The sequence below is a fragment of the Vulpes vulpes genome, chromosome 12 (genome assembly GCF_048418805.1).
Source record: "Vulpes vulpes isolate BD-2025 chromosome 12, VulVul3, whole genome shotgun sequence".
NCBI lineage: Eukaryota > Metazoa > Chordata > Mammalia > Carnivora > Canidae > Vulpes > Vulpes vulpes.
The window spans coordinates 51,833,551-51,903,905 of NC_132791.1; the positions used below are offsets into that span (position 1 = coordinate 51,833,551).

The 70,355-nt window shown below is 52.1% G+C and overlaps 1 protein-coding gene across 17 annotated transcripts; it reads right to left on the reverse strand.

The window, feature by feature from the left end:
* Positions 1 to 3,260: 3,260 nt before the first annotated feature.
* On the reverse strand, positions 3,261 to 55,366 carry JADE2 (jade family PHD finger 2). Of its 17 annotated transcripts, none has more exons than XM_025994896.2 (13): positions 55,139 to 55,366; positions 49,413 to 49,598; positions 44,620 to 44,677; positions 42,309 to 42,397; positions 31,163 to 31,320; positions 26,242 to 26,402; positions 25,390 to 25,601; positions 24,037 to 24,204; positions 22,413 to 22,529; positions 20,698 to 21,162; positions 11,968 to 12,085; positions 9,227 to 9,355; positions 3,261 to 8,037 (listed from the first exon to the last, which is right to left on the reverse strand). In XM_025994896.2, exons 3-13 carry the CDS (start codon positions 44,675 to 44,677, stop codon positions 7,238 to 7,240), a joined length of 2,475 nt encoding a protein of 824 aa, XP_025850681.1. In that variant the 5' UTR covers positions 49,413 to 49,598; positions 55,139 to 55,366; the 3' UTR covers positions 3,261 to 7,237. The 17 variants fall into 17 exon arrangements, with proteins under 17 accessions (XP_025850681.1, XP_025850679.1, XP_072584682.1 ...); XM_025994894.2 differs by having other exon boundaries at positions 54,970 to 55,146; XM_072728581.1 differs by lacking the exon at positions 55,139 to 55,366 and adding an exon at positions 54,970 to 55,078 and having other exon boundaries at positions 42,205 to 42,397.
* Between the last annotated feature and the right edge of the window lie 14,989 nt (positions 55,367 to 70,355).

Below are 70,355 nucleotides of genomic sequence, written 5' to 3' on the forward strand. Positions count from 1 at the left end.
GTAAAATCCAGGATGCAATATTTGGAACATACTAATGTTAAAGAATTGTTTAGGATTTGGCTGAAATTATAATTTCACTGTGGGTCCAGGACTGTTATTTGCTAAATCTGGCAACCCTACCTCCTAACCCACCGAGGGTCTCCCTCACAAACCAGGACCAGGACCTTTGCATCCCAACCAGGTTCCCTGAGAATGGATGGTGTGGATGCTTCTGAACTCTAGGCCTGGATTGGAGCATGGGGTGTCGAGCCGCATCCTGGTACACTAAACATGTCCCTAAGTCACCTGCTTGACTGCACCCCTATTTTGCCTTGGTCTATTTGACTCTTGGCAGTGAGTCTGCCTGAACCCCAGAAGGCTGCCTAACATTCCTATTTCATAATCTCTTCTTTTATCAGGGAATCCCCAAATGGTGACCGTGAAGTCTCATGTGCTTCCTTGCTTCTCCTTGGGAATGAAGAAGAGTAGGTGGCTGGGCTGACACAGAGAGGGGCAGCTGTGGCTTGACCCTCAGAGTGTGGAGGAGCTGGCCCTTGTGGACACCCTCAAGAGTCTGGCCAGGAGAGGTTGGAGCGTGGGGCTCTCCTGTGAAGGGGAGTGGAACATGAGACCACTTTGAGCAACCTGCTTTTCTGGCATAGGTCTGCAGTGTCTGAGTCCTGAAACCCTCCCCAAGAAAAAGGGCCTTCGCTGCTTCTGGCAGCTCTGGACACAGACAGAGGTGCAATGAGAGGGACTGAGGCATCTCTGGGAGCATGGAGTGCTCCCTCTCTAACCCACCGTTGATTGCCTTCCTGGCTTTAGCAGTTACAAGACAGCAGGGCAGGGAAATCCTCAGTCCACCCACCCAACCCAGGATGGGCACCCTGCAGTCCACCGACCCAACTCAGGGTGGGCACCTTGCCTGATGGGCACCCTGCAATGCCTTATCTTCTCAGGAGGCCTCTTGTCCCTTAACAGACACCCTGTTCCTGAAGGCTGATAAAGAAGATCCTTCTCTGTGCTGGCTCACGAAGGGTTGTGGATGGCAGGGCATGGGTATCTTGGGGACAAGGGTGTCTGGAGTTCTGAGAGAAGGGACTGCAGGGTTGGCCCCCCGCCCAGTGGGCCTTGACTTGGAGCTGGAGGCATGTGGGCCGGGGCCTGATGGACAGCAGATGGCGCCCCATACCCTACCCTCGCAGAAATTTGGTGAGAACAAGGAAGTTCTCAGAGACCTCTTCCGACCCAGCTTTCCCCTCACACTGTGGTCTTTGTGAGTAATTGACACTGCTCACACTGCTCGGGGACTACACGATTAAAGTGTGTCTCCCACGCTGGCCTGGTCTCTCCATAGGGGTGCATGGACATTCTAATGTCCTCAGGGCCCAGTAGCAGGTGCTCAGTGAATGTGCAATCAATGCAGGCAAGATAGAAGGTGGATGAAAGTCGCACTCCTCCTGGGAGATGCTGGGAGAGAACTGTCCCTCCACGAGGGAGCTGTGAACAGGTTGGTCCATGCTCATCCTGTCCTGTGTTCAGGGGCAGAGACAGCAGAGGCAGCAACAGAGGCAAAGGCCTAGGAGCAGCCAGCAGCTGGGAGACCTCTGCCTTGAAGCAGTCACCTGGACTCAAGTAGGTGCAGAGGAACTTGGCTGGGAGGTCTACTCCTCCGCTTTTGCCTGTGGAAAGGGCCAAGGACTCCTCGTGGCTGTCTGTCCCTTGCTCTGCACAAGCCTGGGTCAATCCAAAGCAACCCAGGAGACAGCCAATGACTTCTAGGGCTACAGTGCCCAATAGAGTGGGTACTAGCCATATAGCCATTGAGCTTGAAAAGTGACTAGTTCAAACTGAGATGTGCTAAAAATATAACACACACAGAATATAAAATATCTCATTGGTAATGGTTTTGTATTAATTACATGTTTAAGTGATTATATTTGGGTCTGATAGGTTAAATACAATTGCTAAAATTCTATTTTACGTGTTTATTTTTACTTTTAGAATTACATGTGTGCGTGGACCTGATTTCCATTGAGCACTGTGGCTTTTGATCCACAGGTGCTTTGACCTCTCCTACCCCACATCTAGCAGCTAGGTCAGCTTTCAGGTGTGGGTCTTGCAGCAGGGTCCCTGTGTCACTCTTCTAGACCAACGTGGCCAAGTGGGCATGGTGTGGTGCTGGGGGAGTGAGGACGGAGAGGCTGGGGTGCGAGCCCAGGGCAGCTGGCCCACTGGACAGGTGGGCTGGCCAATCAGGAGCCCAGGTTCACTCCCCATGCCTTCTGCATTGTGGTCCCAGAACCTTGGATCTGGATGCACCCCTGGGGGCTAATGCCTACTGCACCAGTGACAGATGGGGTAAACAACTGGTAAACAATTAACGCAGTTGCACCAGAAGCAGATTCTTTCAGTCTCAATTCTACCCTCTTCCCAAACTGTCTCCCCTGGGGCTCTCAGAGGAGGATCAAGATGCAGTTTGATGCATCTTGGCACGTGCGAGCCCTTTCAGGAATGCTTGTCAGCCCTCCTTCTATCCACCTGACCCTTGACCAAGCAACTATTTATTCTTCAGGTCTCCACTGCCTGGAAGCTCTAGGATGGCAGGATCCTGGTGACGTTTGGTATACAACCCAGCGTGCTGGCAGGATGAGGTACGTGGTCATGAGATTCCTTGGCGAAAGAACAAATGAACAGATGAATGAACTGTAGACTGTCCTCAGGGAAGCCCTTCCTGAAAGTCTCCCATCCCCAAATCAGCCCAGGCCTCCATAACTCCCTGTTCCCTCACGGTCTGTGTCCCTGCTGGACTGTGAGCTGCCTTGGGGCAGGGATGGTGGCTACATTCCTAACACCTTCCAGAACCCAGCACTGAGCAGGTGCCAGGGAAATCACGAATGAGGACAAACCTGGGCCAGCACCTCGCCTGATGTAGGGACGGATGCCCAAGGTTCTCTGCAAGCCTTCCCACTGTCCCTGGTAGGTGGCTCACGGCAGGGGGGAAGAGTCCAGCAGTCTTGCCTGTGATGCTGAATTTCACGTCTTTATCAGCATGTGGCTCCGGGTGCCTCCCTCACCCACTGGGATTCCTTCCTGGTGGATGCTGCCAGTGAGGAGCAAACAAAATACTGCCCTTGAGCACAGCCTCCAGGGCACACTGAGCGCTCACCAGGACCGTCCCTATCAGGGGGCCTTTGGAGGTAGCACTGGGTCCCAATTCGGCAAGCCTGCCGCTGGGGAGGAGCCCTCTCCCCTCCGCAACAAAGCCTCACACCAGCCAGCACAGAAAACATTGCTTTATTAACTGCGTTTGCCAACACACGAGGAGTGCAAAGGGCTCCTGGAGCCCCGGGCCCGGCTGGGGGCCGGGGTCTAGAAACCCCCATGAGTGAGCAGGACAGGATGGGGCTGGAACTAGGCGGCAGCGGCCACACAGAATCATGCAGGGCACAGCGGGCACTGGCCACAGCGACGCGGCCGTACATTCTATTGCTCATTAAGGGTCGCGAACGTGGACGATGTACAAAAAGGAGAAATAGGTCTTTGCATTAATGAAAAATACATTTTTTCTCTACAAAGGAATCTTTTCTAATACAAGAAAATAAATATTGCAACATAAGCCAAAAATAATTTAAAATTGCTCTTTTCAATATATTTTCAATATTTCTCTTGTATATTAACAAATGGCACATCACTTTCTTTGAAACAAGGACAGAAGGTGTCTCCTCCTGTGACATTCATATCACTCCCCAACCCCAAGTCGTTTGTGGAGCACAGAGTGTTGTGCGTCTGAGGGACAAGGTGGCAGGAAGTGCCTTAAAGAACAACCAGAGGCAGAATATAAAATACTCCAGACTCCAGCCCTGGCTCTTTGGCCAATGTGGCCAGCTGGGCCAGGGACAAGGGAGGTGGCCTCCCCCAGGGCCTTGCTGCAGGCATCCAGACCCATTCTGCAGAGCTCCAGGCATGGGCAGAAGATGGCTACATTGGCAGTGAGCAAGGAAACGCCAAGTCCAGTTGCTGCCAATGTGTTAGTATTGGGCAGCTGATTCTCTAGAATCTGCCCCAGCAAGCCCCCCAGTATGCCCATACACAACACACAGACATGCATGCACATGGACACGAGGGATGTGCCCTGGCACATGCTCACACACCTAGAGCCCAGCATCCACATCTGGAAACCTCAGTGGCTTCTCTAAGGAAATTGAGACCCTTAAGTTAGAAATGCTCACACACGGTCACAAAGTCAGAGAGCTCATTTAATAAAATAAACCCTTCTACCTTTCTTCTTACTCACTTTAAAATACATTTCTGATCCATAAAAATACTTTCCTTGCACCTTATCCTTTCTTGCTGTGATGAGGGGGAAGGATGAGCTGTGCAGCCAGGACTGAAAATGGGGATGACAGAACGAGGAACAGAGCAGCTTCTCTCTCCCAGAAGAGGGCCAGTGAGTGGGGGCAGGTGTGGTCACGCAGAAGCGGTTTCAGCCTCTGGCCTGCAAAAGGCCTCCTGCCTTCTTCCCTACTTCCAACCTCAATGCCAGGAGGTAGCAAAGCTGTATACATACATGGTGGACACAGACCAGAAAAAGAGTGAAGAGGCCGTAGCTAATGGAGGAAATGAGTGGTGGGGACCAGCATCCTTGGTACTCTGTGGAGCCTTGCTGGACATCCTAGAGGTGGACAGCTGCCTGGCAAGAACAGCTTTAGGGCCTAGCTAGGGAGTGAGGGGGCTCCCCACTTCTCTCACCAGCTAGCCAAACAGACCTGGGCCCAGTGTAAGTACATGGCTCCAGAGAGAGTCCAGTCCAAAGCCAAGAGCCAACACAGAAGACAATCCAGAGGCCAGCTTGGGCAAAGGCCCCCCAAAGAGTGCTGACTGCCCCGTCTGGCCCACCCAGACCAGACCCTCACCAGCCAGGCTACATTCCCTCCCCAGTTCTCTCCACCCCCAGGGAGCCCAGACTCTGCCTCAAGATGCATTAAAGGGTGAGGGGGCAAGTGTGGAGTCTTGGGCCTGAGCCATTCCTGGCACCCCACCCCTGGCAGTTTGGTTGTTCTTTAAGCTTGTCCCTTTGCTTCCTGCGAGGTCAGACCGGGCAACCCAGCACAAACAAGATTGTGACCCAAAGCATAGGGAAGGAAGGAGGGCTGTTCAAAGGCAGTAAACAGAGAAGAGGGTTGGGCCGCTGGTGCGGACACTGCACTGGCCATTACTACCAAGGAGGCAGGCGGACTAAACTCTACATGGTAGCTTGTGCCATCCCAACGCCCAGAATCCTTGCAGCCCGTCCCGAGTCCATTCCCACTGGACGAATTTGCCCGATCTTCTGAACATAGTCCTATCTTTGCTTCCTGTTTTGCTAAAATTCACATGAAACCGAGTGTCAATGACAATGCCACTGTCGTACCTTGAAAGTTCTGGAGTCGGGGGGTGGGTGGTCAAGCTGCTCCCCATCCCGCTGATTTGAGTGTTGTGTACTGGGGGGGTGGGGGATGGGGGTGGGGAACCACATGGTAAAAACTTTTGCCATGCTGGTTTTGCGGTCAGTACTCTTCCCCACCCCCCAAGAGTCTCGGAGTTTAGGAAAGCTCACAGTGGGCCCAGCCCAGGATCCGAAATCCAACAGCTGGTTCCCGCTTCCCGATTCCAACAGTTCAGCAGCAGAACGGCATCCTCTTCCAAGAGCTTGGGCTCAGTCTCCTTGGGTGTGTGCAATGAACATGTCTCTACACTTTGTTGCTAAAGAACTCCATTAAAAAAAAAAAAAAAAAAAGTCCAAGTGACAAGTTGTCAGGTCCAGGCTGTGCTGTATTATGGTCAAAATATTCTTTGGCATCCATAGAATGATTCGACTGATTCACTGGACTTTTGCAAGGTTGTTGTTGGAGAAGTTCTGGCTTCCCCAGTAGGTGGAAGTGACCCAGGAGTAATTAATAAAAGAAAAAACCCACGTTTTCACTGAATTCCTTTTTTGTTTGTTCCCTGAGCTATCACCCTGGGGCCACTCCACTGAAACTCTTCAGAGCAACTACCTGGGACCTAGAGGGTGGGACGGAAAAGGTGGGTGGGTGGTGGTGACAGGGAGGGTGTGTGTATGTGTGGTGGGGTGGGGAGGGCACAGCCAGGAGAGGAGTTAAGGGCTCACAGGGACGGAGGAACCAGGATCATCCAGCAAGACTTGAAATAGCCATAGCAGGCCAACACGGCCCATCACAGGCCCCGGGATCCCACTGCTCATTGGAAGGAGGAGTTTCCAAAAGGAAACCGAGGAAGAAGCTCGTCTCATAGCAGGACTGGAAATTTTGAAAAGGCAAATGGTCTGGTCTGGTCAGGTCAGCTGTCTGGGAGTGACCAGACTTCGGCCGAGACTGGCCCCAAAGGAAGGAAGGAAGTTGGAGCTGCAGAGCAATTCTCTAAGTGGGTGAGTCTAAGCCCCACGCCCCTGTCTGGGCACTGGCCCTCCCTTGCAGCCTCCACCGGCAGTGGCGGCTGGCTGTTTGGGAGTCCCCTGAGTAAATGGCACAGCTCAGGAAGGATTCTAGGAACCCTTTCTCAGAGCCGCCGGGCTGGGCACTGGCAGGGCCGGAGCAGCAAGGGAGTGGAGGGTCGCGGGGTGGGCGGGCAGGCCTCGGATGATGCGGGTTGATCAGGAACAGCTGCGGTTCCTCTGGAACCAGCGGGCCCTCTGCGCCCCCCCGCTCAGTGCTTTCTTATATAAGCTCGTTGTGCTTGTGACAGTGAGTAGACTCTGGCTGGGTATCACTTAGTATACTTCCTTGGGGATCAGTGGAGTGCAGCAGGACCCCCCAGATGGACCCCAGTGGGATTCTGGGGGCAAGGCGGGGCAGGCCCTGGGCCACGAAATAATGCCCAAACGACGGTCTGTCACCCAGTGGCAGCGGGCTGGAGTCCTGAGCACTTCTTCGCCTTGCGTGCATCTAGCCAGGAGCCCAGTGACGCCGCACGGGCCGGGGCCAGGACCGGGACGGGGCGCTACCACGGCAGGGATGGTGCATGGGACCTGCAATGGTCCCTGCGGCCAGAGCCGTGGAAGGAATCCTACTGTCCTAGGCCAGCACAGAGGAAAGACAACAGTGTGGAATTCAAAACTCTCTATATTAAAAATAAAACCACGACAGAGTGGCAGTCTCAAGGGTCTGAGACACTCAGCAGAGATTGGAAATGGCAGTTGTGACTGGGCTGAGGCCTCACGAGAGGACCAGGGCAGGGCCCGGGATGGGGTAGGGGTGACTTAGGAGGCCAGGACCCCCATGCGGACCACCTCCTCAGCCCCTGCTTCCCGGGGGGCCCGCTGCACCCCACTGTCCTCAGCTTCCACATCTGAGTCGCTCATCTCCCCATCAGAGAAGTAGCCATCAGTCTCAGTGTCAAAGTGTAGGCTGACCTTGGGCCTCTCGGCGACAGTGGAGGGCGGTCCTGTCCCAGCATCAGGCCTGGCACCTGGCGATCTCTGGGTTCCCTTGTCGCGGGGCAGCCGGAGCCGGCCCAAGGGCTTGGGGCTCACTGTAGGGCCAGGCACTTGGACATTCGAGTCGGCAGCCATTGGGGCTGTCTCGTCCGGGGTCTCGGGGGCCAGAGGAGGAGGGCTCTCGGGGGCCGCTGGAACAGGACAGTCCCCAGCTGCAGGGCTAGATGGCAGGTGGGAGGGCGTTCGCCGCGTTGGTTTCCTGGCCACTGGCCCTTGCCCTGCCTTGCCTGCCTCCTGGCCCCAGGGTTTCTTGGGAGATTTGTCTGGAGTCGTCCGTGAGCCAGGCCCATCCTGCGGTGGCTTCTTCTTGGCAGGCAGGCGGCTGCGGCCCCGGGCCTTCCTGGCAGGGTCCCCGGGCCGCAGTGAGGGGTCCCGCATGAAGCTCAGCAGTGTCTCCTCGTCTTGCAGCAGCTCCTCCGACAGCAGCCCCGGAGCGGGGTCTTCACGGTGGCCGTTGTTCAGTGACCACTCGCTCATGGCCATGTTCTCTGCTGTGATCTGCACTGACTGAGCTAGCCAACTGTTGAAAAAGGTGCCATCGATGGGGAAGGAGGTGGACAGGCCTGGCCGAGGTGAGAGAGGAGGCAAGTGAGATGCTTACAGGTGTGAGTCCCACCCTCTCTCAGGAAGCCCTCTCAGACTGTCCCCAGGGAGCCACTGGGCCCCTCCCTCCCTCCCTCCCTTCCTCCCTCTGTGACAGACCCAACTGAGACATCCTGATTTGCTGATCCTTCCTGCCAATGACACCAAAGAGGAGGGTTCACACCATATTCCCCTCTCCCCCAGGACAACCCACTCCCAGAACCGGCTTCATGACTGGTGGAGCAGAATGCAAAGTGAACAGGTGTGCTCCTTGTTCAAAAATTATTAAGATATTTCAAGGTAATGAGTATGGCACTGAACTGAGCAAGAGAGTTTTGAGGTTGCCTAAGTACACACCCATGAAGCCAGCTCTGCCCACCACCCCATCCTAGGGATGCAGGGGATGGAGGAATGAAGGGAAAGGCCCTCAAGCCACCAGGGGGCACTGGGTTTTTATGAGAGCTGCTTCCAAAGCAGAGACGTTAGGTAGGCGTGTCAGGCATCAACAGGGTAGTGAAGTGCTTTTTGGCAGAAATTCCCTCTGGGGTGTCAGGGCCAGAGGTTAATCCTGAGCTTTCCTTTTGCTACTAGTGGTCCCCTTCTTGAGACTGATGACCTGAGGCTTCCCTGCTGGAGGTGAGGTTTGGAAGACTCCACAGTCATCCCTGAGAAGTGCTTTAGGGGAAGCAGGATGGCTGGGAGACAGCCCAGAGCCCAGAGCTGGGGGCCTAAATGCTGAAGGGAGGGCTTACTGGAGAAATGCCAGCAGGGTGGGAGCAAGATGGAGAATTCTGGCAGATGATGGCTGCGTTCTGCAAGGGCCTAGAAGGTCTACAGGTCCCTTGAGGGCCTCCAGAAAAATCTGGCATCCAGGACTCTGGCTAGAGGAATGTGTGCAAGCTCCTGAGCCCCAGGCTGGGGTCTCCAAGTCTACAAAAAGGGTATTTCTTGGGATGCCAGGCAGGACTCTGAGACCCTACCTGGTTTCCTTTACAGCTAAAAGGTGTGAGCGCCTGGGCACGGAAAGGCCTGGTTAGTTAGCCCTTTGGGCTTCCTATTCTGTGCGACGGAGGTGCCGGTAGACCCCGCTGGTCTTAAGTTGGGAGCTGCCCGTGGAGGGACTCTGTGAGGCTGGCCATGTCTGCCAGGCCAGTGTGGCCACTCACTCACCCAGCTGCCCCAGGACTGAGTCGGGCCCCGCCTTCATTTTCTCTTTCTTCTCGGGGCTGCCCTTTGGGCCCTCGCGGCCTTTCCTTTTCGAGTCGCTCTTCTTGCCCTTTGCTCTCCTCCCAGATCCCTCTGTGCCAGGGAAGAGAGAGCAGGAAGGAGGTGGTTACCCCAAGCAGCTCAACCAAAACCACGATCACTGCAGGCCATCCTAGGAGTCCTCTCTCCTGTGCCTCCCCTTTTAGGTCCCCTTGCACTGCCAACAGGCCCCGGGAGCAGAGCCATGGGCACCTGGGATAAGTGGGGCTCCTGTGAGTCAGGGACAGCAGGTGGGGAAGAGAGGAGGCACCGCCTACTGCTGCCCTTGAGTGGCCTGGAGAGGGTGGAGGACACCCTGTAGGACCTGGAATGCAGTCTGATCTACATGGCCTCTAGGTGTTGGGGGGACTCCTTCCTGGTGGGTGGGAAGGGTGGTGGAGGTGAGTGGCCAGGACAGGGCCATCAATGCTAGGCTGAGGAGCCAGACTCAAAGATGGACAGAACACTATCTGAGGAGTCGAGAGACACGGGTTCTAGTTTTGCCACAGTGGTCAGTCCCTTGAGCAAATCTCCTGTTCTACTCTTGGGGTCACACAGCAGATGGCCAACTCGAGGTGCACACCTGGCCCCCATATCCCTTTGGCCCATGACCACATAGGTGTAGGGAGGCAGAGAACACTGGAGCAGGGGAGGACATCTGTAGGGAGAGGCCCAGCTGCCAGAAATCTAGCTTTTCAGCCAGAAGCTGGCGTGCTTCCCAGATAAAGGTTTACAAGGAGGTTGAGAGAAATGGGATCTCCTCAGCTCTGCAGCTAATCCCCTGTGCAACCTCAGGCCGAGTCTCAGAAGCCTCATCTCTGACACGGGACCAGTGCCTACATACTTTGGAGGGAGACTAGAATTCTAAGATTCCCCCACTGTCCTCAGGAAAGTCTGAGTTCTCTGAGGCCACAAGACCTTGTATGTTTGACCCCATCAACCCCCCAAACCTTACCTGAGACAATGTCCTTTGGCCCCCGTTGCTGTGATACCAGCCTCCTTCCAGTTTCTCTAAAAAAACAGGCTCTAGCTTCTACAATTTCAGATCGTCCTGCCCTCTACTACCTGGTTCAGCTCATGGCACAAATATCACTGCCCTGGGAAGCCTTCTCCAGTTGTCTGGCCGGTCCTCAACAATATGCTCGTAGCCATGTCCCATCCCGGGGGCCAAGTGTCCTAACACCGAGGGCATCGACTTCAGGCAGAGGCAAACCAGTTTTCACTCCAAATGACCTGCCCTGAACAAAGGGCTACCTGTAGCTGCCACTCAGGTCTAGGAGCTACAAACATTCCCAGACTCAATACGGGGGTAGAGATCCGGCTCTTGACCATGCTTCCCGAGGGTACTATGTGCCCTGCCACTTTCTGTCGCCCTGATTGTGGGCAGCTCTCCTTCTGTAGCTGGATGCGTGGCCACAGTGAGGTCCCAGGAAGCCTGACCTGTTGCTCCAAAATCACCACTGCAGCCCCTAGGGTACCACCTGCCTTTATTTTCCCAGATGGTGAGCTCTACAAGGACCGGAGCTCTATCAATTCAGCCCATGGCAATGTGCCCTGCAGCAGGGCCTGGCATGCCGTCTACACTCAGGTCATGCTCACTAAAAAAATCACCAGGTAAGAGGGAGTCTGCATAGCCGTGGCGGCCAGGAAGCTGCCAGTCCTGGGGATGCATGGTAAACTCTGCCTTCTGTGTGGACATGATCCGGCCTGAACCAACACCTGTATTTGGCAGTGCTGGTTTCTTAGGCCAGAGTGAGTAGTGATCCCAAAGTGCACACGAGGTAGCTTGGCTTGGGCCAAAGTGGGGTGGCATCAGGTCCTCAGGCATTCGTTCTGGGGTTGGTCCAGCAGCTCTGGTTCCTCTCCACTCCGGGCCCAGCCTGACCCAGAGGCTGAACTGGCCATGGCAGCTCCTGACTTATCATCTCTCTCCATCCAGCTACATGTACTTCAATATCAGAGCACCATTTTTTGAGTTAAGTGATGCCCTTTTCACATGTAAACACTCTGGGAAGGGCCCTGTGTCTGGTATTATCCACACAACTAATAGATAACAGCAATGCTGAAGCTTCTTTGGCCTTTGATTTACAGATCTCTTAAGTGTTTGTGACAACAGGAGTTTAAGACAAAAATAAACAAAAAAAATCCCTGTTCGTACAACATCTAAATTATATGAGATGAGGTCAGAGATAAAGAACACATAGGTCCTCTTCCATCTCTGGGGCAGCTGCCCGATTCAGGATCAACATGGAGGCACAGTTCAGGGAAGCTCACCACTTCCGGTCCTTCCTGTCCCAAGAGCAGCCTAGAGCCACACCGTTCACATGCATCTACTCCTGAACCACTATGGCCCTGGAACCACCCAGGTGTCCCTAGTGGACCAGAAAGGCCCATTAGGACAGGCCTGATGCCCACAGTCCCATGTCTGGCTCCTTGTCACCAACACACACCCAGGACCCTGGGAAGTCCCATCTTGGTTGGCCTATTAGTTGGTTATGAAGGGTCCCTGGATGGGCCAGGGGCCCCTGGCTTCATATGTGTGCCCCCACCAGGCCCTGAAGACAGCCCTCCCCTCCACCGCCCGCCCCCCCCCTCCGCTTGGGACACAGCCCCTTGAGAGTGTGTGCACTGAGCAGGGGCTGGTGGTGGGCAGGGAAGGTGCCTACCTCGACACAGGTCCTGTTCAATCAGCTTCATCTGCAGGTGGAATATCTGCTCCTGGAGTTTGCAGATGGCATGTTTTGTTCTCTCACGCCGTGTCACCATGTAGCACAGATTTCTCACCTGAGGAGATAGGAGAGAAACTTCCCACTTTACTCACAGGGCAGCTACCTTTGACCTCCCAACTTTGGGGGGCTACCACTGTTTAACCCACCTGGGATGTTTGGGAATCAATTCCTAAGCCCTGAGTGTGTCCTCAGCCCTGAGTCACCGTTTTCTGGTCCAAAACACAGGCCAAGCATAGCCTTGACCCTGTGGCCCCCACAGAGACAGAGCAGGCAGGGCAAAGTGTCTAGTGAGCTCAGGCTGGTAACCCCACCTGCCTCTCCTCTTGGCCTTAACTTCCCGGCCCAGTCTGCCATGCTGCCCTCTTCAAGGCCCTTCCAATGTGGCTGTGCCCTCCCCTATACACACAGCGCCCCAAGGCTCGCGGGGGCCTGGCAAGGTCACCAAGTCCATCCTTCTGCCCTCTGTCTGAGGCCTTTTCCATCAAAGATATTCCATAGCCATAAGCACTATGGCAAACCCAATTCCTGTTCCGAGACACAAATGGCCATGCTATACAAAGCAGAAGAGATTCTGACCCACCTGGGTCCTGCTGAGGCCGACCCATGTCCACCCGCTGCAGTAGGACCCGAGCCAAGCCCACACCTGCTCTGGCCAAGACAGAAGTCCTTAAAGGGAAGGGCAGGGGGTTCTCCGACTCCCTAGGAAGAGTAGTATCTAGTGCCTGGGAGACCAGTTTGCTTAGCTCATGGGACACAGACCCACTCTGCAGCTGTTCAGGAAGCACTTGTAGCCTGGGGCATGCTGCTCCCCGTCCACCTGGCACCCTGCCCCAGTGTGCCATCCCCTCACTGCTGCTCTCAGAATATATCACACTGCTGGAGCTAAGACCAGGCCCCCTCCCTCAAGACATTTCCTTGGTCTGGCATCATCATCAGCTCAGGTTGGAGTCTCCAAAGCTGAGACAGCTGGCCAGAAGCTGTGAGCCGGAATTCTGGGTCCCACCAGGTTAGTACCTCTGTCTGTGGCTGGGTTCCATCTTCAAAGCTGAGTTCAGGCTTCACGTCCTTAAGCTACCTAGGGGAGACCTGTGGGTTCTAGAGCCCCTGCCTATCAACATGACCTCCATTTCTCCAGGCCTGGGGGGCAGCTGTGATTATATCTTTCTGCAGACACGGGCATCCTTCCCTTCCTTCCTGAACCTAGTAGTGAAAGAAATCTCAGAACACTGGCTCAGCAGCACTCTACACTGCTGTCTGCACCCAGCTTACACCATAGACACAGGCCATCCGAGACCCTACCCAGGGGCAGCAACCTGGCCCAGCCTAGGGGTCTTTGCTTCCTTTCAAATCCTGGATGTCCTCAGGACCTCCTCGTAGCCACACATCCCTAAGTACAAGCTGTGGCTCTGGGAACTCATGTGGTGTTGGGCCTTGGGCTCAGTAGTGGGCAATACAGTCGGGGAGGTCCTTTTCTCCTGAGGGCTTCCTACCTACCTAGCAGGGCAGAGAGATGTAGAGCAAGTACTGACAGGACCAGGCAGCCCTGACCCAGACTTGAGGGTGGTGAGAAGGCTTCCTGGAGAAGGGGCAGCCAGGCTGAGTGGGAGCTGATCACACAGAGGGGCACAGGCTGGGGATGAGGATTCAGAATAAGGCCAGGCAGGGGAATCTGGGAGGGACTTTGCTGGGGGCAGGGTGGGGTGTACGTGCTGAGACCCTGGAGTCACCCTCAGGACCCAGGTCCTCCTCACTCGCCCCCAGAGCCAGCCTACCCGAGTCCCATCAGTCCCTGGTGAATGGAACTCATTCCCATCAGCTCCCTCCACTGCCTAGTCCCCTGCATCTGCCCGCCCCACCGGACAGGCAGGCATTCTGACCCCGCTGTGATCCCCAACCATCATCTTGAAATGTAAATCCTCTTCCCTCAACACCTCTGCTGGTTTTCCTACTGGACTAAACAGTGCCCCCTACCAAATTTCAGGTCTGTCTGGAACCTCAGATATAATCAGTTAAGATAAGGTCTTACCGGGTATGAATGAGCCCTAAATCCAATGACTGGTATCACTATAAAAGACCATGTAAAGACATATAGGAGCCATGTGATGACGGAGGCAGAGATGGAATCAGGAGTCTATGAATCAAGAAATGTTAAGGGTTGCCGGCAATCAGAAGCTAGGAGAGAGGCCTGGAAGCCATCAGATCCTCCCTCAGAGGCTCTAGACAGAATCAACCTTGCCGACACCTTGATCCTAGGCTTCTGGCCTCTAGAACTGTAAGAAAATGCACTTCTGCTGTATAAGTCTTTGAATTTGTAATGCTTTGTTACAGAAGGCCTAGGAAACTAACATAGCTTCCTTCCTATCACACTTAAAAAAAGAAATCAGAGCCCAGTTCAAAGCCTTGCCCAATATGGCCTCCCACTGGCACCTCTCAGCCCATGTCCCATAGCCTTCTAGGCTCCAGCTACACTGCCCTCCAGTCTCATCCTTTTTGTGTTTAACCTATTTCTGCCTCAGGGCCTTGGTATATAGTCAAGGTTCTTCCCAAGGCTGGACTTAGTCCTTGGTTCAAACATTACCTTGAAAAAGGGCTTCCCTGTCTACTGTATCCAACCAGCCCAACATTATTCTCCTGTATCCTGGTCTGTTTCCTTCCTGGCAGCCATGTGGCCTGGTGTGCATGGAGACAGTGGGGGTGAAGACAGATGGAATCTTTGGAGGCCTCAAAACAAACCAGTCAACGTGTCCAGCCTAAAAACAGATCAGTCAAGGTCTGGCTTTTAAAAATTTCCCAGGGATGCCTGGGTGGCTCACCAGTTGGGCGCCTGCCTTGGGCTCGGGTCATGATCCTTGGATCCAGGATCAAGTCCCACATTGGGCTCCCTGTGAGGAGTCTGCTTCTCCCTCTGCCTGTGTCTGCCTCTCTCTCTCAGTCTGTGTCTCTCATGAATAAATAAATAAATCTTAAAAAAAATAAAATAAAAATTTTCCAAACATGCTATCCTCAAACTTACTCTTAACACTAATCTCTAAAGATAGGATGAGGCTCACAGTTGTAGATGTCCCTCTCAAAGATAATCACTTCCTGTTAAAATCCAAAATCATCTGAAACTTTACAAAAAATTTTCTTAAGGCAAACCCAGCTGGATTACTGGCATTGAGATCCCTTGCGTCGCTGGTTTAAAACACAGTGGGGTGTCTGGGTGGCTCAGCTAGTTAAGTATCTGACTCTTGATCTCAGTTCAGGTGTTGGCCTCAGGGTTGTGAGTTCAAGCCTTACATTGGGCTCCATACTGGGTGTGGGGCCTACTTACAAACAAAAACCCACAGAGATTCCCAGGCTTGGGGGAATAGTCAAGTCTCTGGGGGCTGAATCCTCAAATGTACGTTTTATATAGCACTGCATACATGGATATATATCCATATCTATACAGATATTTTTTTAAAGTTTTTATTTTTAAGTGACCTCCACACCCAACATGGGGCTCCAACTTACAACCCCGAGGTCAAGAATTGCAAGCTCTACTGACTGAGCCAGCCAAGTACCCCTCTACTGGTATGCTCTTTGATCCTGTTAGAAATTCTGATTATGTCTGTTTCATAATATGCAGTGATAGATGAATGAGACATGAAAAATACAATATAGTGCAGGTAAGTGCTCAATTTTTTCCCTTGTAAGGTACATGACACAATCAGTAGTGTCTGGAGGCTCTTGCTATGGAAGATAGGAATGGTTCTTTCTGTGAGAATCCCAACAATGCCAACATACTCTGGTTGATACACTGGCCACGATGTGACCCCCCTTGTTCCCATCTCACCCTGGAATCATCCACAATTCTCTGATTTCTCTCAAGACCGTTGGTTAATAGAGTTACATGTCACTGAATGTTGTAGAATTCCTCTTCTGTGATGGCTTGTGGAGACTTAGTACTGATACCACCTTAGAAAGCTTTCCCAGGCTATCAGATTCCTGACACTGTCATTATTGTTTTTTCTGATTATAAACATAAAAAGTTCTCTTAAAAAAAAATCAGAGTGAAAGAATGAATCAAGTAACAAAGTTGCCTCAAACTAGGGATCGGTCATGAAAGCAGGTTTTATATTTTGATGAAGTTGCTTTGGTGTAAGTAAATTTTAGAGTGAACTTGAATGTGGGTGAGGAGAGGGGAGGAGAGCAAGGAGGGCTCCTGGCCAGTTATCTTAGGCTAGACTGCCTGGTGTTGAGGCATTTGTGGAGACCAGGGAGCCTGTGGGGGGAGCAGGCCTGGGCCTGTGGTTGTGTTGGGCATGAGATGCTGGAAGTCAGAAGGGAAGTGTGGGCTGGACCAGCCTCCTGATACGGAGCAGAGCTGTGGAGCAGACCACTGAGAGGTCAGCCCAAGTGTGGTGAACTGACAATCACGAGGGCCAAGGAATATTCACAGAGGGAGCAGGAGAGCTAGGGTATTAAGGGAGGATGTGTGGTCTGAGTGTCCACAAGAAACGTATTTTAAGACCGAAGGCATGTCTGAGGGTGGCCACCACTGCTGAGAAGGCCAGAGGATGAAGATGGAGAAATGGCCACCAGATGTAGGGAGACGGAGGCTGTTGGTAACCCTGGCAGATAGTCCTGGAACAAGGTGGTGGCAGGAGCCTGGCCAGAGCAGGAAGAAGCAAGGAAGACTGAGCAGTGGCAGAGGAAAGGAGAGCTGGGGATGGGGTTGGGAGAGCGCCATGACTGGAAGGACACAGGGAGGGAGGATGTGCTTTTGGAGATGGGAGAAAGTGAAAGAGTCAAATCCTGGAGACTGAGCGGGACAATTCCCATGCGGCACAGTGTGTTCTGGGGGCAGGGGGACGGGAGAAAGGGCAGAGAACCAATAGAGATGCTCGACAGGCTTGACAGGCTTGACAGGCTTGACGGCCCAGAAGTTGGAGGGATCTGGTCCGGCCCAGAAGTTGGAGGGATCTGGTCCGAGGAATAGGAAGCGAAGTTGAGGGCTAAGGAGGGGGAGCCCTGAGCGAGGGGAAGTAGGGGTGCAGACAGGGATTAGGCTGGGGAGCCCCAGACATCCCAGAACAAGGCCGGCTGACAGGAATCTCGGTGGGGCTGGCTCGCCCAGGACCACGGGATTGCTACCAGGGGAGGCTCGCCAGGTATGTGGCCCTCACATAGGCACAAGCACAGCCACATGTGCAGGGAGCCTGCGGGAGGGAGGAGGAGGGAGACAGGAGGCCGTGGGGGAGGAGGGGCACTTGAGATTGCAGGTGACTGACAAAGCAGCAAGGGAAGTGGGGCCAGGTTTCAGTGGGGGTGGAGGCCCTAATGGGTGGGCAGCAACCTAGAGATGGGAGACACAGGGGTTGAGGGGGCCATAGCTCTGGAGGCCAAGGCTACTGGGGATGAGGCTGTCTTCGGTGGGAGGCCAATTCAGGCACTGAAGACAGAGGATACAGGGTATGGCCAACCTGACAAGGAAGCAGGTGGGTGGCAAGTGTGTGGGAGGACAGAGTCTGCTCCATGGGACTATCTGACACATGGCCTAGGGGAGATCCACAGGTCTATCTTCAGGGAGAGGGCTGTATTTCTGAGCGCTGCCCCCACCCTCTCAAGCCAGGTCATGCTCCCGAGTAAACTCCTGGTAACCAGACCCAGAGCCTTGGGCACCAAGCCCTGCGCAACCCCAACTGCCAGCACGGTTGCTAGGGGACACCAGTTGGCACTGACAGGCTGCTCATCAGAGCTGCAATTTTTGTGTCAGCTGCGAATAACTCTGGGAGCCAGCAGTGGCCATACCTTCCTGAGCTGCCTGCCGGGGCCAAGGTTTGCGGCTGAAATTTTAGGAAATAGCATCTTCTAAGCTGACCATAAAATGGGACTTCATGCTGAAGTGGCAGCAGTGTGGCCCTGGCTTCTGCTTCTCTCAGCAAAAACCCTGCTGGGCCTTGGGGGATGGGGGATGACGACACAGGGATGGGGAGGATGCCCTGTGATTGATTCATTCCCAGGTCCTAGCACGGGCCTGCGCTCCTGATCCTCCCTGGAGCCCGTATCCAGGCAGCACCAGACAACAATAACCATGGCTAACAGCAGAGGTCACTGTGCTTCCACCTCCACGGGGACTCCAAGGTCAGCTACCTCATTACTCCCATTTAACAGAAAGGAAACTGAAACTCAAGAGGAGTGAGAAGTGAAACTCAGAAGGCATTGCACTGAGGAGCATTAGAACTGGATGCAAACCCAGGCCGCCCAAGGCTTCAGTCTCAACTCCAACCCTGCCTCCCTGATGGATTCAGCCCAAGCTGGCCTAGTGCCCAGTGAGAGGCTGGATCCTCTCGGTCACTGGCACTGGGCCATGGCCGGGCCACCAGCAGTCATGGGTCGTTGCAGAAAGCCTCCCCTGTGGCAGAGCTCTCAGCCCTGCTCGCTCACACAAGCCACCAACGCGTGGCTGTGAAAGGCCCTGAGGATAGACTCGCAGGGGGGCAAGCTGGCACGCATGGTGCTCTAACTTTCCTCTCCTCCGCCTGCCAGGACTGCGCGCTCCCTCGCCTTGCTCTCAGCTGGTGCCTGCCAGTCCAGCTCGGGGGCTGCTGGAGAAGCAGCATGCTGACAGGGCCCTCCAACGCCCTGGAAAGTTGGCCCTGCCTCCTCTTCCTGGAGGAAAAGTAGGCTGGTTCACACCTGACTTTGGAGGGCTCTGTCCCTCTACTGGAGAAATCTGCATGGCAGCTCTGGTTGCCTGGGAACCTGCGGCATCTTAGCCCTTGACCTTGGTCCCTGGCCACACCTGTACCAGCTGACAATGAGGTAGAGAGGTTGTGAGGCTGATAAGGGGATGCTTTTGCACAGGAAATGTACAGAATAGGAGGTTAAGGGGACGCCTGGGTGGCTCAGTGGTTGAGCGTCTGCCTTTGGCTCAGGGTGTGATCACGGAGTCGCGGGATTGAGTCCCACAGTGGGCTCCCTGCATGGAGCCTGCTTCTCCCTTTGCCTGTGTCTCTGCCTCTTTCTCTGTGGTCTCTTGTGAAAAATAAATCAAATCTTAAAAAAAAAAAGAATAGGAGGTTAGGCCAACCACTATCCTGATGACAAACCCCGCCTCCCCATTCAGGTCCAAATTCAAGTCAAACTCTAGAAAACACACATTCCTCTTAGGTTTCCTGTCATTCATCTTCTGAAGCCCTAGTATTCTCATCAGCTCATTAGGGCCAGGAGGAGCTACTCTGTCTATTTTCCTAGGATGATGATTAAATAAGTCACCCTGTACCCTGGCCTCCCAACACTGCCTAGCCAGCGCCAGACCATGTGCCGACCAGCATAGATCCCTGGGAGATCTGACCTGAGGGGTCACTTGGGAAATAGCAGGAGTAAAAGCAGGGTGTTTGTGCTGGAGACATGGAGAGTACAGACTCAGGGGTGGCCTGAGGACAACTCTGGTAGCAGCTCTGGTCACTGAAAGTACTCCATGTCCTCATGTACCTGATGCCACTGCCACGAGACAGGACGCTGGGCTGCCCAGGAAGTGGTGGCTGCAATGTAGACAGCCTTGCCCTCTGGCCTGGCTGGAGCAAGGGGCATCTGCTGTCCCCACTCTCCACCTTCCCCTTTTGACCCTGCTGGCAGGCAGTAAGCTCCCTCCCAGGCCAGTGGGGTTGTTTTCCCTTGACCAGGTCTCAGGGGAGAGGAGTAGGCTAAAGGAGATCGGGCAAGCCAGGTCCAGTTTCAGCGCCTCCACCTCACGTTCCCCCCAACACAGCACAACACCTGCCCAACTGTTATACCCATTTTACAGACTTGCCAACAGAAATGGCCCTAAAATAGGCAGCTGTCTCCAGCCACATAGAGGCCCCTCTACGTTTCCACTCAGGGCTATTTCCTAATAAGGCCCGGGGGAAGGGGAGGCACATGTGCCTGTGCCATGTGTGGAAGACACTGTGACATGACCCCATGTGCTCTGGAACTCTAGAACTGAATGTCCCAAAGAGGAGAGGCCAGAACAGCACTCAGCTCCCTGAACTACCACCTTGGACCAAGCCAAGACCCTCTGTTTCCTAGCACCTAGTCTTGAGGGAATGGGGCCATTGGGCCAACCCACCCACTGCAGGCCCCCTGATTCCCTCTCCAGGGGGAATGTTTGGAAGTTGCAGCTACAGAGGGACAGTCCCTACTTCAAACATTCAGCAGTTTCCACATACATTCTGGCCCACCCACTGAGCTCCATCCTTCTACTCCATACAGGCCACTGTGTCTCTGGCCTACCCGTATGCCCTCACGCCCTATGTTAACACCTGTCTTTCCTGCCCTGGTCTAGCACATGTGTTGGGAACACGCACGGCCCAGAGAGGCCACAGACAGGGACAGAGGGCAACAGACGCTGGAAGTCTGGGTTGTGCCCCAGCTCTGATGCCCTATAGCCTCAGGACCCTAGCAGGACCCCCACCCTTCAGGCCTAACAAAAGCACTGGGACTAAGAGGGGCTCAGAGACTCAAGGGCTAGATGCTTCCCTATTGTAGCCCCCACGCTGTCAGAGAACTGTAGGCTCACGGCCCCTTCCTTGGCCAGAGCCTATCATCTGAGTCCTGGAGAGCCATGGCTGCTAGGGGACAGTGTGCGTGGGACAGAAAGGCCTCCCAGGATGCCCACCAGGCAAGGCCTGCAGACGAGACGACAGTAAGGGCACTCACCCTCTCCAAGTCCTGCCGCAGGTGTGTGAAGAGCTTGAGGCGGCGGTACAGGACGTCCTGCTCCTGCTGGGCCAGGTTGTCCACCTCGTCGGTCTTGGGGGTGAGCAGAGGCTGGTTGGCGTTGGCTTTCCTCTTCAGCTTCCAGTACTGGTAGATGAAGTCGACCAGCGCCTCAGCCAGCTCCAGCCGCTCAGCCACCTCGGCTGGCTCCACCAGCTCGTAGAAGTCTTCCTCCAGCTGCTGCAGCCGCTGCTTGCGCACGGTCACTTTCTCCAGGTCCTCGCTGGCTGGGCTGGGCTCCACGGGGTCGGAGGTAGGCTCACCCCGAGGGCCCCCATCACTGTGCTCCTGGCAGAACGATTTGAACTTGACCTCGTCATTGTCTGCTAATATAGTCCGCATTTCCAGGCCGTGGTCAAAGGCGCATGTGACGTGGAATGCTGTGACACAGGAAGGCATGGAACACTGGAGGGAGAGGAGGGGAAGTGTCAGGCATGAAGGGAGCCCTGCTAGGAGCGAAGAGGATGTGGGACATCCCCCAGGGTTCCACCGAGAATCCAGGATGCTGGCGAGACCCGACATAAAATGGCATGGACCCCCAACATCCTGTGGGTATGGAAGCTCTGGCAAGTTGAAGGGGAACTGGGGGAGCCTGAAAGGAAATGAGGTTCAGCACCATATATATCCCAGGAAAATGAAGTCAGGTGTTTGACAACCGTTGGGAATAAGCTGCATTACTGTGTGGGCAAAATCACTTTGGAACAAGAGGCATCAAAAGAAAGAGGATGGTGATGGGTCACTGCCTCCTTTCTGCAAGACGATCTAAGATGGGGAGTCATGCACCTCCTTTGTCCTCTGGGAAGACATGGGCCCCTTCCTTCTCTTGCCCAGGCAGCTGGGGCCAACTCAGGACCTGCTCCTCCCTCCCAGCCTTGGATGATGGCTATGGGCAGTTGATAAATGTTTCAGCAATACCCCACCCAACTATTAATAAACGTTTATGCTGCACTCACATTTGAAAGTCTTAAAAATGGGTGGAGGCACATCTAGTGTTTGCAATGACAACTGTTGCTAGAAAAATGAGGAAGACAAAGAATGAACCCCTACTTTTCAACCCAAAGACCAGCAGCATCACATCATCTGGGAACTTGCTGGAGGATCAAATTCCCAGCCCATTCCAGGTCTACTGAATCAGGCCTTCTGAGGATAGGCCCAGCAATCTGTTTTAACAAGCCCTCCAGGTAATACTGACGCACACCAGAATTTGGGAACCACTGCCATGGAAAGACTGGTGCAGCCCTGCCCTGTATAGGGAAAGCCTGTTAGCTCATCTGCAGGAAAAGTGTTTCCTATTCCTCCCACATGTTAAGTCTGAGATTAGAAGTGAGGTCAACATATTTAGTAATCCCAAAGATAGTTGCTCTTGGGGAAAGCCAGGGTCTTGAGTACTACAACAGTGTGGTGAGCTTTTGCTCCCAGGGCCTATGCCCCATGCCTCGAGAAGTGGAGATGGAGGAAGGCCCCTCAGGTGGGGTTCTGGGTCTGGCTCTGGTCTCAGGCCTCCATGGCCCATCTATGGTTCTGTCTGTAGCACCATGAGGACAAGGGGAGGGTGGCGGCAGCTGCCCATTTTCCGGAACGTTCACGATGTGCCCCTCTACACAGTTGACCTCAGCATGAGTTCCCGGGCAGGTGCGGGGTGAAGGACCTTGTACCTGGATGCAGGTGCCTGTGCACTCCTTACAGAGGTTGCAGGACAGAGCCCAGCGGCTGGCTGGGATATGCGAGATCTTGGTGATGGGCTCCATCTTCTCGGGGCACCCAATGCTGACCTGGGCAGGAGACAGGGAGCTGCATCAGGCCTCTTGTCTGCTGAAACCAGGCAGTGGGCACACAGGCCAGGGGGAGAGCCCCTGAATCCCAAGACCTTCCTAACTCCAAAGCTGACCACTAAGAGAGTGTGCTAGTGTTGGCTCACCTGTGACAAGTCTTAAATTGTTTGTGACTGTGTATGAGAGCGCACATCAGTCTGTGTAACTAACTGTGTGCGCGCGCCTGTGGTGGGGTGGGCCTCAAGGCAGAGAGGCTCCAGAGTGTGTTTGTGCATGCAGACATGCACACACGCACACACGTTAGTACACACAGCATCCCGGTGTCTTCTGTACCTCACCCCTTTGTTAACAGCACCTTCAGAATTCTTATCAGAACATTACTTATATAGTTCATATTTCTGGGGAGCAAGTAAAGACTCCAAGGCAGCACCTCTTCTTGGGGGCCTCCAGGGCTTGCCTGGCCAATGGGGATGCCTTTGTCTAACTCTTCCCATTCCTCCTACAGGGATAAGCCAACAACCATACCTAAGTCTGCTGAGCACAGCCCACCCCTCAGCCCCCGAGGGTACATCTACCTCCCCATTGCTCATGCCTGAAGATGGAAGGAGGGCTCCTTTCCAGGTCCTGAACCAAAGGGCTCCCAGGGGATGGAAGGGTGCTTGCTGGTTCTGTCTCTGCTGTGCCCAGCCCAAGGCACAGCTCAGAGGTAGTCCTTACTTTCAAGATGCTGCTCTGGGAGCATGTTACCGCCGTCAAAACACCCTCTATCACCACAGAAGCCCACAAGGTGGGTCCCTGCAAGAACCTTCAGGCTGGAAGCCCATGAAGGGGAGGGGCAGATGCTGACAGGGCCACCTGGCTTACTTGCAGGCACAGGCAGCATGGGGTGGGGCAACACACTTGAGTTGGTACACACAACGGGGCTGTGGCAGAAACTCTGGGGAATGTCACCATTTCGTTTTCAAATAAAACAGGATGACTTTCCAGGAGCCCAGTGCCCCAACTCCCTAACTCACTGTAGGCCTAGCCTGTCACCCATGGTTCCCCTCCACCCACCCAGACTCAGACCCTCTATCCCACCCACAGCCATCACAACAGACCCACCATTCGCTTCTCATTAGCTCTCTGCCTGATTTCCTTTTAGGTCAGTAGGCTTATTTTTTTTGAAACAGGGAGCCTTGACCTTGGTTAGAACCACTGCCTGGATTTGAAAGGACCCACAACATGCTTCCCTCTCTACTCTGCTGCCTGACTTCTGCCCAGCTCTCAGACCTACCACCTGGATTCCCCAGTGGCCCATAATCCCATCTACCCATGGAAATACCACCTGAATTCTATCCAAGTCCACCTGTGGCTTGTTGCCTCAGTTCTTCTCAGGTGCCACACACGAGATACCCCTTTTTATGGAGGCCTGTCACCTTCTTTCCCAGTGCTCTTCTGCGGAGTTCTGAGCTCCATGCGGACCCACTTCCCCAGGGCTGCTCCTCCCTGCCCGCCATGTGCCCACCTCGGGAATCCACAGAGCGCAGCTGACGTGCACCCACTTGGTCCCGCTTCTGGTGGGCTTCAAGGCTCCTCCTCGCTTGGGGCAGAGCAGGCACTTTGGCTGGACACCCAGGGCACATGTCCGGCATAGCCAGCTGCCCGTGGGCACCTTGAGGATCCCGTAGCATGCCTAGGGAGAAAGCAGGGTGGTCACCAGTCAGGTGCTTTGGACCATCTACATCTGGTCAGGATTCAGCTGCAAATGGTACCGGTCCTGGCCCGAGCTAGGTGCTCCGGAGCCCTACTGCTAGCAGGCTCTGGCCTCCACAGAGATCTTAAAGCAAAGACTCCGGTTCTCTGAGGAAGGGCTCAGCTCTGCCCTCTGTTGGAGGACAGTCACTTTGGCCAGAAGTTCCTTATTATTCCACCATTTATTAATGTCGGACTTCAGAAGCATCCATGAACTCCTAGAAGCTGGACACAAACTTGGGTCTGTATGCTGTCTGAAGATGAAGCCCTGAGCTTTCTTTTTTTTTTTCACAGAGGTGTGAAGGGGTCTCCTGGTCATGCCTAGAGCTACTGGCATAAGGGATATGAATGAATAAAGGGTACACTGCCTACCCACCTGACTGACAGGTGGTGAAGCCCCTCTGGGCTCCCCAGGGGCTATTCCAGCAGCAGAGGCTAAGGAGTTGTTGTATGTGCTCAAAGTCAGGGCCAGAGTGGGTCCACTGGGTTCCAGGCAAGTCTTCTGCAAATAAGGCCCAGGGATGCCCCAAACCTGGGAGTTTTGGGGCCCAAGATCAAGAGGGGAGCATGTTAGGCAACACACCTGGTTGAGAAGATTAGGAGTGGTAAATACTTACAGCCTGTACTATACTCTTCTAAGCAAATAACTCGTAGGAAGTAACTGAATCCTCCCAACAGCTTACTTTTATTTAGAGTTAAGGGAATAGAGGCCCAAGGAGGTTAAGACAAAGTCCCACAGATTGTAAAGGACAGGGCCACAATCTGCAATCAGGCAGCCTGACTCCAGGCTTTGCTCTCCATCGCAGCACTGAGCGGCCTCCAAGTTCAGATGAGAAAGGAGGAGGAGGACAAAGAAGGAAGGATGTTCAGCAGGGAGAGTCTGAGGGAAGCCTACAGGAAAAGGATGGAAAGACTACGCATTGGGCATTTATTCAAGTCTAGGTGACAGGGTTGAGGCATGGGGCACTCTCTCCATTCCCTACCTCCTCCCTTGTCCTTCTTCTCAGGATCCTGTGGCCACAGTGCTACTGCATGCCTATAGCCAGGAGGACCAGCTGCAGGCAGCAGCCTGGCCAGGCAGCAGATAAGGCCAGGGGTGGAGAGTGGTTACTGATGGGCTGCCCACCTGGTGCACGCAGACGTTGCATTTGTCACAGAAGACCATCTCGTTGCCATCTTCGCCCTCAGGAGAGCGGCATACGTCACAGACGACATCCTCATCATACTCAATGCCCAACCCCTCCTGAGTCTCGATGGCCCGCACCATATTCTGGTGGCACAGGGTCTCCAGCTCCTCCAGCACACGCTCTAGCGTCAGCTCATCCAGCTCTGGCCTCTCTGTGAGGACAGCAGGGGGAGGGGATTAGGAGCCCAGCTTGTCAGGACAGATAGATGGAGGGGTCTCCACTCGTCTGCTATGTGACCTGGGAAAATGCACCCACTGTCAGGGGCCTCAGTTTCATCATCTGGACACAGGATAGGCTGAACCATTCATTCAGTCTCACAGACCCCTGGGGCCGGTCACTGTGCTGTGACTTCAGATGGCTGGCTTGTGACCACTCACACGTGTACATGGAGGTAACAAGGAAATCTCTCTGGGATGAAGCTGTATGCAAGGGCGGACCTTCCTAGGACATGTTGGCAGGCTCTAGCCAGGAGGCCCATACCAACTGACTCCACCCCATTTGTTATCCTAGCTTCACTTCTGCACTCACTTGCCCTTAGCCTAATAGGCTTACTCCTCAAGAACTCTGCAAATCACATGCTATTATTGCCCTCGGCTGATAGCTGCAGAAAACAAGGCACAGAGACATCAAATAGATTCTCCAATCAGTAACGCAGGAGGGACTTTCTCCCACAGCCATGTGGCACCAGAGCCCCGTCGCGGCCACTGCCCTTCTGACGGTGAGGATGCTGGCATTCAGAAGAAAACTGCCTGGCCTGCCTGATCCCACACTCAGCCTGGGAGGTCACCTACCCATCTCCTTGAGCTCCGAGTTGATGAGTTCCAGCCAGTATGCATCAATCTCGTCCAGGTCATAGCGGCTGCCCCCAGGCCAATCAGGCTGAGAGCCCTCGCCAAGTTCAGAGCTGCTAGGGGATACCTGGGTAGGGGGGCCTTCTAACGGCGGGAGGATCCTAGGAAATCAAGAGAGAGTATCGTAAGGGTAGGGACTCTCAGCCTGCCACCCTCATTGGGTCTGGGCGTCTCCAGTGACATTGACCAGCCCAGCCGAGGAACTGGTGAGCAAGTGAGATGTGAAGCCTGGAGGTTATCTCCTGACACTACCTCCTCCCTTTAAAGGAGGCTGCAGAAACTCAAAGGACTGTGGCTAGGCAGGAAAGGAGAACAAAGGGCAGAGTGTGGGTTGGGTGTGGGTGCTGACCCACTGTCTTAACATCCCATGAACATTCATCCTGCCCAAAGCACACCTCTACTGGTCCTCCCATGAGGGCATCTGGGCTTAGCCTAAGCTCCCTGATGTAGATCGGCCCTGCCTGGGCCTATATAGGAGGCAGTCCACGTGTTCTCCTGGGCAGTGCCCAGGACCAGCCACTCTGGGACAAGTGGGATAGAACCAGTGAGGCTTCAGGTCCTTCAGTACATCCCTCAAGGCTAGGAGGTGGCCAGAGATTGTCCCCGTGTCCCGCAGGGAGAAGTAAGGCCAGGCCTCCTTTAGAGTAAGAAGGGGCCTGAGTACAGTGCTGCAGCCCAGGATGGCCCTTTCCATGGAAAAGGTCTCCCTCTTCAGAGGACACAGTGTCTCCCAACACACCTGATCATTCCCCAGATACGATATAGCCTGAACAGTTTCTCACTGTGGTGACTCCCGCCCCGGATATAAAGATATGCCTACAACAGTGCCAGGATCATACCCCAGGGCAGCCCTCCCTTGTGCCACAGCTCTCCTGAGACAGCTTGGAAGGGTCCTGGCTGCAAAATGTGGACTCAAAGTCCTGATCCACATTTTTTTTTAAAGTAAACTCCATCCCCAACGTGGGGCTCAAACTCCCAACCCCAAGATCTAGAGTGGCACGCTCTTCTGATGGAGCCAGCCCAGTTGCCCATGATCTACCACTCAGTGTGCAATCTGGTTCACTTCTCCGTGCCCCTGACCTTATCCAAAAAAATGAGCTAACAGTAATAATAGTACTTACCTTCTACGGTTGGCGAAGGTTAAATGGATGAATATATTTAAGCCTCTTACAACAGTGCCTGGCACACAGTAAGCACTACAGGTGTGTGAGTGCGTATTTTAAGTCCTCTGGATATCACTTTATTCCTTCTGAAATGGACTAGGAGGGCTTTTTGCCTTGGGAGGGCACAGTTTCCCCTCTTGGCTCAGCTGTGTGCTGCCCGAGTTCCTGATGCCAGTTCAAAATGCCAGCTCTTCCCACCCCCCCCCACCGGTTGCCATGGTTATTGCTGCAGAGCCTGGCTTCCATCTGGCCAGCCCTGCCAGGGCTGAGAGGCCCCTCACTTGCCCAAGAGGCCTCCTGGGGTTGAAGGCAGGGCTGCCCGGGGTTGTGGCTCAGCGCAGACTGGTGAGTGGAGGACAGGGTGGCAGTCACATGGTTGAGCTCTTCTGGGGAGGGCTCAGGGGCTCTAGGAGGTGGCCCAGGTGTCACCCACAGGGACAGGAAGGAAGAAGAAGGCAGGGAAGTGGAAATGGCCTCCAGACCAGGAGGGAGGGTCAGAGGAGGTTGAGGGGTGCAAGGAGCAAGGAAAATTGCTCAGTGCCATCCTTTCCTACATGAGAGGCCCAGATTCAGGTAAGTCTCAGGTAATGACTAGTGGCAACACTTCCTCCATCCTGTAAAACAGATCATTCCGAATGGATGCAGTACTGATACTCTCAGTCCTACAAAATCTCCTGAGAATCTTATTGGAATTAATACAGTCTTTTAAAAACACAGACTACTTTTGTCTTGATTCTGCTTTGTTTGTGCCTCCAGCATATGCTCAATCAGGTTTTGGATTTAACCTTTGCCCTACCACCTAGGGGCCTAACATCCTACACTTGTGTGCTCTGCTAGCTGCCACCTGGCCAGACCTCTTGGGGCCAAGATCACGTTCCTTTCTTCCTCAGAGAATCTAGGGTCCAGGGGCTCACACAATAAAAGGCATTTCCGGGACGCTTGAGTGGTTCAGTGGTTGAGCATCTGCCTTCAGCTCAGGGCATGATCCTGGAGTCCCGGGATCGAGTCCCACATCAGGCTCTCTGCATGGAGCCTGCTTCTCCCTCTGCCTGTGTCTCTGCCTCTTTCTCTGTGTGTCTCTCATGAATAAATAAAATCAAAAAAAAAAAAAAAAGAAAAGAAAAGAAAAGGCTTTTCCTGTGCTTCCCAGGGCTCTCATCTTCATCTGTTCAGCCTCTTCTGGCTCTGGCAAAAGCTATCCTCCCAGGTGTGGACTGACCTGACCCTAGGCCAAAGACTGAATTTTAACTGTAGGCAGCAGGACAAAGGTCAGCTGGAAGAAGCAGATGGCGGGGCTGGGATGTTGGGGAGCATCTTTACTCCAAAAGATGACACCTACACCAGAGGTTGGTCGTGGCCTGGATTGAGTCTTTTGACCACATTAAGGGAGCAGCATAGGCTATCACTCAATTCGTGATCAGGGGGTAAGATAGGTTCACATTACCCAGATAAATTTCAGACCATGAGGTGCACATACCTGCCCAAAGGCCAGGGAGGACTGGACACAAAGTGGGAGGCTGAGGGGGCCAGGGTAGCAGCAGGAGGGAGGGCAGTCAGAGCCAGCATGCCAGTGTGATTGGGGCACACGCTGTCTCTGGGCCTCACAGGGGCAACCTGGGGCTGGTTTCCGTGGCTTGTGATTTCCTGGCCCAGCCCCCCAGGCCCTGACAATCATGCAGGGAATTCCCCAGAATTTCCCAGCTTCCTCATCTATCAAATTGGGACAGTAAGATGTACTTTTAGGGCAGATGTGATAATTAAATGAGAAGATGAATGTAACAGGCTCAGCCCAGGAAATTCTTAGGAAGAGCTGCTGTAACAATTCTGACCGTGGTGGCTGGGCTGGCTTCCAGAGAAGGGCCTTGCAGTGGGAGGTGCCAAGGAAGATGTAAGGACTGGGTTGGTGGGAGACAGGTGAGACTTCTCCAAGAGAACAGCCCTCCCTGCCTCTAGTCGGTCCTCTCCAAAGAGCATGGACAGGCCAGGAATGTCTGGCTCCTGTCAGCTTAGAGCAGCCGTGCATATGTGGGGAATGCACCTAGTTGAGCCAGAGCTGTCTGAACACGTGCTCTCCTCTTGAGGTCAACAGATAAAGCACTGCACAGGCAGACAGAAGCCACGTTACTGGTGTGGAAGCATCTGTAATTAATTACCGAGGCCACTGGATGTTTCTGGAACCACCTGACACTGACATCAAGGAGGGAGGACAGACAGCTGGGCCAAGCCTAATCAGGACTCACCTCTCTGCTCAGTTGGGTGGCCTGCCCCTCCCCTTCACTGCCCTGGGCCCTTGCCATGTGCATTCTCATTTCATCCCCACCACACCATTAGGCAGCTACTGTTATTAGCCTGATTGTACAGAAGGGAAAACTGGTCCAAATAGGTTAATAATAGTACTTTAGTCTGCAGACATGAAAGTGTGAAACTGGCTAGGGGCTTAACCCATGTTTCTGGCCCTGGGTAGGAGATGTAAGTATACATTCCCTGCACAAATCCCAGATATTCTCCTTCCAGAGGATAACAGAGAATGGTACCTAGAATGGTCCAGAGAATGGTACCTAGAAGTACCATGATTCTCAGAGGCCTGACACCAAGTGTTGGCAGGCACTTAGCCCTCAGGAACCACAGGAAGAACCCTGCCCAGCAGCCAATCTTCACAGGAGCACCTAAGCAGGCTTCAGAGTCTGATCTGCCTCTGTAATCCCATGCCCAGCATAGGCCTGGCACCAATTGTGCACTGGGGGTCTGTGGGCCACTCATAGGTGTGGCTGCCAGGATGCGACAGTGCCAACGTCAAGGGCGATGAAGACTGCAATCTTTGCCCCCAAGCCTGGTCAAAATGGGCCTAAAAAGAGGCGTGGGGCTGCCAAGGCCAAGTAGTGTGGTGGGTAGGCCAGAACATCAGGTTTCTCAACCCAGAGACAAGACTTAGAGGGTTTCTCAAGGTGCAAAAGCCACACTTTGCTGACCTCTGTCACTGGAGGCAGGGGCCACAGCCAAGATGCACCAGTGGTCTTTCCAACCCACAACACCAGAAGGCTACATAGCCTGGAGAAGATGTATCCCTGACAGCCCTGACCCAGCCCCAACCTAGCCCTGGTAGGGAATCCTCCTGAGGATGGTCACAGAAACTACTTCCTGAACATCTGCTGTGTGCCAGCATTCAACTCCTTCCAATTCAAAACTCCTTGAAATTGTTTCAGAAGTCAAGAGCGTGGCTTAGCCCTGTCTTAAAGACTATTTAAAAGCCTGGAGATTTCCCTGGTAAGATCTGCTTATGGGACCCCATTTGGAGTAACATCAGGCTAATCCATGGCCAGTTTCTACTGAGCGTTTGTGTGTGTGTCAGGTCCTGTGTAAAGTGTCTTCCATGTATCATTACCTTACGTCATCTTGACCACTGGATGAAACAGGTGATATTACTACCATTCCCATTTCACAGACAAGGAAATTGAGGCTCAGGAGATAACATTCAAGGTCACACTGAATGTGAGTGGCAATTTGAACCTAAGCCATCTGGCTCTAGAGCTGAGCTCAATCCCGGGCCCTCAGCCTCAAAGATAAACTGCCAGTATTTTTTGAATTCTTCAGTGGTTCATGGGACTAAAGAATCTAAGATGGAATAGAGACAGGCTACAAAGGTCGCTTGCCCCAGCCTCCCCTGCCTAGGGCCCCCGCGCCCGGACTGCCTGGCTTACCTCACCACGGGCTCTGGGATGGCCTCTGCACCAGCGGGCACCTGCACGCCCTTCTCCCATTCCTGCCGCCACGGGTCCGCCAGAATGTAGTAGTCATCCGGGCTGAGTTGGCAGGAGTCTGGGATCTTCATGGCTGTGATTAGGTCTGTCCGGAAAACCTGTCAGGAGCAGGAGTGGAAAGAGGGCCTCAGAGTGGTCTGCTCCACAGCCAGGGCAGGAAAAGGTAAATGGAATTCAAGTGGGCTTACAAGTAAGAAACCAACTCAAATGACCCATCTTCTCTGGGTCTGCTCTGCACACAGTAAATGTTCAGTAAATGTGTTGAACTCAATTTACCTGTGTTCTGATCTGTTCAAGGACAGAGTCTGAATGAGAGATGGGAGTGGACCTCAGAGGGAAGGGGAAAAACTTCTTGACTGAAAAATCAGACAGTAGAAAAGCTTTCTGCGAAGGCACTGCTACCATTAAGGGACTGACTGCTTGAGGCATTTCTACAGAAGGTTTAGAATTATGTTTCTACTGCTACCAGAGGTATGAGTGGAGGTGCTAAGGAGCGTAGGGCACCAACTCCAGATGCAGAAAACACCAGGATCTTATAAAAACAGCTGAGGGAGAGGCCAGGCCCCGCCACAGCTTACGGAATGGCTTCCTATGGGTCAGGGTCTCCAATGTCCCTCAATAACAAGGACACTCACTGTGTCCCCTGCTCAGCCAGGGCAACATGGAGCCATCCTGTGTATGTGTGACAGAGGAGGACAGGGCTGCTTTCCTTCCCAATCAAGCCCATCCAAATCTCAGAGCCAGGCCATGAATGCCTCCACCTCCATGCTCTGGTTTTCTTCTGGGCAACAACTAATTCAAGGAGAACCCTCTCTTCCCAATGTTCTGTCTGTCACGCCCGCCTTCCCACCCCAGAACAATCTTAAAGGCCAATCCCCAGCTGCCACTGGCAATGCCTCTCCCTCCCCGTTGTCTGACCTCACTGTGGCCTCCCACAAAGGGCTGTTCAAGACTTGGTGGCAGCTCTAGATTACTACGTGACTTGCTTAGGCACCAACTTTCCCAGTGATCACCAAATGAAAATCACAAGTTGAGAAACCACTTCTGGAAGCACTGCAGGCCTCAGAGCAAACCCTAAATCTACTCCTCCCCAGAAACACCAGTATCAGGCACCTGGGTGACTCAGTGGTTGAGAGTCTGCGTCTGCCTTTGGCTCAGGGCGTGATCCCGGAGTCCTGGGATCGAATTCTGCACTGGGCTCCCCGCAGGGAGCCTGCTTCTCCCTCTGCCTATGTCTCTGCCTCTCTCTGTGTCTCTCATGAATAAATAAAATATTAAAAACAAAAAACACCAGTATCACTGGCCTTCCAGAAGCCCATGACCAACCCATTCAGTGGTAACCTCTGCCTGCCAGGGGCCAATTCACCAGCTGTGTGTGTGTCTCATTTGAATCTAGGGCCACAACAAGGAAACCACTGAAATGGGTACACCAAGGGGACTCAAGGCAGCATCTTGCAGAAATCTAATTAACATTTGCATCTAGCTGGAGAGGGCTCTGGCTTGGAAAAGGTCAAGTTTCCTGAAGACTCTATTTGCCAATATAATTTAATTGTTAAAACTAACACCCTAACATTTAATTAGGGTGCCAGTGTGAAAAAATTAAAATGAAATTACGATTAAATGCTAATTAAGCAGAAGATGAAATGTGGCAAAGATTTCACAGCCCTGATAATTTGCATATCTTATTAGCAAGCAATAAGATGCCTGATACAAGAACACTAACTCAAGTAGTGGGTGCTTCTGTGCTGCCCTTCAGAAGTCCCCCTCTGCTAGCTTGGGCCTTTCCTAGCTGAGGCCTATGCCCAGCCCAGCAGGACTGGGGGCTGGATTTTTTCCTTCCGGGCCCCAGGGCAGGACCTGGTAGGGTGAACTGAACCCACAGTAGATTCATCATGGCCTTCAAGTTCTACTGATCAGGTAAACCAAGTGGTACAGGCCAGAGCCATGTCGCTCTGATGCCATGGGGAATCTTGCATCTGGGCCAGCCCATCATCTTGCCCCAGAAATCAACCCTTCACTACTGTCACCAAGTGCCCCTCCAGAGACACATAGGTATGTCTGAAAGCTTCTGCTATTTCCTCATCCTGGGCTGTCATATAAGTACCATCTCCTTCAGGACTCCTTTCCTGACCGCCCTGACTCAGGGAGCACCAACTATCCGATAGAGCCACTTCCCACTCCCACATCCCTCCTCGCCTCCCACCCAGCACTTACACTCCCAATAACTAACTTGTATACTCTTGTTGCTTGTTTTTTGCCATCCCCCCTGGCCCCCACCGCCATGGCACCCGCCCCCCCCCCCCCCCGCAGTCCCATTGTCTGCTATGTGCTCAGTGCTGGGCCTGACGACTACCACATCGTAGCTGCACAGAAAATAGTGACTCAGTGAATGAACAAATGAATGAATAAATTAATGAATGAAAAGGCCTCTCTGGGAAATTCCCTGATGAGTCTGAGCCCCCAGCTGGCTCCTCAGCAGTGCTTTTTACACACTGGCAAGGTGAGATACCTTGTGTGTCTATGTAGAGCTGAAGTCCTCGAGCACAGGGACTTTAATAAAGCAACACACAGCCTCTGGTCTGCAGGGCTTAAAGCTGGAGCTCGAGAGACCAGAAGGCCAAGCCACACCAGCTGGGGAGAGGGGACCCTGAACTAGGGATAGGCATGGCACTGACAACTCAGCAGGAAGGAAAGGATCCCAGGCTCAACTGAATCAGAGAGATTCAGGAAGGCGGGGGTGGGGGGGTGGTGGGAGAGAAAAGGAGAGGGAAGAGAGAGTCTAGCCCCAAGAGAGTTCTATGTTTCATCCTAGGTCACTCAGGGAGCAAGTGGCAGACTGGACACAAGTGGCCCTTTCAGGCAGGGGACTGATGAAAGTGTGGGAAGCACTGTCATAATGGGAGCAGCCAACACTTAAAGAGCACTGTGTACCCAGTACCAGTTTGAGGGATGTTCTTGAATTCATTTAATAGTAGTCCCTACACCAACTCTGTGAGGTAGATGTTCCAATCATCCCTATCCTGGGACTCAGTTGGGTTAAATGACCTATGCAAGGTCCTACGTGTTAGAAGGGGTGAGGGATCCCAGGCCCTGAACTCTGGGGCCAGCCAGCACTCCTGGACAGATTGCCCTGCCCCCTTTGGCCACGTGCTCAATGCCCCCTCTCCAAGCCAAATGAGACAGCTTCCCAAAAGGCTGGAATGTGCAAATCAGATGGTGGCTTTTGCAAATTCCAAGCCATTCAGTGGTTTTGCACAGTCTTCCCTCAGGCTGAGCTGTAGGGCCTACCAGGTCCTGTGGCCACACAGACACACAGCAGTGTGTGGAGTACTTTTTACCCTTGGCACATAGGAGCACCCTACTGGGACACTCTGCCCTCTTGCTAAAGTGGTGCTGGCCGGTTTCATCTTGGAGGGCTCTGTCTGGTCCACATCTGCTCTGGGAAACCTTCCTGATCCCAGACAGAGTTTTGGGCTTCCTCTGAACTCCCACAGCCCCTATACTGGAATCTCCTGGTTTCTTCCTACTAAACCCCCATGAGAAGGTGGTGAGTTCAGTGAGGGCTGGCTGGGCCACAGGCTGAACATGTGAGGTGCTAAACAAAGCTGAATGGCTTGAGACCCTTCACAGTCTGCCACCAGATCTTGGGTTGCTGCCCAAGGCTACAAATGGCTGGGCAGAGCTGGGTACTCTGTACCTTCCCAAAGAGCCTCTGGACATTTATATAAAACCTGTCCTTAAATATGGCAACCTAACTGTCACCCAAACATCCTTTTTGCTTTGAACTGCCAGAGGTTAAGCTTGAAAAAGGCTCAATTATTCTCCTAAAATGCCTCTGAAATATTTATGAAAACTAAATAAGAGAACAGAATGGACACCGAAGAACCAGAGACCTTGCCATGGCCAGAAAGTTGGAAGACAAGTAATTTTCTGAGGACTGAATGTTTACTATTTTTTCTCTCTTATGGCAGAAATTGACAAATTGTCTTTAAAGGTCTGCTGCCTAGCAACCAAGTTCTGCTGAGCTGCTTGGGAGATGTTAATTGTAGCTTCTTCAAACAGTATGAAGAATGTTTAAAGGTCTAAAACTCAAACATTAAAAACCAGTCTAAGTGCCAAGGAGCCATCGTAGCTCCGGAGGGGAGCCGAAGACCATGCTCGGTTCAGATGTAGGGACACTGCACATGCATGGCCTCGAGACTGTCCCGTGAGCAGAGTTCTTGCCTGGGACCATGAGATCCGTGGATGCTGTTGGAACATTTCATTCTGGGACCTTGGTCTCTGCTTCCTTTCCTCAAGAGTGAATTATTGTATCATAGTGTATTTCAGACCAAGAGAGACTGAGAGGAAGTTCAGTTACTTAAGGAAAGGCTCCACCACTTAATATAATTACAAAATAGGATTATTTGTGTCATTATTTGTTTGATGTCCATCTCCTCCAGTAAATTCAGCTGAGAAGAGCAGAGGCTACATGTCTTCTGTCTATCGCCGTAGCTGGCTGTGGCACGGTGTCTGGCACACAGCAAGTGCTCAAGAAATGCTGTGCAGTGAATGAATGAATGAATGAATGAACCCCAGGCTTTGAAGCAGGACTAAACTCTAAAATTTCCTGTTCCTCCTAGTAGGGAGAGTGGAGGCAGGGGGACTGACCCCAAAGAGTCTTCCAGGTGCTCTTCAGAAACTGGTCTTCACCCATTCTTCCTGCCTTTGCTTAGGTCCCAAAGTCAATGAAAACAGTTTTGGCTAAGATTGGCCTTTGCTTGACCTCTGTCCACACTTGGAGCCCCAACGTAAAGCTAGGAGTGGCACCCTCCTCCAAATCCCCCAAAGGATATTTGGAGTAGTCTATCCTGAAAGAGCCAAGTGAAATGAGACTGCATAACTCATTTTAAATCACAACTGCTTTCCCTGAACACTTCATCTCATTAGAAACTACAGTTGATTTTAAAAATTGTTGAGACACCTGGGTGGCTCAGCACTTGAGCGTCTGCCTTTGGCCCAGGAAGTGATCCTAGAGTCCCAGGATCGAGTCCCACATCGGGCTCCCTACATGGAGCCTGCTACTCCCTCTGCCTGTGTCTCTGCCTCTCTCTATGTGAGTATATGAATAATATACTCATGAATAAATAAATAAAATCTCAAAAAAAAAAAGTACTTGTCCTGTTAAATCAGGCCCTATGCTACAAGCTTTGTATATATACATATAACCCCACCTAATCCCTATTATCCCCATTTTACAGATAGTGAAACTGCGACTCAAAGAAGCAAACCACTTAGTTGAGATCTGCGCTATATTTTAACCACTGCAGTCTTGCCTGGGAACCAGCCAGGTATTGCTTTTTTAAAGAAATCTCTCCTGGGCTAGAAGCTGATAAAGAGTATCTCAGCCAGGGGCGCCTGGGTGGTGGAGTCCGTTGCAGCTGGTTAAGGGATAGACTCTTGATTTCACCTCAGGTCATGTTCTCAGGGTCCTGAGGTCGAGGCCCTTGTCAGGCTCTGCTCAGTGTGGAGTCTGCATGGGATTCTCTCTCCCTCTCCCCCTTGCTAATAATAAATCTTAAAAAAAAAAAAAAAAAGAGTATCTCAGCCAAGAGCAAACTTACTTAAATTAGTCATAAAACACCAGAGAAGGGGTGTCATAGCCACCCTCTGCCCAGTCCCATTCAAGCTACCGCGGGGCTAATTTGGTCAGACCTCTCTCTCTCTGTGTCTCTCCCTCTCTCTCTCAAACACACACCCTTTCTCTTTCACAAGGATAACAGCATTTCCTGCTCTTTAAAAGAATATATTACACACACTTCTTTTGCAAGACAAGCCCCAGAGGCCAGGAGGATTTTCCAGCTGGCGGGAGCAGCAACGTTTCTAACTACTAGAAGTGGATTCGGCCCCCACCCCAGAGGAAGGCAGCAGGAATCTAAGAAAGCAGGCACTGGGCCCAGTGGAAGGGCTCCCCCTCACTGCCTGCCTTCCTGCCCCACAGGGCGATGGGGGAACTGCTGGCTGCAAACACGGCTTGAAACCACAGGACGAGCATGAAATCTTTTTGGATTTCTGTTTTATCTCTCAAGCTTGTCGGCATTTTGCCTTTTACTACAACATATGCTATCACTGTTTTAATATAAAATACATTATTTTAAACATCTGGATGGCACCTGTGCTCCTCGAGGAAGACATCAAATTTATCCTGTGGCTTTGCACCGTAACACATTCTGGCCACCCATGCCTTCACCCAGGGTAGAAGGCCCCCACTCTTAAAAACAATGGGTCAAGCCAATAAGCTGCATCCTCACTCTTCACTAGCTGCCTTTTCGGGGTGGGGAACTTCTATAGGAACTTTCATGGACCGTGGGTCTGGGGGACACCCTGGTGTTGACAGAGACTATTCATGCGCAAGGATCACCTTTCTCTCTCAGGTCCTGTTCCCAAGGGGAAGAAGCTGAGACTTGGTAAAGGGCCCTGTGGAAACTGCAGAGAGGCCCTCTTCTCTCGTCTAGGAATATACTTATTTGTCACCAGGGCCTACAAAGGAAACTTGCGGTTGGATCCCAACTCCTACCCACCATCAAGGCGTCCTTCCATACCTAGGAGGCCAGCTTTACCTACACTCACTTCCTCCACCTTCAAGCTCCCCAGGCCTCAGGAAAAGATAGTGACTCGCACCAAACAGAAAGTCCATGGCAGGGGACAGGGCAGGGCTCTACAGATGATGACCTGGAGGCTCAGGGAGAAAGTCACAGAGCTCCTCCGTGGCAGAGCTGGCTGCACCGCTCATAACAGACACTTTCCTGTGTAGCACCTGCATCCTGCTACCAGTCAAAGGACCAGCTCCCCAGGGACAGGGCCTGCCTTTTCTGCCCTCTTCCCTTGCACCCAGCTGGGCCTGTTGGGTGTTCTCAAGTGCTTGCTGAGTTTAATCACTGTCAGTAGCTCTCGGGTCCTTGAGACCCAGGGCTCTGTCCACTGGCTGATTTCCAGGGACTCTCAGACTTCCTGAAAACCCTGCCCAGGAGACAGGCCCTGCTCGGCCCGCTCTTCAGTCTGCCTCTGTCCCAGCCCTGAGGAAGACACGGCCTCAAATGGCAGCCTCCAACCCACAGGGCTGGCCTCCAGTCTCCTCCTGAACTGTCCTTCGTACCCCTGCTAGGCTGACAGCTTGGTAGAAACATTCAGTCCTCGGCTACCGGGGGCAGAGAGGGATCAGCTGGAGGACTGCCCTCACCCACACTCCCTGCCTTTGCTTAGGTCATTGAACCAGACTGGAAATCCTCCCCTTCCTCCCTGACCTCAGGGCCCCCCTTCCAGGAAAGACCAAACTAGGACCTCCTGTCTTAGCAAACTAAGGAGAAAGGACTGTAGCAGTAGTTCTTAAACCTGGCTTCCAACAAAAGGGCTTTAAATAAAGTAGAGGTACCTGAGGCCCCACTTCAGCCCATTTAAGTCAGAATTTCTGGGGGGGAGGTGGGACGGGGGCTTGGTATTAGTATTTAAAGAATAACTTTCGGAGCACCTGAGTAGCTCAGTAGTTGAACGTCTGCCTTTGTCTCAGAACATGATCCTGGGGTCCTGGGATTGAGTCCTGCATCAGGCTCCCTATAGAAAACCTGGTTCTCCTTCTGCCTGTGTCTCTGCCTCTCTCTCTCTCTCACGAATAAATACACAAAATCTTAAAAAAAAAAAAAAAAAAAAAGAATAACCTTCATGATTCCATCATATTCTCAGAGATAGGACTCACAGTAAGCACCGAGGATGGTTATGCTGTCTGGTCAGACAAGCCAGGCCAGAAACCCATGGCCTCGGCATGCTTTATATCCCAGCATCACCTTCCCAGGGCAGGCTGATGCCTTCCTTTCCTTAGGGATTGGCCTGCTGGTTTAAGCCCTAAGGAACAGACCTCGGCTTTGTTGGGATCCCACAGGCAGGCAGAGCAGAAGGGAGCAGTCCGTGTCCTTGGGGTCAACTCTACCTTTTTCCTCTACTGCCAAAAGGATGCTACTGACCTCAGACTTGGTGCACTTTCACCAGAAACCCAGCCTCCCAGGAACCCTGGGCCTGTCCCTTCAGCTGTGATACAGAGCCTGTATTCCCCCCACCCCCACTTTCACTCTGGCGGAGGGAGGCCACCCACTGGTTAGGGGCCAGAAGTGAAGCTGGGCCTCAAGGCGTCAGCCCTGTCCAGGGTCCTGACTCCTAGTCAGAGCACTTTTTTTTTCCTGCCCCACAGCACCTCACTCCCATGTGGAGGGAGCCCCTAGACTCATTGAGAAGGGCATCTCCTGGCAGGTCATCACAGGGGCAGCTGCCCAGTTTGGCATAAACCCAAGCCCAGTCCTTACTGTGGCTTTTGGCTGAACTACACATTGGTGTTGCTGCTATGCTAAGTACTCCTGGCTATCAAATCCCGCCATCACTGTCCACATGGAGAAATGAAGAGACTAAGGGAACCAGGGGCTCTCCACCAGGGAGGGGACTGCACCATGCACATCAATTTACAAGTACTCTGGCTGGGACCCTGGGTCAGACTGGGAGCACGCTGTGACCGGCCTGGCAACCACCCCACAGATGTCTTACTTCCTGGGGACTGGATAGGTGGGGTTCCCAGATCCCCTTTCACCAGGGTGACCAAAGCCCTCTGCCCTCAGGCCCAGCAGACTATAAAGGCCCTCCTCACCAACCCCTTCACAGAAAGAGAGGGGAACAGCCCAGTGAGGAGATTTAGTGCAAACATTATCTGCAGCCAAATCCTTGCTTTTCATCTCTGCCTTCTCATGAGCCAAATAATTTGGAAGCTTTCATTGATGGTTTCCTCTCGGCCCCACGATCACTTGGAATTTACGCTGGCTATGGCTCAGCCTCCTCACTTAGGGGACGAGGGAAACCTCACAGGCTGCATTCCAGCCTGCTGTGGAAGGAAAAGCTTGTCCTTGGCGACAGTTCAAGGCAGGGAGGGCTTCTTCAGCCCTCCTGGAGCCCAGGACTTGAGGGATGGTGTCTTCTGTTAGGCCTCAGGGCTGCCTGCAGAGGGCTCTGGGCTCGAACCCGGGGCCATGCACAACCAGTCCCCAACAGGGCTTGGCATCAGCACCCCTACAATGATGTGACTCTATTTTTAGGTGGAGAAAGGTTCAAAGGCTCTGTGCTGGAAAACCCAAGAGGGAGTGGAGCTTTCAGCCCCATGCAAATCATTATTTCCTCTTGGCCTTCACCAACACCTGTTTCCTCCCGGCCCCTGGCCTATCCAGAGTACAGATGGCAATCCTGCCCCTGGGATCTCTACCTTGAGAAACGGCTCCACCTTCTCCTGGTGCTTGGAAAAAGCAGGGCAGGCAGAGTGGGGGGAACCAGCCAGCCCCAGGAGCTCCCCCAGAATGGCCCCACTCTTCTCCAACCTGAGCAGCCACTGAAAGAAGGGGCAGGCAGGATTCTGAGAAAGGTTTCTCATCTCCAAAATGGGCAGAGAATTCCTGTCTCCTGGGTACGGGGCAGGAACATAAAGGTGGCTATTGTTTTACTAATGCAACCATAGCAACTGGAAAGCCCCAGTGGCTCTCAAGAAGGGGGTAGGAAGGCAAGAGGGGAGTGAGGGTGGAGGAGCAGAGAGGAGTCCCAGAGGCGCCCAGAGCTCTACAGCACACTAGGCCTCCCGCATCCCAGCGCTCTTGAGCACATCCATCTTCCCACTGAGCAGGGTTAGTCCAAGAGGGTGGTGCCAGGAACCTCAAAATAGCATCCCGTGTCCACCTAATACCCAACTTTTATTCCAGTCCTTACTGCATTTCCAGAGGTATCTCCTTCTATCTCTACCCTTCCCCCATGGGGCCAAAGGAGGACACTAGGTTGGGGGATGGGGATACGAGGCATCAGGTCTCAACCCTCACCACACACACCCACACACAAAAGGAGAGTCCTAGGGTAGGCCAGCTCAAGGAAGGAGGATGTGGGGATTTTTTTTTTCAAATGCAAGATTCTGCAAAAGATGCCCCCACTGTCCCCAAGGGGCTGGCTAACTACTGCTGCTCAGGATTGCCCCCACAGCCATGGCTGCCCCTGTGGTTAGCAGGGAGGGCTCCAGGCTCAGAACAAAGGTACCCTCCCCCATCCCATGTCAAGGACTCTGCCTCAAGATTCTTGGCCTTCCCACCCTTGGCAATGTTGGTTTCAAGAGCCTCTTGTGTTGGCTATATTACCCCGGGATCCTTAATTTCCATTGTAACAAGGATTGAGAAGGATTTAAAAAAGTGAAGCGCCCAGCCCAGCTACTGGCTACTCTGTAGGCTGAACCTTGTTCAGGGCCAGATTCAAACCCCCTGAGCTTCTTGGGTGCTCTTGCAGCTTCTGTGCAAAGGGCCTCTTCTGTGCTCAGTGCAATGCTTTGAGGACCTAAGAAGGAGTGATATGGCCCCTAGAGGTGATTTTTTAGGGGCCACAAAAAAGCAGGATCATGATGTCCATTTGTGCTCAACACTACCCACTCCTGGCACTCTTCTCTACGGCTCGAGAAGTCACGAACACCTCAACCTGCCACAAGAAACATCCCAGGTCTAAGTAAGGAAGATTTAGAATGCGGATGCTTGTGACACGGGCATAAGGAGCAGATAACTTAACTGGATGATCCTGAGAGCCCCAGCCATCGCCCCTGTATCAACATATCCCAGTGCCCTTGGCTTAGCCTCCCCCAAATCTGACTGCTTCTTCCTCCACTGCTTCTCCCCTGGACAACCGCAGGAGTCCTCCCTGCTCCCGCCCTTGCCAGCATGGTCCCTTCTCCTCAAGGCGGCCAGGGCCACTTCTTTAAATCCTCCTTTTATTAAAACGTCAGGCTCTGTTATTACCCCGCTTACAATCCTTGAAAGGCTGCTCCTCTCGTGTAGCCCAACTGGAACATCTTTACTACAACCTACACGGCTGGGGGAACTGGCATCCACACCCCCTCCTCCCATTCGTCTCACTTAGCCACACTTGCGCCCTCTGCCAGGAATGCTCACCCCCAGACACCTGCAGGGCGCACTCCCTTGGTCTCCACAGGGCTCCACTCCTGTGGCTTCCCCACCACGGCTTCAGCTTTTCCCAGACACTTGTCACTACCCACCTCTGAGGGCTTTTTTTCGTTCTGCCGGGGCCAGCCCGACTTGGTGCTGCTGGGCAGTTTGGAGCATCTTGATGCAGATGTAGCGTGACCTGCAGAGAGAACACAGCCCATGAGGGGCCCCTGGAAGGCCAGGAACACCACCCATCCACCGATCCACCTCCAAGGACAGGAAACCTGTAAGGCAGGCTCTGGTTCTAATGTTTAGAAGGTGGAAACCTCTGCGAGCGCCTGTCCCTGCTCTGGACCTCTCCAGGGATCAGTGCGGACAGGAGTACCTTCCTCCACTCACCAAGCATAGGGGCTTAGAAGATAAAACGGCAGTGACCAGGACTCAGGATCCACTTACTATGTGACCTTCGACAAGTCCCTTGCCCTCTCTGGTCCTCTGCTTTTTCCTTGGTGAAGAAGGCCTTCTGTGGCCACGCTTATTCCTGCCCCAAGTGGAGATACTCTGGGACGATGCCCAGTGAATATACAGAGGCACAAAAGGCCAGTGGCAAGAATGCTGCTCTAAAATAAACCCATTTGGGCAGCCCGGATGGCTCAGCAGTTTAGCACCACCTTCAGCCCAGAGTGTGATCCTGGAGACCTGGGATGAAGTCCAACGTCGGGCTCCCTGCGTGGAGCCTGCTTCTCCCTCTGCCTGTGTCTCTGCCTCTCCCTCTCTCTGTGTCTCTCATAAATAAATAAATAAATAAATAAATAAATAAATAAATAAATAAAATCTAAAAAAAATAAAGAAAGATTTTAAAAGTAAAATAAGATAAACCCATTTACTAGCTTGTCTCCCCAGGCAAATGACTTAACCCCTCTGGGGGCAAAAAGTTGTGAGAATTAAGTGATGCCATGCCTGTAAAGGCTTAGCGGAGTCCCCAGCACCGAGTGCAGCCTCAAGGAACATTAGCTAGTATTGCTGGACTCTGAGGCCCTTGCTGGACTATAGGACTGCAGCCTCTACCTGTGGATCCAAGGAGCAGCAGCCCCGGGTAGGTATGCTGGTGGGGGGTTGGCAGTGGCTGGAGGGAAGGGAGAATGCTGCAGCCTGGCGCAGCTCTGCTGCAGCTGCCCAGACACCTGCTCTTGTGGGTGCCTGACCCTCAGGGGTTCCTCTGCCTGCAGCGAAGTTAGTAGCAGAGGATGCAGTTCCTCTTGGCTCTACCGAGACAAGCCACAGCCAGTGTGGTTGCGGCCACAGAGGGCCGGGCCGGATGCTGTGATCTCCTGCCACAGGGAGGAAGGGATGGCCAGGTTAGACACCAGAGCCAAGCTGAGCACACAGACCCCAAAGGACAGTGAAATGAGACCCGGAGGTAGGGAAGGGGCTGGGAATGGCAGGCCGTCCTTGGTACATCTGTCCTCAGACTCTTGGGGGCTGAGGGAGCAGCTATGGGACTCTAAGAGCTCTAAGCAGCCTTGGAGATTTCCCAGATCCCAGCTGCTCACCACCTGTGTGAACAAACTGAGGTGCAGAGCTGCAGGGCTCCAGGCCCAGCCTCCCTGGCAGTGTGGGCTCCCCACAGGGTGCAGTGCTAGGTGGGATCCTCTTGGCAGTGTACCTCGCCTCCACAGGTAGGGCAGAATGGAATTCCTTACTCAACCAGCTCACACAGGCCCAGGTTCCTGGGGCATCTGGGAAGAGCTGTATGAGAAAAGCTCTCACCTTATCTCCTTATCACCTCCCTTATCTCCCCCCAAATTTGAGAAGAGGCTCTTTAAACCCTTTTTTCTCCTCCACAATCCCTGCGACCCTCAGAAGATGTCCGGCTTCCTCACCTGGCCCACTTACAAGTCTACCTCTAAGATTCTATTGCCTCTGACAAACATTTACTGAACATCTATTATATACCTGATTTAGTTGGGGACACAGCAATGAGTTAGACATGACCCCTCTTATCAAGGAGCTTCCTGCTAATTAGGAAATGATATTTCTATCAGGTAATTATAAAAAAAACTTAATAGTTTTTCTGTCTCTTGTGTAGAGAATTTCTATAGGACCCTGATTTAAAATAAGGGCCAGAGAGAGAGGGATGCGTTTCTTGCAGCCTGGAGCAGCAAATGCAAAGACCCAAAGGGGATATGATCTTTTCCAACCAGAACAAAACACATGGGATTGAGACCTAGGGGGTAAAGAACACAGCAAGGCTCTGGAGACCACGGAAGTGTGGGGACCATCTTAGGAGCATAATGGCCTGGCCTGATTTATGCTTTCATCAACATTGAGACCATGGGTCAGCCTCCCCCCATCCGGGCCTGTGGGCCTGAGAATTATTCAAATGCTTTCCCTGTAGGAACCCCAAATGGAAGGCCTTACTGTCAGTGGTGTCAGAGTTGTCGCTGCTGATGGAGTATTTTCGCCTCTTCTCTTCCATCTGCAACAAAAGGCAGGCCCCATTATACTTCTGGGAGGCTTGGGAAATCCTGAGTCTCTCAGAAAAAATTGCCCAATAACCTACCTCCCCATACTCACCCTGGTGCAATGGAAGAATGAGAACAAGGCATTGCCCTAACCTTCTCTCCAGCCAGCCACACACTCTCTCTCTACCCACCCACGGGAGCCCTGGGAGTGGGCCAGAAAGGGGAAGCAAGATTGATTCTTCCAGAGGGACTGTGCCATCTGAGTTTAGAGACCAGCCAGCTCAGACAGCACTGAGGGCACATCCTGAGGGTGGTGGGCAGAGGAGTGTGGAAAACAAGTAAGGACAGGGAGGCTCTAAGCTGGATCCCTGAGACGCACCAGGCCCAGGGTGACTGGCCCTAGGCTGGGCTGCCCTCCCTCCTGTAATGTCCTTCTCCTAATACGACTACAAACCAACTTTATCTTAACTATAGTATTTTATAGTATTTCAAGGTAAGAAAGGCAGCTCTCCACACTGAGCTCCTTCTGCTGCCAACACTGGCTCAGCTCATGTTCCTAACAACCTTGGAAGTTGTGAGCTATTGGCTTCCCTTACTAGCGACGTGCAAGACTTTGTCCGGCTAGTCACTGTCTGAACTGGGCTTTGAATCCACATGGTCTTATCCCTGAGCCCACGCTGAGCTGCCTTTGTGTCCTGTGAGCTCTTGCCTGTGGGGAGGGCTCTCTCACCCAGTATTTCCTCGGATCCTACAGAGTCTGGGGTGGCAGCGCCTGCTTCGGTCTCCTCTTGGAGGGGAAGCATACTCCAAGTGGCTTGTTCAGCTGCCTCGGCTCTCACAGTGGCAGAGTCCCAGTGTGAGAACAGATCTGGGATTCGGGACCTGAAGCATTTTCTACCTCGTCCCTGTTAGTCTGGAACCTGGGCTGCCTCACTGCCCGTGACAAAGGGCAAAGAGCCAGTGTCAGCAAAGAGAAAGTCCCACTGCCCAGCCCAGCTACAGGCCAACCAGGTTCCCCATCTCTGCTTGGGCTCACACGGGCCGCCTGCCACTGCCACCCACTCCAAGCCTATTGGTGCCAAGCCCTGGGTTTCCCTTTATCTTCCTGTGGCCCTGCAGAGACAAGAGAACATTAGCTCTCTAAGGTGGGGCGTGACTATCCTGACCTCTGAACAAACCAGGACCCTCCTGCCTCACTCAGACCTGACTTCAGCCAAGAGCTCCTCCCCACTCCGGGGTCCCCTAACAGCAGGATCAGGATGGCAGAAAGAGTCACCAGGGCTGCTCGCAGCCAGCTCCAAAGGGGCAGGTGGAACCCTGAGGACACCAGTTGCACGGGTGCCAGGAAGTTCAATTGCTAAACACTCATTGTGGCAGAAGCGGGATGCCTTAGTACACAGGGATCTCAGGGAGCCCCCAGAACAGCCCTTCTTTGCCAGTGGGCATGATGGCTGCTTCCCTTTTGCAGACGAGGAAAAGGAAATACAGAAGTTAAGTGACTTGCCTGAGATCGCAGGGCTTGTAAGAAGTGTATCTGGCTCAGGAACATATGCCCTTGACCTTTAGACTACTCTGGCTCTGTGCAGCAGAGTACGAGCAGCCCTGTGGCCCAGGTCATGGACGGAATGGGGCAATAGCGCTCTGGCACCCACAGCTGGCATCCTTGCTTTCCCCAGGGTCTGAGTGTGACAAAGAGGACTATGACAGGGCCCTGACGCTGGCCTGCATCTTACCAGCCCAGCACTCTCACAGGTGGCAGACAGAGGAGGAGGAAGACAAGTGCTATAAACACAGCCACTTGTTTTTTCCTGCAATCCTGCCCATGGATCCCACGTGTCTCCAATTCCAACAAAGAGGGTACCTCCAAGCCCGCATCTCCCAAAGGAGAAAAGCAGGAGCTCTGGATTCAGGGGTGTTGAGTTCAAATCCTAGCTCTACCTCGCAAAAGACCAGGGACCTTGGAAAAGACACACCTCCACAGGACAAGAATTTGTTCTGGATTTTTACAGAAGTCTCCTGAACTTCCAATGTTGGCAACTGACTCAGAATTTTTAAAACACTTTGAGAGGGCCAACTAAACACATCAGCTGGTGAGAATAAACGCAAGCAGCATAAAGCCCTATGCACAGTGGCTGGCTCTCCTTACGGGTGCTAGTTATACCATGATAATCTTGGGCGAGGTGAGGAGACCTCCCACCAGCACCTACAAGGGGCTCCTGTACAGTAGGTAAGGCCACCAGGAACAGGACTCCTTGACTGCTAATGCCCTTCTGGTAATGCGGTTTCCTGCTGCCTAGGGCCCTGTCCCAAGAGACCTGTCAGTGTGCAGACCTGCACCCCACCCTCAGCCGGCTCCCTGTCCAACCTGCCCTCTGTGGAAACACTCCAGAGTTCTCCTGGGTAGGCTGTTATTAAGGGAGCAGATTTCATGTGGCTTAATTGGAATAATAACTAGGCTTTAGAGGGAAGCTACTGTTTTGTGAGTGAAGCTTCTTTCCTTTGAACCAAGTCTGTTCCAAAGACCTTCTCGCCGCAGGTAAGCCTCCGCTGGTGGTGGCTAAGAAAGCTCCAAATGAGGCCTGGGCTCTCCTATGGAAAAGCCCTTTGTCCCTTGAACCACTTCCTTCCAACTGAGCTAGGAGACTCGGAGGACTCCTTCACCAAAGCAGAAATCCAGGTTGGGTTGGTGGGTACTGACAACTGGGTCTTGACCTCTGGTTTTCTCTTTCCCCCATCCCTTCAATCTCTCCCAAAGCAAGGTTTCCTCTGGGAGAACACCCCAGTGTCATAAGGCACTTACTTTGGGGGGGGGGGAGACAGGAGTGCTTCTGAGGCACTCCCTGTAAAAGAGAATCTAGGAAAGAAAGACACCCCCCTTCCTTCCCTTTGCACCTCCCACACCATCCCCAGCATGGAGGCAGAGAGAAGAAGCTCTCCTCTGGGTGCGTGGGTGTCCTAGAGTTCCTTTAGAGAAGCAGCCCACAGCCTTTCTGTGCAATTTCTGCCCCAAAGCCAACCTGTGGCAAATCCAGTGGACTCTCCCTCCAAAATGTATAGTGAAGCCATCGCTTTTCCCTGTGTCCCTACTGCTACCACCCTGGCCTAAACCAGTCCCATCTCTTGCCTGGATTTCCCATTTATCTCCCAGCTCCCACCATCTAGAATCCACACAGCAGCCAGAATGACCTTTAAAAAAAGCATAAATCAGATCATGTCATACCCCTTTCTAAAATCTTTCAAAGGCTTCCTGCTGATCAAAGGACAAAAATCAACCTCTTGGCCACAATATCCTACATGATCTGGCCCCTCCCCACCTCAACCAGTTCACACGGACCACTATACCCTTCCTCACCACTTTCTAGCTACACTGGTCTTCTTTCATCTCCTGAAATAAGTCAAATATTCCATGCTTCAGGACCTGTGCACAGGGTGTGCTCTCTGCCTGGAAGGTTCTGTGTAGTCTGTGCATGTCTGACTTTTTATCTTTCACATTTCAGCTTAAATGTCAAGGAAGTCTATGCCAGTTACCTTATCTAAAGAAAGCCCACAACATCGTTATTCAACATCTTCAGAGCATCCACCGCAATTACCGTCTATAGATCAACTTGTTGAATGTCTTTCTCCTTTGGAGAGGACAGTAAGGAGTGCATCTGTCTGGATCTCGGCTGGAGCCCCAAGGCTCCATCATGTCATGCCCAGCACACAATAGGGGCTTGATATATACAGGGAGTGCCGAGTATGTTCTTGTCCCCTCCCTGGAGTAGTGTGGGGAGCGCACAGCCCAGCTGGCCTGCCTGCAGCTTGCAGGAACAAACACCCCAGGCCAACATTTCGTCCTGTTTTCACAGCCTGCTTTCCCCATCTTAACCTCACACATTTTCCAGGAGGCTTTATTTGGTTGGGCTCCTGGCTAATGATCAATGTCAACTCAGTAATAGGGCAGCAATTTGGTGGCAGATGTTTTCTTGGCAGCACTAGCCATTGGTCTTAGTGGGGGCCTTGGGTCTGGACTTGAAACACCAATGCCCAATGCCAGCCCCCTTTAAAGACCTCTCCGCAAATAAACTCAAATAAACACCCTGGGCTTCCATTAACGCTCTTCCAGCTGACCCTGGGAACAGTGGGCCTTTCAGGTCTGCTAGCGCAGCCGCTCCCTGGGCAGTTAAAACATCCCAACCTGGCCTCCGGCCTCTCCTCTCTGGGGGCCACCAGGCCTGCCCTGCCCGCCACCACACACAGCAGGACTTCGTCTTCCTCCTTAAAAAAAGGAGGTGGGGGGAACAGCTTTCAAGCAGGCAATTTACCATTCCAGACACAATCTTTCAAAGAGAAACAAAAACTCTCCCTGTCTGAGGCAGACCGCTTAGGCGTGTGTGTAATAAGATGCTAATACAATTTAATGATATTTCGGCTGGAAAACCTGTCCTCAGAGCCTCCTTGTGTCGGGAAGGCCAGACATTCAGAAAACAAGAGCTGCACGCTCTTAAACCGCTTTAAGTGGGGGTCAGAGCCCCACTCTTTCCTATCTCTCATTAACTTTAATGCCTTTCCGGGGACGGTAATTGCCATTACAAAAATGATTTTGTACATACAGGTCCAGAAACTTGCTTCTCCAGGCACAGGGTGCCTAAGCCCTCCTCCGACACTCACCGTTGCCCACCTGCAATTCCAAGTGTCCCAGAGGGTACCCAGCTCCCCTGGAACATACTGCCCACACCCAGCCCCCCAAACCCAGTTTTGGGGACATACCTAGGGGGTCCTGGAAGAATGAATGGGGCTTTGTCTATTTTGTCCTTTGGCAACTTCTCACCCTACCCTCCACCTCAGAAGAGGGCAAAGCTCACTCCGCTCGCTCCCAGAGAAGGATGACCATTGGCAACTGCAGGGTCCTTCCAATCCCTTCTTCAGAGAAGGGAGCTGGCTCTCTGGCCTAGCCTAAAGGGGAGAGATCAAAGGTCAAAGCTGCATTTGGGCCCTCTCCACATCATTAATAATAATAGAAATCACCAATACTAATCACATGCTTACCACATGCCTAGTTTTGGGTTTAACCTTTATGCAATATATTGCTTAATCCAGCTACCCATCATGGCAAGGTACTGCTATTAACCCCACTTGCAAATGAATAAAGTAAGGCACAAAGCAACTGTCACAGCTGGCCAATGCATAGCTAGCATTCAAACCCAGGCTACCTGACTCTAGGTGGGGTACCCTGCCCCCCACTGGGCTACCATGCACAGGCCTATAACCCCAGAGTGTGGCTGGGGTACTCCAGATTCCTATGGGTTATCTGAGAACCTTCCTGGGTTCCTAAACTGTGTGAGACACACACACACACACACACACACACACACACACACACACACACGGTCCTATGTGGACAGAGGACAAAGCAGGCCAGGGGTACCCCCTCCTCACAATCCTGGCCTTTCCTCTCAAACACTTTAGGGCAGAACTAACTGTGAAGTCTGCAAAAGAGTATGCTGGATGAGTCGTGAAGAATTTGGACTGGAAGTCACTGAATCTGGTCTCGGATATAAGACAACTACCTCCCCATTACTTGGAACTCCAGTTAACCAGAACACTCTACCCATCCCCCACCCCACCCCACCGCACCTCAAGGATGTGGTAGTCAGGTCTACCCTCAGGACTCTGGGGTGCACCTTGGGGGCTGGGACCAGCAGTCCCACGTCAGGTGTCAATAAAAGCCAGGAGGAAGCTCTCTTGAACTAGTGTTACTGGCCATTTAGCCATACAATTTAACCAAAGGAGAAGCATGCTGGATGGGAAATGTTCTGAAAACATTTGCTGCATCCCAAGTCCAAACAACTCTGTCCTTAAACACTTCATCTCCAAAAGTGCTGGAGAGACCTTTGGCCAAACAGTTTCAAAACCAACATTCACTGCAGTCCTGCTGCCTGGGGTGAGGACTTCCCTTTTCTAGGGACTTGCTGTAGAACCAAATGCTTTTCCACTCCAAACAACACCCAACAAACAGCACTTGGGACAACTGAGAGGACTCCAGATCAAACAAACACCCCCTTTTCTCCCCCCTACCATGCAAACTTTCTCAATAAATTATTCGCCCACTTCGGATCAAAGCCTGTTTTGCAGCCTGTGACCTAAAAAGCAAATAGCATCTCTTAAACATGAAAGCCATCCTCCCTGCCTGGGTCGGCTTTATTACTCATTCCTTCCCCTTACAGTTATTCTGTTGTTATTTTTCTCCTCTGCTTGTTACATGGCTCTGCAAGTCCCAACCCGCCTGAGGAAGAAGAGACTGGAGGGATGGTGCGTTCACTTGGGGCCCGAAGGTGAGAGAGGAAGTCAGGGTAGGGGAGAAGCCAGCACCCTGGGAACCCAGGAAACAGGGCCAGGTCCGGTTGGCAGCTCCTTGCACGGCCCTTTTGCCAAATGTCCTACTGGGAATACTACCAGTGAAGGGAGGGAGTTAATGCCACTGCCGGAGGAGGGGCCAGGCGGCCATACCACCACCTGGGCCCCTGATTCAGTTTGCAAACATAAAATGTTAAGGGGACGTCCTGCCGGCGAGTCAGGGCTCAAAGCTCGGGGCTCCTCCCCCTTCCAACAAAGGCAGGGCGGCAGGCCAGTCGTGCCCTCTCGCCGCTCCCCAGTCCCCCTTAGCGCCGCTCCCGAGCGCAGACGGGAAGCCTCCCGACGACCCCCTGCAAACTCAGCCCCTGGGTAAAAACTTTGTGCCCGCAGTGGATGAGCGAGAGGTGCTAAGCGCGCGAGCAAGGTTTGGAAATCCGCAGAGACCAGAGTCGACGGGTGCAGCGCGCCCTTGGCTCGGGGCAAAGGGGAACACGGCCCCTCCCGCCCCCACCAGCCCCGGGCACGAGACCTGCAGCCAAGGTGGTTACAAAAAGAAAAAAAAAAAAAAGAAAAGGGAAGGAAAAAAAAAAAAAAAAACCGTCCCAGCCCGCGGCGGAGGCTGAGAGGACTGGGAGGGGGTGGCGCGCCTCCAGCCTGCCCCTGGAGGCGGTCGGCGGGAGCGCAGGCTGGAGGCGCGCCGGCGTGATTCCGACCGCGGGAGCCGGGAGGAGGAGCCGGAGGTGGCCGCGGGGGGCTCCGGCCCAGGCGAAGGAAGGGCAAGACGCGGTGCGGCCCGGGCGGCGGGCTAGACGCCGAGGGCGGGGGGGCGGGGTGCTTGGGTGAGGCGGGTAGAGGAACTGGGCCTCCGGGGAAGTGAAGTGGGCAGCTGCGTGGGGCGGGAGACCGGGTGTGCGGGGGGTGTCCTGGGCCTCTGGAAGCCACCGCCAAGCCTTCCTGCCTGTCTCGCAGACATCCCCATCTTCTGATGTAACGGCTACGAATCGCCAAGCTGACCCCTTCTCATCCCTTGGCCTGGAGAAGAGTGTCTCGGGCCCAGGGATAGGCGGGAAGGACCGGAGGGAGCCACAAGTCTGCACCCAGGCGGGGAGGAAGCGGGAGGGAGCCGCTCCGCAGGCGCAGGCGAGTGGGTGGGAAGGAGGGAGGGAAAGAGGGAGGAAGGAGGTGAGGCCGGGAAGATGCCACTGCCGGGGGCGGGGCGCGGCTGGGGATCCGGGAGAAGGACTGCAGCGGTGCTCGGTGGGGGCTGGGGCTGCAATGTCACTTATTTGAGGGTCAGGTGTGTATGTCCCAGGCTGGGACTACCACTTGCCTACATCTCCCCGGTACCACCCAGGGCGCAGGGACGGAGGCGGAGGACAGGGGACTGCAGTACCGTCCCCGAAGCGGGACGCGAACCGGCAGAGTTGGGAGAAGGTAAACAAGGGCCACGCCCCCTGCCGTCGCCCCGCGGGCGCGCACCCGCCGCTCCGGCCACAGCCGGTACATTTCCACTCTCCCGGCGCTTCTCCCCCGCCGGACTCCCGCGCAGCCCCGCAGGGGGGGGGCCGCCCCCGACCCCAGCCCCCGCCCCGTACGCCGGAGCTGCACACCCGGCACACTCACCTGGAAAGGGTGTCCCCCGCCCCTCCAAAACACTGTTTAATTTGTGCAGAGCCTCCGCGCCCGAGAGCTGAGCATGCTGCCCCCGCGTGCAGCGCCCGCGTGCACCCAGCCCAGAGAGGGGGCGACAGGGCGGAGGCGGTGGCCCCCGGAAGGTGTCTGGGACCGGACCCGCTGCACGTGAGCCCAGCGCGGAGTCATGTGCACCGGCTCAGCCCGGTTCGGCGGCCGGACGTGCTGCGTATCAACAAAATGAAACTCAGGGCGACAGGAGGGCAGATAGCTCCAGGTCCTCCGAACCCCCGTCCCCGGCAGAACGACCTCCCCACCACTGCTGTCTCCCGCCGCAGCCCCTCCGCGCGGCCGGAGCCCGCGGGGCAAGTTGCAGCCCTGGCGCGCCCCCGCCCGCCCGCGCCCCCTCACCGGCCCGGGGGCGCTTTGCCGCAGTCATTAATAAAGAAGGTCGCCAAGCTCACCCTTCCAAAAGTTGTTGTTGCATGCGCCCCTCTCAGCCTCCCCGCAATGTACTCTTTAAAACAGGACTGACCAACATGCGCAATCTCTCTCCCCTGTGCTGTGCATCCCCCCCCTCCGCGCCCTGGCTTCCTAGAACAGGCAGCCAGCAGGAGAGAGAGGGAGCGAGCGAGCAAGAGAGAGAGAGAGCGAGCGAGAGCGAGGGAGCGAGGAGCGCTGGCAGATCTGTTGCAAAAACACAAAATAACGCCGTGGAGATGCGCAGGGCCCATCGCTGGGGGCTGGATCTTACCTTCCTCCGCGGTGCCCTTCCGAGGGGCGCTGCCCTGGACTACGCGCCGCGGCGGGGGCCGGCGCGGGAAGGATGCTCCCGAAACCCGGAGCTCCTGGGGCCGGCGCGGGCGGGCGGGGGGCGCGCATCCATCCGGGGTCGCGGCGAGGGAGACGGCCGGGCCCGTGGCGTCCCCGGCCCCGCACCCCTGCTGGGGACGGTCAGCCCGCTGGACCTAAGCCCTTGCCGCTAGAAATGGGCGCAAAGTAACTCCATGGACGCTACTCACCGCCCCCCCCCCAAAAAAAAAGCCTCCAACTGCGATGGCCGCGGTCGGCACCATTCACCAATCCCCCTGTGTATGTTTCTGTTTCTTTTTAAACCAAGACTTCCTTGTGATCTCTTTAGAAAAAAAAAAAATGTGTTGGGGTGGGGGTGGGGTGGGGGCGGGCGGGAGGAGCGAGGGAGGGGGAGTAGCCACTTTTTTCTTATTCACTCGGATCTCCACTCCTGACACCCCCCGCCGCCCGCCCCACCCCCGCCCAGTTGTTTGGCTCCGGCAGCGGGTCCAGGTAGCGTTGCAGGCCTCGGGGGGGAGGGTGCTCTGCCGGTCTGCCCGTCTGCCTGCACCTCGGGCCCAGACTCCCCATGGGCTCTGGGGCGCCCCCAGCCCGCCCTGTCCCCAGGGCCGGGCCCGAGCGGCGGCTGCGCCCGTGCAAGTCCCATCAGGTCTGCTCACACTTCACACACTCACACAGATACCCCGCCCCTCCACTCTCTCACTCACACTTTCTGCTCACACTCCGCCCCCTTCGCGCCCCAGACCCGGGCGGCGCCCCCCGCAACCTTAAAAAAAAAAAAAAAAGCAAGCTTATACTTAAAAAAATCTTTTGGCGCCATATTAATGACGTACTTAAAATTTGCCATTTCTCCCTGCGTCAAAAAGACGTTTCTTTGCAAATAACAGCCTGAAGGCGACACTCGCGGAGGGAACGAGGTTTGCACTGAGCACCCCGCCTCCCGGGGCTCCAAGGCTGGAAGACCCTCGCCCTAGGCCCTGCTCCCGAATCGCTAGTTTAAAAATGCGAATCGAATAAATCGCGTGGCGCTTTGCAGCGCCAGAAGTGAGCCGAAAGTGCTGGCAGGAGCGGAGGGGAGGGGCGCGCGCACGAGTCTGGGGGAGGGGGCGCGGCCCTCCTCCCCCACCCACAGCAGATGGAAACTAACATCCCGGGCGGGGGAAACTTGAAATTGTGGGCGACCTCAAAGAAGGAGGGGCGGTCCGTGGAGAGGGTCCTCTCGGGTTCGTGGCCCCCTCCCCCGCCCGGGTGCCTCCGGGCTCCCAGCTCTGCCCCGCATTTCCGGGGGGTGGGGAACGCAGTGATGGGTGGGTGGGTAGCTGCTCGTCCCTGTCCCTGTCCCTGTAGGAGTTTGCCCCGCGGTGTCCCCTTCCTCCCCCCACCTCGACCTTCCCATTACCCCTAAAGGGTTAAAAACCGAGGTGGCAACTTCCAAGGGCTGGCACTTGGCGAGGAAGCGGGGCGCCCCTCTCCCCACCCTTCGCCTCCTCGCCCCTCCTCCTCCGGCTCCACTTCCCGACTTGACCTTGTGGTGCACAAACAGTGCGCTCGGATCCTCGCAGTTTCTGGAAGAAGCGCTTGCGCTCGCCAGGCAGGCGGGCTGTCGGGCGGCTCGCGGGCGGTGGCGGGGCCTTGGGTCGGTTCCCGGAGCCGCGGGCCACACCCACCCAACCCGCTGCGCCCGCCGCGCTCACCTTCTCTCGAGGAAGGAGCTGGGCTGGCCTCCTGGATGGGGAGGTGTGGGGGGCAAGCTGCAGCCTTCTCCGGATGCTCCCAGCTGAGGAGGAGGAGGAGGTCTGGTCTCAGGCTGGGTTTGGTAGAGAGACTTGGGAGCCTGGGTCAACATCCCCAAAAGCATCGTTGCCAACTTTTCTTTCCCTCTCCCTTTTGGCTGCCCCTCAAAGATAATCCAATAATTTTTTCAACTCACCTTTGGCTTTGAAGCTCACACATGGGTGAGTTGTGAACGGAGACCTGTCCCTCTCCAAGACTTAAAGTTGTTTATTCTTTCTTTCCTTCCCCCTCCCCACTACCCGTGTATGTAAAGATAAATACTCAATTTAAGTAAGATGACATTTATGTGACAATTAAAAAGATCCCCCGATGGAATGTTGTGAACACATTTGCTTATAGGAGAAATAAATCTAATAATAAACAAACTCCTAATAACAGCACAAATCCTCTGGCAGGGTAGATTGTCTACAGAACAAAGAGGGAGATGATGAATGCAGAAATAAGCACTTTTTGCAACAAGAAAGAAATATGAGCTCAAGGGGAGTCACTGCAACCTCTTCTTCCTTGGCCTTCATTCACAAAGTCTGGGGAGGCTTATCTAGCAAGATTGAGGAACTGGGGTACCACCTTCTGGTTAGACCTGACTCTAGCTCTGCGTGGTCAGTTGTTAGGATTTTCTCAAGCCCAAACTCAGTGCCAGAAAACATGTCACAGGCTATTTGCATGTAACAAAATGGTTAAATACCTGGATTCTACTCTTGGGTTCTCAATTGAGAAGGTAGTTGATCTGAGCAAGCGCATTCATCTCTCCATCTCTTCTTCTGCAGAACAGGATGGCTAGAGGGTTCCTGAAGGGGTATGTGTGTATACATGCTTATATGTGTAAAGCAGGGCCTGGCTCAGAGTGCAAGGTGCACATTAGCACTTGCCCTGGTGCTTAAATTTTGGAAAGGTGAATGGCTCCCTGAAAGTTCTTAACACTGAAAAACTGGAGGACAATGATTTCTGTCTTGCCCTCCATGAGGACATATACAAGATCTCCCAGTTAGGGCAAAAAAGAAGTGCAGAAAGAAACTGTCATACATGGTGGACTTCAAGGTCAAGGTCCAGATGGCAGTCTCAAGCACACACCTAAAGTGGGAATGGAGGCACCAATTTACAATGGCACAGTCTAAAGAAACCTCTCTGATTGGGTCTAGTGGCAAGGGACTTACATGCACCAAAAGACTGGACAGGCTCCTACTTCCCAGCCGTCAGGATCCTGTGAACCTTGGCAGGTAGTTATAAAATGTCCTAGAGAGATGGAAGAGGGACAAGACGACCACTTATAGAGTACCTGCTCTGTGCTGTGCAGTATGCAAGTCATCCCATTTCATCCTCACAAAAATCCCATTTTACCTGTTCAGAAAGGTTTAGTGAATTACCAGTAGTCAGACAAGCTAGCAAGTGATAGCAGAATTGGAACCTAGTCCGGACAACCCCAAGACTATGTGTTTTCCTTTTTACCACCCTGCCAGAAATAAAAAGTATTAGCATTATTGGTTTGATTGAGGATGGGGGCCTGATTGCTATAATAGCAAGAAAAAATCTTAGGGGTAGCACTTTGCCTCTAAGGAGGTTCCTTGAATTTGGGTGAGACCCAGGTCCCCTAAGGAGTCCTTGGAAGGCACTTCTTGTTTAGGACTGGGAGTTCCATTAGAATCCTTGGATTCCCACTGCTCTCTGCTACTGTTTAAGTTTAACCTTGAAAATGTTAACAGAATCATAGCAATGGAGCTAATTATAACTCCTTAATCTTTAGTAAAAGTCTTACAAATCATTAACTTATTACAGGAAAAAAATGAGAAGAAACATAAAGTTCTTGGAGACAGAATCATTCACCTTTTTTCAAATATTTCAACAAATATTTGTTGAGTGGCTCCTGTATATCACACACCATTCTAGGGACCGAGGACACAGCACAAAAATGCCAGACAAAAATGCCTACTCTCATGGAATGCACTTTCTAGGGGAAAGAGAGATGCATTTTTTTAAAGTAAAATATTATATTGAAAATAAGTGCTATTCAGAAAAAATTAAGTAGGAAAGGGGGATAGGGAATGTGGTCATGAAATTTAAATACAGTCCTCAGGAAGAGCTGTCTGAGAAGGTGGCTTCTGAATAAAAGGAGGTGAAGAAATGAGCTGTGAGGACTTATGGGAGAAGAGCATTCTAAGCCAGAGGTTCTTGACATGGAGTCCACAGACAGCCCCTTCCAGAGATTTGTGGATAGAGATTCAGGGGGTCTTGACTTTAGATGGAGGAAAAATTATATCTTTATTTTCACTAATTAACATTTAGCATCTTCTTCAGTTATGAATGCAGATAGCAAATCACAGTGATAGTAGCAGCACCTGTGACACTATTGCTAGTAGAAATCACAGATATTTTCATATCACATTATGGTTGTTGCAAATATCTTAAAATATCATTACAGTTATCACTACTTTATAATTATGCTGCTAGCTCTTATAATTTAGTGAATTAATAAGAAACATATATTATTGAATTACACATTTTAAAAATATTTTGAGAGTTGAATTTCCATATAATTGTTTTCTTTACAATTTATGAAAAAAATTTATGAAATTTTATGGATTTAAAGATATTAGACTCAGAAGGAATCCACAGGCAGCACAGATTGCCAAAAGAATCCATGGTACAAAGTAAAAAGAACCACTGTCTCCACAGAGAGATCAGCAAATGCAAAGGTCCTGAGGCAGGAATGTGCTTATTATATAAAACTATAAGGAAGAGATTATATAGGGCAATGTTAGGAATCTGGCTTTTGCTAGGCATAATAAAGATGGTTTTGAGCAGAGAAGTGAAATGATCTGACACTGGATTTTACAGGTTACTTTTCTGCCAGATGGAGGACAGAATAAAAGCAGAAAGGCTGAAGCTGTAAGACAGGTTAGGAGGTCACTGTAATAAACCAGGTGAGAGATTATGTTAACGTTCACTAGAGTGGTAGCAGTGGAAGTGATCAAATTCCGTATATATTGGGTAGCCCGGGAGGCTCAGCGGTTTAGTGCTGCCTTCAGCCCAGGGCCAGATCCTGGAGACGGAGGATTAAGTCCCACGTTGGGCTCCCTGCATGGAGCCTGCTTCTCCCTCTGCCTGTGTCTGTGTCTCTGCCTCTCTCTCTCTCTCTCTCTCTTTCTGTGTGTGTATGTCTCTCATGAATAAATAAATAAGATATTTTTAAAAAACTCCATATAGGGGATCCCTGGGTGGCGCAGCGGTTTGGCGCCTGCCTTTGGCCCAGGGCGGGATCCTGGAGACCCGGGATCGAATCCCACGTCAGGCTCCCGGTGCATGGAGCCTGCTTCTCCCTCTGCCTGTGTCTCTGCCTCTCTCTCTCTCTCTGTGACTATCATAAATAAATAAAAATTTAAAAAAATTTTTTTTTAAATTCCATATATATTATAAAGATAGCTCTGACTTTTGTTGATGGGGTGTGAGAAAACAAGAAGTCAAGGATGACAACAAAAGGTTTGTCTTGAACCAATGGAAAAACAGAATTGCCATTAACAGAGATGCAGAGACTGTGAAAGGAATAGATTTGGAAAATAAGGAACTCAGTGTTACATGTGGCAAGCTTAAGATACCTACTAAATGTCCAAAAGCAGCCTTCTTGTAGGCAGCTAGAGATGACAGCCTCAGCCCAGGTGCATGTTTTGGGCTGAAGATATCTTTTCAGAGATGTCAGCAGGTGGCTGGTATTTAAAGCTATGAGGCTGTTTGATGGGATGCTGGGTGGCTCAGTGGTTAAGCATCTATCTGCCTTTGGCTTTTACAGGTTACTTTTTTACAGGTTACTTTTCTGCCAGATGGAGAACAGAATAAAAGCAGAAAGGCTGAAGCTGTAAGACAGGTTAGGAGGGTGAGATCAGGGCATGATCCTGGAGTCCCAGGATTGAGTCCCACATTGGATTCCCTGCAGGGAGCCTGCTTCTCCCTCTGTCTTTGTCTCTGCCTATGTCTGTCTCTCTGTGTGTCTCTCATGAATAAATAAATAAAATCTTTAAAAAATTAAAAATGGGATGCCTGGGTGGCTCAGCAGTTTAGCGCCTGCCTTCGGCCCAGGGCGTGATCCTGGACACCCAGGATCGAGTCCCATGTCAGGCTCCCTGCATGGAGCCTGCTTCTCCGTCTGCCTGTGTCTCTGCCTCTCTCTCTTTGTCTCTGTCTCTTGTGAATAAATAAATAAAATCTTTTTTTAAAAATTAAAAAAAAATAAAGCTGTAAGGCTGAGATCACTAAGGAAGTGAGTGTAGAAAGAGAAAAGGTCCAAGGACAGTGCCCTTGGCCCCTGCAAGGTTAAGAGGTCTAGAAGATGAAGAGGAATCAGCAAGATATTGTTAAAAAGGAAGTATTCAAACATTTCTCCAAAGAAGAGATACAAATGGCCAATAAGCACATGAAAAGATGCTCAACATTGCTAATCATTAGGGAAATGCAAACCAAAGCTGTAGTGAGGTACCACCTCACATCCAATAGGATGGCTACTTTTAAATATTTTTATTTTATTTAGTTTAAAAATTTATTTATTTATTTATTTATTGGAGGGGGCGGGAAGGAGGGGAGGGGCAGAGGGAGAGAGAGAGAGAGAATCTCAAGCAGACTCCATGCTGAGTGCAAAGCCCTTCCAGGGGCTCAATCTCATGACCCTGAGAGATCATGACCTGAGCCAAAGTCGTGAGTCAGATGCTTAACTGAGCCCCCCAGGCACCCCTATTTTATTTTATTTTATTTTATTTTATTTTATTTTATTTTATTTTATTTTATTTTATTATTTTTAAATATTTTATTTTTTTTATTTATTCATGAGAGACACAGCAAGGGAGAGGCAGAGACAGGCAGAGGGAGAAGCAGGACCCATGCAGGGAGACCGGCGTGGGACTTGATCCCGGGTCTCCAGGATCACACCCTGGGCTGCAGGCGGTGCTAAACCGCTGTGCCACCGGGGCTGCCCTATTTTATTTTATTTTAAAAATATTTTCTTTATTGCAACACCTGGGTGGCTCAGCAGTTGAGCATCTGCCTTCAGTTCAGGGTGTGATCCCAGGTCTGGGGATCGAGTCCCATATCTGGCTCCGTTCAGGAAGGCCACTGCTCCCTCTGTCTTTGTCTCTGCCTATGTCTGTCTCTCTCTGTGTCTCTCATGAATAAATAAATAAAATCTTTTTAAAAAGGATTTTATTTATTATTTATTTGAGAGAGAGATATCAAGTGGGAGCTGAGGGTGGTGGGGGAGAGGGAGAGACAAAGGGAGAAGTAGACTTTCCACTGAGAGCAGAGCCCCATGCAGGACTCAATCCAGGACCATGAGATCATGACCTGCACAGAAGGCAGCTGCTTAACTGACTGAGCCACCTAGGTGCCCCCTTTTATTTTATTTTAAGTAGGTTACACACCCAACGTGGAGTGGTAACTCACGGCCTGAAATCAGGAGTCACATGCTATACTAACTGAATTAGTCAGGCACCTAAGATGGCTACTATCTTAGATAAACAGAAAATAACACGTGTTGACAAGGATGTGGAGAAATTAAAACCCTTGTGCTCTGTCAATGAGAATATAAAATAGTACTGCTACTGTGGAAAACAGTATGGCCATTCCTGAGAAAACTAAAAATAGAATTACCATATGATCTAGCAATTCCATTTCTGGATATATACTCAAAAGAATTGAAAACAGGGTCTTGAAGAGATATTTGTATACTTGTGTTCATAGCAGTATTATTCTCAGTAGCTAAAATGTGGAAGCCACCCAAGTGTCCACTGATAGATGAATAGGTAAGCAAAATTCAGTATAGACATCTAATGGAATATTATTCAGCCTTAAAAAGGAAGGAAACTCTGACACATTCTACACCATGGATGAGCCTTTAGGTCCTAGTGCTGAGTGAGATAAGCCAGTCACAAAAAGACAAATACTATAGATGTCTAGCGCAGTGAAATTCATAGATACAGAAAGAAGTTTCTGGTGTTTGCCAGGGACTAAGGTTGAGAGGGGAGCTGGGGACTCATTGTTTAATTGGTACAGTTTCAGTTTTGCAAGATGAAAGAGTTTCAGGGATGAATGGTGGTGATAGTTGCCCAACAGTAATATCACTGAACTGTACACTTTAAAATGATTAAGACGGGGCACCTGGGTGGCTCAGTTGGTTAAGCATCTGCCTTTGGTTCGGGCCATGGTCCTCGCATCCTGGGATCCATCCCTGCTTCAGGCTCCTTGCTTAGTGAGGAGCCTGCTTCTGCTTCTTCCTCTGCCTGCTGCTCCCTCTGCTTGTGCTGTCTCTCTCTCTGTCAAACAAATAAATAAAATATTTTTTTTTAAATAAAATATTTTTAAAAAAATGATTAAGATAGGGCAGCCTAGGTGGCTTAGCGGTTTAGTGCCACCTTCAGCGAGGACCTGATCCTGGAGATGTGAGATTGAGTCCCACATTGGGCTTCTTGCATGGAGCTTGCTTCTCCTTCTGCCTGTGTCTCTGCCTCTGTGTGTGTGTGTGTGTGTGTGTGTGTGTGTGTGTGATGAATAAAATAAATAAAATCTTAAAAAATGATTAAGATAGTAAAATTTAAAAAAAAAAGATAGTAAAATTTATATTATGTATATTTTATGACAATAAAAAATGGGGGAGGGGCACCTGGTGGGCTCATTAGTAAACATGCAATTCTTGACCTCAGGATTGTGAATTTGAGCCCCACATTGGGTGTAGAGATTACTTGAAAATAAAATCTTCAAAAATAATAGTAATTTTTTTTAATTGGGAGGAAAAAAGTAAAAAGAAAGCAGTGGTATCCAGAGAGATACGAATGTCCTGGAAACCAAGGTAAGAGAGTTTCAGAAGGGAGGGAAGCAGTATGTCCAAAGCTACCAAGGAGTGTAAGGTGAGATATAGACTAACAACTGATATTAGTTTCAGCCATGCTGAGGTCATGGGTGATATTGATAAGAGCCATGTCAACAAAGTGGCAGGCACAAAAGTTTGATTAAGTGGGTTCAAGAGAGAGCAGGAAAAGTTAGAGTTGTTATAATTTGTTCCAAGATTTTACCTGAAAATGAGAAGTTCTCTGCAATATGTATGTTTATAGAAATGGAGCATCGTGTTTCTGTAGAAATTCATTCTGTTGGTCATTCAGTAAATATTTCCTGCCTACCTACCCTGTGCCAAGTCCTGTGCAAAGCACATAATTTGGCATTCATGAGAGGACAAATCCAGTAGCTCTGCCTCCCAAGCTCCAGGCAGGGGCTGTAGGTGGGGTTTGGGATGGATAGGAAAGCTGCCCAGGACCGCATCTGTGGCTTAAGACACTGCCCTGGCAAGATCCAGTCTTGCCACTTTCTGTGGTGCTACAAATGCATGCCTGGGAGAAGCACCCCTCTGGAGTCTTTGCCAGCTGATTTAGAGATGGTACTGACCAGCCCTAGGAGATGTCTGGATGATGTGCCAGCCAGGCCACCTGTCTCTTCTCAGACTCTCAGACCCAGCCCAGTGGCCACAGATGGCAGAAGGCAAAGAAGATCCCTGGGGCCTCTAAACACTTCCCCAGAAACTGGCAGCAGGCAGTACCTCCGGCCAAGTCACGGGCCGGCTTGACCAGACACTCATCAAAGTGTGAGACGCCCCGAGTGGAGTTGAGGGGTCTGACTCAGTCCAAGAACCATCAAGAACCAAAAGCACTGGCTCCAAGTCAAGCTGAACAGTGTAAGCAAAACCCTTTTGCTTTTCCCCAGGGTTTTGTTTTGTTTTAAGATTTTATTTATTTATGAGAGACACAGAGAGAGAGGAAGAGACACAGGCAGAGGGAGAAGCAGGCTCCATGCAGGGAGCCTGACATGGGACTCGATTCCGGGTCTCCAGGATCATGCCCTAGGCTGAAGGCGGCGCTAAACTGCTGAGCCACCCCGGCTGCCCTCCCCAGGGTTTCTGATAAATTGAAGCAAATCTCCCCTCATCTGGGGCAGCCCATATATATCATATATGATGATATATATATATATCATGCATAAATAAAATTCTTAAAAAAATCTCATCTGGCAGTCTTACAAAGACCCTTCCATGTGTTTACTGATCAATTCATACCATGCTGGAGGTAGTCTGGTTTTATTAGAAATAACATGCAGTTAGCAAGCACCTATATAAGCAAGGCTTTATCTTAGGGCAGGGAGTTCCAGGCCTAGATTCTACCTTCAAGGGATTTTGGCCCGTTTCAGGAAACAAGTCCTGAAGTATATGCAAGATAGTCAAGGTAAAAACAAGCAATTTTGGGAGCCCATGGGGTGGAATGGTCCAGAGAGTTTAAGAAAGGTCTGGAGGTGGACCTGCATATATATATAGCAACATAGGGATGCCTGGGTGGCTTAGCAGTTGAGCATCTGCCTTTGGTTCAGGGCGTGATTCCCTGGTCCTGAGATCGAGTCCCACATTGGGCACCCTGTATGGAGCCTGCTTCTCCCTCTGCCTCTGTCTCTGCCTGTCTCTCTCTCTCTCTGTCTCTCATGAATAAATAAATAAAATCTTAAAAAAAAAAAAGATATAGCAACTTAGATGAGATGGGAGGAGGGAGGATGATCCAGAGAGATCAAGACTGTCTGGTTCACAGCCGTGCAGTGGGGCATAGGACATGATGCTAATAGCTGGCCCTAGGATTCTTCCTGAGAGGAAACTGCCCTTAGTACGGAAAATATACTAGTAAGCTGCTTGAAGATGAAAGATGAGACCCTGCAGTTGCCCCAAGTTGGAAGGAGGAGATGAAAACATGCAGTCTACATCTAGGAATCTGCCCCAGAGAGACCCTCTGATGTGAGCTCAAGAAGATCTGTTTAAGAATGTCATTATAGGGGTACCTGGCTGGCTCAGTCGGTAAAGCAGGAGACCTTGATCTTAGGGTCGGGAGTTTAAGCCCCATGTTGGGTGTAGAGGTGACTTAAAAAATATCTTTAAAAAAGAAGAAAGAAAAACTGGAAATAGCTTAAATGTCCATCACCAGAGCACTGGCTAAATAAACCAGAGTGCAAAAAAGAAGGCAGCAAAGGAAGAAGCATTGTGTGGTTTTGTGTGTCTGATGTAGAAAGAGCCCTTTAAGAGTGTTAAGTGAAAAGCAAGTTTCGAGATTTGCAAATATCAAAACATTATGTTGTACACCTGAAAACAAAATGCAAGTTTCAGAGTACAATGTGCAATATGACCTCATATTAAAAAATTAAGAACCTAAGAAATAAAAAAAAACTAAGAAGAAAAAAAAAAAAACAAAACTAAGAAATACCTAAAAATAGCTAAAATATTAAAAAATACCTTAAAAAGGTTACATTTTAATCTGAACACAGACACACAAATATATGTAATTTCATAGAATAAACAAAGCACCTGGAAAGATACTCATCAAATCAGTGACCGATTGCCCATATTGTAGTGCAGGGTGTGAAGCTGGGAAGGATTGGGGTAGGGATTATGGAGATGAAGAGGAAGAATCAACCCTGTGGTTGTTGAAGGAGCTCGAAAACCCTTTGCATTTGGGTTATGTTGCATGTCCCACAGGTGCTTAGAATTCTCTAGGGACAGAAACATCATGGGGGTGGCAGGACATGTCTCCCTAGCCCAGTAATGGACTACAGTGTAGTCGTGGAGGGCAGGGACAAGAATCCTGCCCTCTAGTCTAGCCCCGTTGCTGACTCCTGGGTGGCCTGGGTCCTGTTTGGCCCTCTCTGGTCCCCAGCATCAGGATCTCTCTGGGCATCTCCAGCTGGCCCAGCTTGGAATTTTAAGTCCATTCCAGAGCCTTTCCCATGGAGTTTGAACTCCAGCAGAGGCATGGTAAAGCTCTACTTGGTCTTTGGCCTGCTGGGACTTGAACATGGGCCAGGCTGGGACTGGGAACCAGCATGAGAAAGGAAGTTTCTGACCAACATGGCCTCCTGGAGGAGCCATTCTTCCCAGAACATTTGGCTTGAGGATACCTGGCCCAGCCTGGCTCCTCAGGAAACAAATGTGGGGACAATTCATTACCTGCTAAGTTCTAAACAGTTAATGAAACCCACTGAGTGAAGGCTCTAGGCTGGGAGGCAAAAGTGGAGACTGCCTGAGGCCAGGGCTTGGGCTCTGGGCCTGCAAGAGGCTGGTATGAGCTGTGCAGAGGTGCTGATCTGCTCTGCATACAATTCCTGTGGTTGGTCTGGGCTGGCTTCAGGTTACAGAGATGTTAGATGAGGTCCCTGTCTAGAAGATACCACAGGGTGAGGGAGGGGCATACATCGGATTTGCATGGAGTCAAGAATGTAATGGAATCAAGCCTCAGTGTGGAACCGGAAGCAGCAAGGGCAGCTGGCTCTGAGAGGCCTCACTCAGGTCAAGGCTTCTTTAATGGTGTCCTGGCCTTAACCAGCCTCTCAGTGCTGGGAAGTGCTCCAGGGCAACCACCTTGGGAGCCTCCTGCAGGCACTAGTGAGCAAGCTGTTCCTTCCTTAGGGCTGTGGACAGAGTGACTTTTGAGCCTGGGGTGGCCTTGGACACTATAACTGGTGGGCATCCAGGACCTGCAGCTCTGGCAGGTGGCAACCTGCTTCCAAATGTGCTAGATCTCCGGACAGGGCCCTGGGGAGAGGCTTGGACAGGAAATGGCGCTGGATGCCTGTGCAATGGAGATGCTTGGAAACAAGGGAATTCTTGTCAAACTGATCTCCAGCTAGGCCGGCTCCAGGCAAATTATCCACCTAACACAGTTCTTCTAGAAGAGTGCTACAGAAGAAGGAAAGCCTGCATTACCCTGGCATCCAGCTAGAGCAAGAGAGGCAGATTCAGAGGGGGCTGTGTTGGGCAGTAGGGCCTTCCCTGGGGAGCCTCTGCCATTGGGCATCCAGCTCCTTACCTCCCTGGTCCCGAGCTGCCCTCAGAGCTCAAGGAAAGGCAAACAGTTCTTAAGTGTTTAGTCCTCTCGCTAGCCAGGCTGGGAGGGCATGTGCAAGGAAGAGGAGGCACCATCCTTGCCCTGGAAGACCTCACAGCTCAGGTGAGGAGGTAGGATTCCTAGACTGGAAACAAGGTAGGGCATGAGTCAGCGGTAAAGTGTCCACCTCAGCCGAGTGTGCACATGCATGCAAGAGTGTGAATGAGGCAGAAAGGTGTCACTATGTTAGAACAGAGGAAAGAGAGATTGTTTGCACGTGTGCATATGTGTGTACCCAGGTGCACATGTATGTGTGTATTGTGTGTTTTCACATGCCCAAACATTGCCTGATGCAGCATCTCTGGAGTTGCCATCCTCTGTGCTATTGCTCAGACAACCTAAAAATAATTTCCATTTAACTTTAGGATTTATTATTTGATGCATAAGATGCTTGCCCAGCAGATAGAGTTTTCTACCTACACTTTATCTGAGATCAAGTTAAAATGAATCTGCATTATTTATACACAGGATGGCTAGTGAACAAAAGGCAGACTAGAACAGCCTGGATTTGGCTTGTAAGTCCATATAAGACTGATCCCTATGAGGATAACAAAGCTAGAGAGTGTGTACGGACTGACAGTGATGGCATTGACTGTGATGGTGGCAATGATGAAAAAAGGCCCAGTACGGCTACTGGGAGGTGTCATCAACCCGCTGTCTCACCCATGTGTGACTTAGAATTGGGCACATGGCAGGCAATGGTGAATGTTTATTGAATTTATTTGTAGAATTGAGAAAGAACGTCCACATGTGTGACACATATGCAAATATGGAGCTAGATGACTGATAATTCATTATGGACAGAGGATAATTGAATGACAGATTGAATTTAAAAATCAGTTCATTAGACAGATGGCTGAGGGACGATGCAGTTATCAGGTTGAAGGATGAAAGCCATGGAGGAATGAGAGATTGATAAATAACTTGTTGATACTTGATAAAGGAGTAAGAGAGATAAATTGTTGCCAGGTGACAAGGTTAGTAGATCCATTCCATGGTCAGATCCAAATAGGTAGATAGATAATAGAAATGTAGCAACGGAATGAGAGAGGCAGATAAGAGGATGAGATACTGTGGCGGGCAGAATAATGTCTCTCCACCAAAGATGTTTATGTTGTGTTCCCCAGAACCTGGAATATGTTACCTTACATGGTAAAAGAGACTTTGCAGACATGATTAAATCAAGTACCTTGAAATGGAGAGATTATCCTGGATTACCCAGGTGAGCTCGGTCTAAGCATATGTCCTACCACTGACCTCTCTTTCAGCATGCCCCAGCCTCCTCTGACTTCTTTTCAGTTCTTGATCATGCCAAGCTTATTCCTACCTCAGGCCCTTTGAACTCACTGTATCTTCTCTCTGCTTCTTTTTGCCACTCAGACCTCAGTTCAGGTGAGTGTTGCCTCCCTGCTTCCAGATTTTTGTCCTGAAGCCTTGAGCACACTCCGTTCCTGGGGGCTGGGCTGGTGCAATGGGATGTCCCAGCTCCTAGCCTTCCCTGGCTGGCACTACCCCAGCCCTGGGTCCCGCCCAAGGCTGCGGGATAGAGCAGTGTGCATGAGTCATCGAGCCACAGACACAGTCCCCTTGTTGGAGGGACCTGAGCAGTTATGTTGTGGCAAACTCCTAGAGCCAATAGCCAGATTAGAAGGGAGGGTTAGGAATTTCCCCAATTTATTCAGGCTCACACAGCCAGGCAGGAGCTAGACAGTGGAGGAACTAAGAATGGCCCGTGGGGATGATGCTATAACCTCTCTGTGGATTCCCTTATGTCCACCCAAGCTAGAACAGTCTGTGGAAGAGTAGGTGCATGTCTCAGTCTCAAAGGGTCTCATTACCCCTCAACTAATACTTCATTCACCTCACATTGACTTAGCACCCACAGCGTACCAGGAACCATGCTGCCCTACCCTACCAGGTCAGGCCCTGCCCTGAAGGAGCTCACAACCTAGTTGAGGCAGCAGGCTGGCCTGCAGACCTTACCAATCTGCTGGACAAAGGCTCACCATCAGGGCTTGAGGGGAAGCCGCCTTTGAATGCCTGCATGACGGTAGTGACAGGGCTAGCTAGAAGGCATTCCACGCAGCAGAAGCAGTCGGGTGTGTTAGTTCCAGGGTGCCCATGACAAAGTATCACAAGCTAAGTGGCTTAAAACAATAGAAAATTGTTCTTTCACAGCTCTGGGGACTAGAAGTTCAAAATCAAGGTGTCAACAAACCAGGCTCCCTCCGAAGCCTCAAGGGGAGGATCCTTCTTGTAACTTCTGGTGGCTCCAGGTGTTCCTTGGTGTTCCTTGGCTTGTGGCTGCGAGTTCCAATCTCTGCTTTCATCTTTCCATGCTGTCTTCCTTCTGTGTCTGTGTGTCTTCACATGGCATTCTCCATGTGTGTCTGTGACTCTGTCCAAATACCTGTCTCCTCATAAGGACATCAGTCATATTGGATTAGGGCCCATTCTCATGATTCATCTTAACTGGAGCACATCTGTAAATACCCTGCTTCTAAATAAAGTCCCATTCACAGGTACTGAGGGGTCAGGGGCTTTTTGAAGGGACACAATTCAACCTGTCACAGTGCGCGAAGACTCAGAAGGGCTTGGAGCTCAGGGCCAGAGCACTCTGCCACTTGCCATCTCATCACCCACAACCTCTATACACATTTCCCCCAGGCAGCTCTCTGGTCCACACACCTGCTGGCAGGTAGCCACCTCCAGACTTGCTCCCAGCACCTCATTTTTTTTTTTTAAAGATTTTATTTATTTATTTATTCATGACAGACACACAGAGAGGGAGAGAGAGAGGCAGAGACACAGGCAGAGGGAGAAGCAGGCTCCATGCAGGGAGCCCAACACGGGACTCGATTCCGGGTCTCCAGGATCCGGCCCTGGGCTGAAGGCGGCGCTAAACCGCTAAACCGCTGAGCCACCTGGGCTGCCCCCAGTACCTCTGTCTTGAGGACTTTTCTGTCTCACGCGGCAGGCCCATCTCTTCCGGTCTTCCTCTGATTTCTGAGATGCTCAGGCCATGGCCTCAGAGTCTGTCACTTTCCACCTCCTCCCTGCCCACACCAAGCTCAGGGTCAGGGAGCCAGAGGCCTTGAGTCTAGGCCTTCAGCCATCTCTGTATTCCCTCCACACTGGCACCACCCAGGCTTCTCACTGAGCATGAGGATCCCTGAGCAGTGGGAGGCAGAGCCCTGTCTTCTGCACCAATGGCCCCAAATGCCAGATCGTCTCTTTTGCTCTGGGCACACTGCATCTGCTAGGAGCTCCCTGAGACTTCTGAGGTCCCCCCCACTTTCATCACTGGGGGCCCCACAGAGTCCATCTGCCCGCACTCCCACCTCAGTGACCAGGCTGCAGTGGAGCCCTGCGCAGCTGAGGCAATTTGAGGAGCTCACAAAGGACTCCCAGACCCAAAGATCTCTCTCACCTACCTGCCCTTGGTCAGAAATTTCACCGTGGGCAAGTCTGATAGCATCCACCCCTGAAGAGGGCAAATGCCCCAGAGGGGAGACTCTCTGCCAGGAGGAGCTTTGGCAGGAACTTGCCTTGGGAGCCTGGCAGCCTGGTGATATTTCACTCCAGTCCTATGGGAGATTTGCCACCTAGGAGCAGGATGGGTGGAAGAAGATGGGCCATTATGCGAGCTGTGTCCAGAGGCCATAGGGTGTATGGGGGGGGCGGGGGGGGGGGGCGGCCAAGGGCAGCCAAGGGCAGCCCCAGGCCCAACCTGGCCCAGGCAGAGACTTGCTCAGGCCCCAGGACATGCGCTAAGCCCAGCCTCTGCCTCCTCTCCTGCCCCTCCTCCTTTGTCCTGCACCTCCCTGCCTGGAGACCCCGCCCCTTCCACATACTCCAGCCACTGGGCTGTTAGTGGCCTTTGGACTGGAGAAGGACTAGGGCCTCCCCCCGGGGCCCCACACCCATGCTGGCAAGCATCAGGAGCAGGGAGAGGCCCAGAACTGTCACTCCCTGGGCACAGTCCCACAGTGTCCTCAACCGGACAGTCCTGTTCTGCCCTTTCTCCTGTGGGGAGGAGCTGGAGGCAGAGAAGAAGGCAGAGGCATAGTGCTGCCAGGGACCCATGTGCCTGTGCATGGAGCCTACACTCTGTATGGAGGCTTTGGGTGAGGCTGGGCTGTCTGGGCTGTTCCTCCTTTCCTGCTAAGAAGGACTGGAG

What these genes read in the sequence shown, in the direction of transcription:
- JADE2 (XM_025994890.2), bottom strand. Translation starts at nt 53,365, where the DNA reads ATGGGCCCTGCGCATCTCCACGGCGTTATTTTGTGTTTTTGCAACAGA. An exon ending in GCGCTCTGTGGATTCCCGAG is followed by an intron (nt 22,530 to 24,036) that starts GTGGGCACATGG and finishes TCTCCTGCCCAG; the next exon opens with GTCAGCATTGGGTGCCCCGA. An exon ending in TGCGGCAGGACTTGGAGAGG is followed by an intron (nt 12,086 to 20,697) that starts GTGAGTGCCCTT and finishes CTATCTCCTCAG; the next exon opens with GTGAGAAATCTGTGCTACAT.